Source organism: Ovis canadensis, chromosome X (genome assembly GCF_042477335.2).
Source record: "Ovis canadensis isolate MfBH-ARS-UI-01 breed Bighorn chromosome X, ARS-UI_OviCan_v2, whole genome shotgun sequence".
NCBI classification, from domain to species: Eukaryota; Metazoa; Chordata; class Mammalia; order Artiodactyla; family Bovidae; genus Ovis; species Ovis canadensis.
Window position 1 is genome coordinate 82,040,216 of NC_091727.1, and position 72,089 is coordinate 82,112,304.

At 44.5% G+C, this 72,089-nt stretch overlaps 1 protein-coding gene across 1 annotated transcript; it reads right to left on the minus strand.

Annotated features, from left to right (window-relative positions):
* Positions 1-17,614: 17,614 nt before the first annotated feature.
* Positions 17,615-19,510, minus strand: LOC138431245 (PWWP domain-containing DNA repair factor 4-like). Its single transcript, XM_070291203.1, has one exon. The coding sequence runs from the start codon at positions 19,508-19,510 to the stop codon at positions 17,615-17,617; it is 1,896 nt and encodes a 631-aa protein (XP_070147304.1).
* Positions 19,511-72,089: the final 52,579 nt, after the last annotated feature.

A 72,089-nucleotide genomic window follows, 5' to 3' on the forward strand; every position in this document is an offset into this window, starting at 1 on the left:
AAAGGGGAAGAGATAGGGAAACTACCTGATAAAGAATTCTGAATATTGATAGTGAAAATGATCCAAAATCTTGAAATCAAAATGGAATCACAGATAAACAGCCTGGAGACAAAGATTGAGAAGATGCAAGAAAGGTTTAACAAGGACCTAGAAGAAATAAAAAAGAGTCAATATATAATGAATAATGCAGTAAATGAGATCAGAAACACTCTGGAGGCAACAAATAGTAGAATATTGGAGGCAGAAGATAGGATTAGTGAAATAGAAGATAGAATGGTAGAAACAAATGAATCAGAGAGGAAAAAAGAAAAAGAAAGAATTAAAAGAAATGAGGACAATCTCAGAGACCTCCAGGACAATATGAAATGCTCCAACATTCGAATTATAGGAGTCCCAGAAGAAGAAGACAGAAAGAAAGACCATGAGAAAATACTTGAGGAGATAATAGTTGAAAACTTCCCTAAAATGGGGAAGGAAATAGCCACCCAAGCCCAAGAAACCTAGAGAGTCCCAAACAGGATAAACCCAAGGCGAAACACCCCAAAACACATAGTAATCAAATTAACAAAGGCCAAACACAAAGAACAAATATTAAAAGCAGCAAGGGAAAAACAACAAATAACACACAAGGGGATTCCCATAAGGATAACAGCTCATCTTTCAATAGAAACTCTTCAGGTCAGGAGGAAATGGCAAGACATACTTAAAGTGATGAAAGAAAATGACCTACAGCCCAGATTACTGTACCCAGCAAGGATCTCATTCAAATATGAAGGAGAAATCAAAAGCTTTACAGACAAGCAAAAGCTAAGAGAATTCAGCACCACCAAACCAGCTCTCCAACAAATGCTAAAGAATATTCTCTAGACAGGAAACACAAAAATGGTGTATAAACCCGAACCCCAAACAATAAAGTAAATGGCAATGGGATCATACTTATCAATAATTCCCTTAAACGTAAATGGGTTGAATGGCCCTACCAAAAGATAAAGACTGGCTGAATGGGTACAAAAACAAGACCCCTATATGTTGTCTACAAGAGACCCACCTCAAAACAAGGGACACATATAGACTGAAAGTGAAGGGCTGGAAAAAGACATTCCCTGCAAATAGAGACCAAAAGAAAGCAGGAGTAGCAATACTCATATCAGATAAAATAGACTTTAAAACAAAGGCTGTGAAAAGAGACAAAGAAGGCCACTACATAATGATCAAAGGATCAATCCAAGAAGAAGATATAACAATTATAAATATATATGCACCCAACATAGGAGCACCGGAATATGTAAGACAAATGCTAACAAGTATGAAAGGGGAAATTAACAATAACACAGTAACAGTGGGAGACTTTAATACCCCACTCACACCTATGGACAGATCAACTAAACAGAAAATTAACAAAGAAACACAAACTTTAAATGATACAATAGACCAGTTAGACCTAATTGATATCTATAAGACATTTCACCCCAAAACAATGAATTTCACTTTTTTCTCAAGTGCTCACGGAACCTACTCCAGGATAGATCATATCCTGGGCCATAAATATAGCCTTGATAAATTCAAAAAAACTGAAATCATTCCAAGCATCTTTTCTGACCATAATGCATTAAGATTAGATGTCAATTACAGGAGAAAAACTATTAAAAGCTCCAACATATGGAGGCTGAGCAACACACTTCTGAATAACCAACAAATCACAGGAGAAATCAAAAAAGAAATCAAAATATGCATAGAAACAAATAAAAATGAAAACACAACAACCCAAAACCTGTGGGATACTATAAAAGCAGTGCTAAGGGGAAAATTCATAGCAATACAGGCATACCTCAAGAAACAAGAAAAAAGTCAAATAAATAACCTAACTCTACACCTAAAGCAATAGAAAAGGAAGAAATGGAGAACCCCAGGGTTAGCAGAAGGAAAGAAATCCTAAAAATTAGGGCAGAAATAAATGCAAAAGAAACAAAAGTGACCATAGCAAAAATCAACAAAGCCAAAAGCTGGTTCTTTGAGAGGATAAATAAAATTGACAAACCATTAGCCAGACTCATCAAGAAACAAAGGGAGAAAAATCAAATCAATAAAATTAGAAATGAAAATGGAGAGATCACAACAGACAACACAGAAATACAAAGGATCCTAAGAAACTACTATCAGCAACTATATGCCAATAAAATGGACAACGTGGAAGAAATGGACAAATTCTTAGACAAATACAATTTGCAAAACTGAACCAGGAAGAAATAGAAAATCTTAACAGACCCATCACTAGCACGGAAATTGAAACTGTAATCAGAAATCTTCCAGCAAACAAAAGCCCAGGTCCAGACGGCTTCACAGCTGAATTCTACCAAAAATTTAGAGAAGAGCTAACACCTATCGTACTCAAACTCTTCCGGAAAATTGAAGAGGAAGGTAAACTTCCAAACTCATTCTATGAGGCCACCATCACCCTAATACCAAAACCTGACAAAGATGTCACAAACACACACACAAAAGAAAATTACAGGCCAATATCACTGATGAACGTAGATGCAAAAATCCTTAACAAAATTCTAGCAATCAGAATTCAAAACACATTAAAAAGATCATACACCATGACCAAGTGGGCTTTATCCCAGGGATGCAAGGATTCTTCAACATCCACAAATTAATCAATGTATCACACTACATTAACAAATTAAAAAATAAAAGCCATATGATTATCTCAATAGATGCAGAGAAAGCCTTTGACAAAATTCAACAGCCATTTATGATAAAAACTCTCCAGAAAGCAGGAATAGAAGGAACATACCTCAACATAATAAAAGCTATATATGACAACCCCACAGCAAACATTATCCTCAATGGAGAAAAATCAAAAGCATTTCACCTAAAGTCAGGAACAAGACAAGGGTGCTCACTTTCACCGCTACTATTCAACATAGTTCTGGAAGTTTTGGCCACAGCAATCAGAGCAGAAAAAGAAATAAAAGGAATCAAAATTGGAAAAGAAGAAGTAAAACTCTCACTGCTTGCAGATGACATGATCCTCTACATAGAAAAGCCTAAAGACTCCACCAGAAAACTACTAGAACTAATCAATGAATATAGTAAAGTTTCAGGATATAAAATCAACATCCAGAAATCGCTTGCATTCCTATACACTAATAATGAGAAAGTAGAAAAAGAAGTTAAGGAAACAACTCCATTCACCATTGCAACGAAAAGAATAAAATACTTAGGAATATATCTACCTAAAGAAACTACATACTTATATATAGGAAACTATAAAACACTGGTGAAAGAAATCAGAGGACACTAATAGGTGGAGAAATATACCATGTTCATGGATCGGAAGAATTAATATAGTGAGAATGAGTATACTACCTATAGCATCTATAGATTCAATGCAATCCCTATCAAGCTACCAGTGGTATTTTTCACAGAGCTAGAACAAATAATTTCACAATTTGTATGGAAATACAAAAACCCTCGAATAGCCAAAGCAATCTTGAAAAAGAAGAATGGAACTGGAAGAATCAACCTGCCTGACTTCAGGCTCTACTACAAAGCCACAGTCATCAAGACAGTATGGTACTGGCACAAAGACAGAAATATAGATCAGTGGAACAAAATAGAAAGCCCAGAGATAAACCCACACACCTATGGACACGTTATCTTTAACCAACGAGGCAAGAATATACAATGGAGAAAAGAAAATCTCTTTAACAAGTGGTGCTGGGAAATCTGGTCAACCACTTGTAAAAGAATGAAACTAGAACACTTTCTAACACCATACAGAAAAATAAACTCAAAATGGATTAAAGATCTAAATGTAAGACCAGAGACTATAAAACTCCTAGAGGAGAACATAGGCAAAACACTCTCCGACATAAATCACAGCAGGATCCTCTATGATCCACCTCCCAGGATATTAGAAATAAAAGCAAAAATAAACAAATGGGATCTAACTAAAATTAAAAGCTTCTGCACAACAAAGGAAACTATAAGCAAAGTGAAAAGACAGCCTTCAGAATGGGAGAAAATAATAGCAAATGAAGCAACTGACAAACAACTAATCTCAAAAATATACAAGCAACTCCTGCAGCTCAGTTCCAGAAAAATAAATGGCCCAATCAAAAAATGGGCCAAAGAACTAAATAGACATTTCTCCAAAGAAGACATACAGATGGCTAACAAACACACGAAAAGATGCTCAACATCACTCATTATCAGAGAAATGCAAATCAAGACCACAATGAGATACCATTTCACGCCAGTCAGAATGGCTACGATCCAAAAGTTTACAAGCAAGAAATGCTGGAGAGGGTGTGGAGAAAAGGGAACCCTCTTACACTGTTGGTGGGAATGCAAACTAGTACAGCCACTATGGAGAACAGTGTGGAGATTCCTTAAAAAACTGGAAATAGAACTGCCTTATGACCCAGCAATCCCACTGCTTGGCATACACACCGAGGAAACCAGAATTGAAAGAGACACATGTACCCCAATGTTCATCACAGCACTGTTTATAATAGCCAGGACATGGAAGCAACCTAGATATCCATCAGCAGATGAATGGATAAGAAAGCTGTGGTACATATACACAATGGGGTATTACGCAGCCATTAAAAAGAATACATTTGAATCCGTTCTAATGAGTTGGATGAAACTGGAGCCGATTATACAGAGTGAAGTAAGCCAGAAAGAAAAACACCAATACAGTATACTAACACATATATATAGAATTTAGAAAGATGGTAATGATAACCCTGTATGCGAGACAGCAAAAGAGACACAGATGTATAGAAGAGACTTTTGGACTCTGTGGGAGAGGGAGAGGGTGGGATGATTTGGGAGAATGGCATTGAAACATTTATACTATCATGTAAGAAACGTATCGCCAGTCTAGGTTCAATACAGGATACAGGATGCCTTGGGCTGGTGCACTGGGATAACCCAGAGAGATGATATGGGGAGAGAGGTAAGGGGGTGGGGTTCAGGATTGGGAACTCATGTACACCTGTGGCGAATTCATGTCAATGTATGGCAAAACCAATACAGTATTGTAAAGTAAAATAAAAGAATACATAAATTAAAAAGAGAGAGAGAAAGAAAAAAAGAAAAACCATAGCCTTGACTAGATGGACCTTTGTTGGCAAAATAGTGTCTCTGCTTTTGAATATGCTATCTAGGTTGGTCATAACCCTCCTTCCAAGGAATAAGCGTCTTTTAATTTCACGGCTGCAATCACCATCTGCAGTGATTTTGGAGCCCAGAAAAATAAAGTCTGACACTGTTTCCATTGTTTCCCCATCTGTTTCCCATGAAGTGATGGGACCGGATGCCATGATCTTAGTTTTCTGAATGTTGAGCTTTAAGCTAACTTTTTCACTCTCCTCTTTCACTTTCATCAAGAGGCTTTTTAGTTCCTCTTCACTTTCTGCCACAAGGGTGGTGACATTTGCATATCTGAGATTATTGATATTTCTCACAGAAATCTTGATTCCAGCTTGTGCTTCATCCAGCCCAGGGTTTCTCATGATGTACTCTGCATATGAGTTAAATAAGCAGGGTGACAATATACAGCCTTGACACACTCCTTTCCCGATTTGGAACCAGTCTGTTGTTCCATGTACAGTTCTAACAGTTGCATATAGGTTTCTCAAGAGGCAGGTCAGGTGGTCTGGTATTCCCATCTCTTTCAGAATTTTCCACAGTTTATTGTGACCCACACAGTCAAAGGCTTTGGCATAGTCAATAAAGCAGAAATAGATGTTTTTTCTGGAACTCTCTTGCTTTTTCAATGGTCCAGCAGATGTTGGCAATTTGATCTCTGGTTCCTCTGCCTTTTCTAAAACCAGCTTGAATGTCAGGGAGTTCACAGTTCACATATTGCTGAAGCCTGGCTTGGAGAATTTGGAGCATTACTTCACTAGTGTATGAGATGAGTGCAATTATGCAGTAGTTTGAGCATTCTTTGACATTGTATTTCTTTGGGATTGGAATGAAAACTGACCTTTCCCAGTCCTGTGGCCACTGCTGAGTTTTCCAAATTTGCTGGCATATTGAGTGCAGCACTTTCACAGCATCATCTTTCAGGACTTGAAATAGCTCAACTGGAATTCCATCACCTCCACTAGCTTTGTTCATTGTGATGCTTTCTAAGGCCCACTTGACTTCACATTCCAGGATGTCTGGTTCTAGGTGAGTGATCACACCATCCTGATTATCTTGGTCGTGAGGATCCTTTTTGTACTGTTCTTCTGTGTATTCTTGCCACCTCTTCTTAATATCTTCTGCTTCTGTTAGGTCCATACCATTTCTGTCCTTTCTCGAGCCCACCTTTGCATGAAATGTTCCCCTAGTATCTCTAATTTTCTTGAAGAGATCTCTAGTCTTTCTCATTCTGTTGTTTTCCTCTATTTATTTGCATTGATCGCTGAGGAAGGCTTTCTTATCTCTTCTTGCTATTCTTTGGAACTCTGCACTCAAATGGGTAAATCTTTCCTTTTCTCCTTTGCTTTTCACTTCTCTTCTTTTCAGAGCTCTTTGTAAGGCCTCTCCAGACAACCATTTTGCCTTTTTCATTTCTTTTCCATGGGGATGATCTTGATCCCTGTCTCCTGTACAGTGTCACGAACCTCCATTCATAGTTCATCAGGCACTCTATCTATCAGATCTAGTCCCTTAAGTCTATTTGTCACTTCCACTGTAGAATCATAAGGGATTTGATTTAGGTCATACCTGAATGGTCTAGTGGTTTTCCCTACTTTCTTCAATTTAAGTCTGAATTTGGCAATAAGGAGTTCATGATCTGAGCCACAGTCAACTCCTGGTCTTATTTTTGCTGACTGTATAGAGCTTCTCCATCTTTGGTTGCAATGAATATAATCAATCTGATTTTGGTGTTGACCATCTGGTGATGTCCATGTGTAGAGTCTTCTCTTGTGTTTTTGGAAGAGGGTGTTTGCCACGACCAGTGCATTCTGTTGGCAAAACTCTATTAGTCTTTGCCCTGCTTCATTCCATATTCCAAGGCCAAATTTTCCTGTTACTCCAGGTGTTTCTTGACTTCCTACTTTTGTATTCCAGTCCCTTATAATGAAAAGGACATCTTTTTTGGGTGTTAGTTCTGGAAGGTCTTGTAGGTCTTCATAGAACTATCCAAAAGTCTACAAACAGTAAATGCTGGAGAGGTGTGGAGAAAAGGGAACACTCTTACACTGTTGGTGGGAATGCAAACTAGTACAACCACTATGGAGAACAGGGTGAAGATTCCTTAAAAAATTGGAAATAGAAGTGCCATATAACCCAGAAATCCCACTGCTGGGCATACACTCCGAAGAAACCAGAATTGAAAGAGACACGTGTACCCCAATGTTCATCACAGCATGTTCACAATAGCTAGGACATGGAAGCAACCTAGATGTCCATTGGCAGACAAATGGATAAGAAAGCTGTAGTACATATACACAATTGAATATTATTCAGCTATTAAAAAGAATGCATTTGAATCAGTTCCAATGAGGTGGATGAAACTGGAGCCTATTATACAGAATGAAATAAGTCAGAAAGTATAATACCAATACAGGATAATAACACATATAGATGGAATTTAGAAAGATGGTAACAATGACCCTATATGCGAGACAGCAAAAGAGACACAGATGTAAGGAACAGACTTTTGGACTCTGCGGGAGAAGCAGAGGGTGGGATGATTTGATAGAATAACATTGAAACAGGTATATTACCATATGTGAAATAGATCGCCAGTCCAGGTTTGATGCATGAGACAGAGTGCTCAGGGCTGGTGCACTTGGATGACCCAGAGGGATGGGATGGGGAGGGAGGTGGGAGGGGGGATCAGGGTGGAACACGTGAACACTCATGGCTGATTCATGTCAATGTATGGCAAAAACCACTACAATATTGTAAAGTAATTAGCCTCCAATTAAAATAAATAAAAGATTTACAAAAAACCAAACCAAAAAATGAGAAAGTTTAATATAGTACAATAGAAATGATATATTTAACACAAAAGAAGGCATAATGAAGGAACAGTGGAATAAAAATGACATAAGATGTAGAGAACGGCTTCCCTTGTATCTCAGCTGGTAAAGAATCTGCCTGCAATGCGGGAGACCTGGGTTCAACCCCTGGGTTGGGAAGATCCCCTGGAGAAGAGAAAGGCTATCCACTCCAGTATTTTGGCCTGGAGAATCCCAAGGACTGTACAGTCTATGTGGTCGCAACGATTTGGACACGATTGAGCAACTTTAAGTAAGACATAAAAGAAAGGCAGACATAATCCTGTGCTATCAGGAATTACATTAAATGTTGCTGTTCAGTTGCTATGTTGTGTCTGACTGAATGGATTAAAGATTAAAGTGGCTCAACATCCTTTGTTTTTAGGGAGACAAAAATTAAAACCACAGTGAGATAGCCCTCCAGGATGTCCAGAATAAAAAAGATGAAAAATAAATGTACTGTTGAGTATGCAATGAAGTTGGACCCTTCATACACGTCTGGTAGGAGCATAAAATGGTCAGCCATTTTGGAAAACAGTCTGGTAGCTCTTCAAAAAGTTAAACATAGAGTTTAGTAGGACCCAGCAATTCCACTCCTAGGTACTTACGCAAGGGTACTTACAAAAATATATATTGACACAAATATATATGTCAACACACATATATATATGACATATATATGAAAATATATGTTGACACAAAGACTTGCAGAAAGGCATTCATAGCAACATTATGCACAAGAGATGAAACCTGTAAACAGTCCAAATATTCAGTAACTGCTGAAAGGATAAATAAAATATAGTTTATCCACACAACAGAATTTTATTCAACCAGAAAGAATTTAAAAAGTACCAATACATGCTACAAAATGGATGAACCTTGAAAACATTATGAAAGACGCCAGGTGAAATATGCAGCATATTGTTTGATTCCATTAATGTGAAATGTTCAGAACAAATAAATCTACAGAGCATGAAAGAGTAGTGGTTGGCAGGGCCTGGCAGGAATTGTAGGGGAATTGCCTAATGCTGATGAGGTCTTGTTTGAGGGGAGGAGAATATCCTGTAGCTGGACAGAGGGGAGGCTACACAACACTGGGAATGTGCTAAATGCCACTGAGGTGTCCACTTCAAAAGAGTGACATGCATGGAATGAGATTTAAAAACAGGTGATTTCTTTATGCTGGAGGCCACCACAGCTCCTGAGTCAGCATGCAGCGGTGTACACAGAAGCGGTTGTGAGCTGCATTGGTGGTCACCGCTTCTCCCTACTCACCCTTCACATGTGCCAAAGAGCCCTTCCTTGTGCGCATCCTCTCGTCACATCTGTGCAGGGTTTGGGGGCACCACTCAGGGCCAGTACTCGAGGTCACAGGGGAAAGGCCGCATGCAGCACCCTGAGTTCCCTCTACTAACAAAGACAAGAGCACAGTGAGGTCACTCTGGACCGCTTTCTCACCTAATCATTGCATGTTACCATATGACAGTAGCAGCTGGAGCAAACTCCCAGAAGTCCCCTGTTGCCTGGTCTTGTTCAGCCCTCCTGCTTTTGCCATCCACCACCCCACTCTGAGGACCATTGTGCAAATGTTCTGGGCAATTCGGCAGGCATGTTCTCAGATGGAGAGTTGCCCTGGAGTTGAGATGGCACTGGAGGAAGGGCAGGATTGTCCAGTCACTCCATTCTCTCACCAGACCCCTGCCGTGGTGGACACAAGCTGGAACATGTGTGTATCCATTTGTGTTTCTGTACCCCTGCTGTCTGATTGACAAGGAGTTGGCCCAGGGTTGAGTCCTGACTCCTCCCAGAGGGAGTTGCTCTGGGAATCGATGAGGAATTAGCCTGGCCATGTGGGAAAGGGTCCCTGAGAGGGGTGGGAGGTGTGCATTTCTCTCCCTCCCCCTAACTTGGTTGTCTCTCTGCAAACCATGCCAGGCCAATCCGTTGATTTAGAGGGACCAGAGGGTGATTGATGGCTGACAGGTAGAGTGGCCCAAGTGGATCCTGGGAGATCCTGGAAGGAGCATGCCTGGGAGCAGGTGGGGAAACAACTGAGCCACACACAATGGGGGTACTTTTCTTTCCTTGTTTACCAGCAAGGGGCTTCATATTCAGTGCATTCCTTCTAAAAGATGGGGGCTGTTTGTTGCTGGCCTGTTTACTCACAGCTTGGGGTACCTGCTCTGTTTGGCAGGGCCAACACCAGTGCTACCATCTGGGCACACAGAGAGAAAGGGTCAGTGCTGGAGGAAAGGCATTCTGATATACATGGTTGTGGCAGGGACACAACTGCCCTTGTTGAACACTAAGGGCTGGGCACCTCCTTAGGACTCTCAGGCATTGGTGTCCTATGTTCGAACAGCACAGAGCATTTGGGCCTGAGGGTGCTTGCCATGGAGTGTGTGTGTAGGCCTGAGGAAGATCAGCTTTGATGACATGGGACTCAGTCTGGGGAAAATCCACGGGGACTCTCTGGACAAGAAGTGTTCTGAGCTTGGTCTTCAAGGCCCAGCCAGGGTTAAAGGGTGGGACACCAGGGGAGAAAATGTTGCCAGTCTGTCAGAGAGGAGATCCATGTGTGCCCTGCTGCACGTGTGCTGGGAGTTCCTGGCACACCAAAAGAGGCTGGAGAGGCAAATAGGGACTGGCAATGAAGTCTTACTTAATTGGAAGACAGCTCTTTTGATATCTGCTATGGAGGTGTGTTCCGTGAAAAATGCATAAGGTGATCTGCACCAAGAGGGAGGCAGCTAACTGCACTGTTTGCAAGGGAACTGCTGAGATTACATGTCAAGACTGGCAACAAAGCAATTTGGAAGACCCCAGCCAGTCGACACTCTCCGTGCAGCCTTGGAAGCTAGGCCAGGTCTGGACAGCTGTGCATAATAAAAGGGCACTATTTTAAGCTTCTAAATGTGTATCTATGGGATGAAAGTGAAAGTCACTCAGCTGTGTCTGACTCTTTGGGACACCATGGGCTATACAGTCCATGGAATTCTTCAGGCCAGAATAGTGGAGTGGGTAGCTGTTCCCTTCTCTAGGGGATCTTCCCAACACAAGAATCGAACCCAGGCTTCCCCCCTTGTAGGCGGATTCTTTACCAGCTGAGCCACAGTGAAAGTTCTATGTACCTATAGGGAACATGAGGCTGGATGAAGAAAGTGCAGCTCTGGCCCATGGGTGTGGCTTTCTTATCAGTGAAGCCGCTTGCAGTGGTGGATGCTGGGCTCAGCCGTCCTCAGTCTTTGGGCTCTCTTTGGTCAACTTCCAACAGTTTTCCTGGCTCAACTCACCACAACAATTTGGCAGTGGTTTTGCCCTTGTTTGTCTTTCTTTACAAGATCTCCTTCCTTAAGTTCACTGACCAAACTCATTTCATTCTTAGCAACGCTTGTCATCACTGCAAGCTGCATCATTAAATGGCCTCGACGTCCCAAGGTTAGAAGGGCTTAGAATTTCAGAAGACTCCACTTTTCTTCTTTCTTTCCCTCTGTATCCCTCCTCCTATCCAAGAGTTTTGGCACAACAGTATTAGGATTGGTTCGAAAACTTGTAGGTCCAGATCATGTTCCCCAGCTGCATCATCTAAGCAAGAATGGACTGACTTAAAGAATGTGAACTGGCTCCCCCAGCCCAGCGGGCACTCCTGGCCTCTGTGAGGTCCAGCAAGAAACTTAAGAGCAGAAGACCCAGTTTCTTAAGTCATATTTCCAAGTACATGGTGACAAAGAGCAACAATACAATAAAGGAAGTTAAGATTTTGGGCTGATAACCTCCTCAGCTCTTTATCATAGACTGAAATACAGAATTAGCTTCTTTGATTTGAGCTTCATGATTTTAAGTCATACTTCTTTTCTGTATAATTTCTCTAACATGTGCCATTGTCTATTGTGCTAGGTTGACTTGAGCTCCCCTGAAGGATATGTTGGTATCATCCTTGGTGGCTCAGTGGTAAAGAACCAGCTTGCCAATACGGGAGATCTGGGTTTGACCTCTGGGTGGGGAAGATCCCCTGGAGGAGGCAATGGCAACTCACTCCAGTATTCTTGCCTGGGAAATCCCATAGACAGAGGAGCCTGGTGGGCTACAGTCCATGGGGTTGCAAAGAGTTGGACATGTCTGAGGGACTGACACACACACACATATTTTATTTATTAATGTATACCTTTCCCACATAAAAAGAAAAAAAAGAAAAATTTAAAAGTTACATCATAGAAACAGTGCAAACCTCTGATGTTTTGCATGGATTACAAAAATCTTCTGTGCTTGCCTGCCTAAATTTGAATTCTGTGGTACCTGTCCTATCATTAAGAGGAAAAAAACATAAAATCATTGTTAAAAGAGTGAAGACTGCCACCCCAATAACCTAAGATACATTGAGAAATGTTTTACTCCATTCCATTGTGGAGCATCAAATTAAATCAGTCTTTAAACTTTTTGTTCTCAGGACCCCTTTGCATTCCTAAAATTTATCGAGAACCTCAAAGAGTTATTGTTTATGTGGGTTATAAATATCAATATTTACTGTATTAAAATTGAAAATAAGAAATTAAAAATATTATTTATTCATTTAAAGATGACAGTAATAAAACCACTGCATGTTAACATGAATAACATATTCTATGAAAAAAATCTATACAAAACAGATGAAAGTTAGTGGAAAGAATGGCATTGCTTTACATTTTTGTAACCCTCTTTGATGTATGGCTTAATGTGAGAGAGCTGGGAAATCATGTCTGTTTCTGACTTTAGCCTGCCACAATATCACACTTTGGTTGCCTCTGGAAAATTCCACCTTACCCTTGGGAAAAAGTGCAAAAAGCAAAAACATCTTAGCAGCATGATGAAGAGAGATTTGATCCTGTAGATTCCAGCTGAAAGGGTCTCAAGGACTCCCAGGGTTCCCTGGACTCTGCTTTGAGAACTCCAGTGTTACTTCGTACTTCTTGGGTCCTGAAAACGTATTTATTAATTACACTGAAGCTGGTCATTGTTATAATTAATCATACTTTACATTTGTGGATGCAGTCATTCCCCCTGTCCTATCTGATGCTGTTACTGGGTGGAAAGCAATCTGGAGCAGCACTGGGGAGTCAAAGGAACGGCAAAAGATCAGAATGAAACAATGGTTAGGCCAGGGCTATGGAGGGACCTGAAAGTTAGCAGTGTGGAGGCATGGGTTTGTGAACAAGCATTTCTGTAAGCTTCTACTTGCAGCTGGGCATAAAAAGATAAACAGGACAAGGCCATTCCCTTGGAAAATTAAGAACTCAGCATGGGGGACAGATAAAGACAAACTTACGTATAACACACAAAACCATGAGGTCATTGTTACAAGGAGTAGCAACAGAACGTGGGAGTGGAGTGGACTGTTGCAGATAGAGAACAGATCAGAGAAAGCAGTCTTCTATGGGTGGACCTGGAGAATTTTTCTAAGGTGACCCTGGAAGGAAACATTCTAGATGGGGCGAAGGGAGTGTCTGAAAGCATGGAGGCAGGACTAGGTCTCCAGTATTGAGAGCACTGCTGCTCCAGTGCTGAGGGGGCGCTGTGAGAGGTGGTAGAGGGCTAGGAAGCAAAACATCAGCATCCTTGGAAAGTTTCAGAAATGCAAATCCTCAGGCCCCATACTGTTGAAGAAGTCTGATGGTCGAGAAACCAAGCACCACACTCAAGAGAGTTGGAGAACTAACGTTTATTACACCGATGGGTCCAGAGGAGTTAACACTTACAGCTCTGAGCACTGAACAAAAACATTACAAAGGTTTCATAGACAGTGCATGACATCAGACTATAGTGGCAGTGCTGACTGTTACTAGGCTAGTTTAAAGCAGGGGTTTCGTGCAAGTGGGAACAGCTGTTAGGACACGGTGGGGGAGGGGGGTGCCTGACTTTTACGCAAACAAACATGGTTAAGCAGGCAGCTCCTGGCATTGTTTTAAGTTTCCATTTTCCCAAACAGTCGTAACTTACATGACTTTGCAAGGAGCAAGCTGAGTTGCAAAGAGCAAGCTGAGTTACAGGAGCAGAAGGAGTATTTAGTTATGTCTAGCTGGGTGTAAGTTTTAAAGTTTCCTCTTCAATACTTCTGGAGTGGAGCCCAGCACTCTGAACTTTAACAAGCTCTCCAAGTGGTTCTGACAGGGGAGAAACTTCTAGAAACACAGCAGCCCAGCATTGGTTTAAGTGTACAGGGTTTGATGTGACTGCATTCTAAGCCCAGTCCCAACACTTATCAGCTTTGTCACCCCCAGCAATACTCTCCACCTTTTGGAATCCCATTTCCTGCAACTCTGAGGTGGCCACAGTAAGGATATCTCCCTGACAGGTGTGCAGGCAGGCTTGGATAGGACAGTGTGTGTATAACATTCAGGCGGGGTCTCACACAGCCCTCAGCAGAGGGGAAGGGACACCCACTCTTGCCCACCCTTCTCCATGTGAGTGCCCTCGATATGGAACTGGGCTCACTCAAACAAGTTCTCTTGCTCAGTTGACTTGTTTTGTGATTACCCGTCTCACCCCAATAAACACCATTCCCTTCCCTTTTTGGTTCCTCATCAGCAGAATGGAGATCATGAGATGTGCTCTTGGGCTAGAGCTAGGATGTGAGATTACAGGGAAACAATCCCTCCCATATCCTGGTGGGTATGCTTCTCTCGCTCCTTTCCCTCATTGCTGTGATTGTCCTTCCACGTGTGCCCAACATCACCTCCTAGAGGGAGCGCTCTTGCAGCATTCTTGTGGGAAGAAGCCTTATGGTTTTCTCAGAAGAGCTACGGAAGGCCCTGCTCTGCTTCCACCCCATCTCCATCTTGCCTCAGTCTCGGGGTGCCTGTGCTCGCCTCATTTTGTGCATGGGGGCGGGGCCAGGAGCTGGGAGGCTTGGGGGCATGATGGGAAGGGCTGTCAGTCACCACTCAGTCAGAAAGGCTAGTCTGGAGACTCTGAGCAGTGTGAGCCTGGAAGTTGGAGGCTCAGTGAGCTCTGTGCACCTTGGAGTCTACACACTGATCCCAGGGCTGATCTGAGATGAAACAGGGCAGCCGTCACCTCCAGCATCCAGATCTTCATGTGGCATATGAGAATGCAGGTGCCAGTGTTTCAGCCCAGATCCCCAAATCAGACTCGCAAGGGTGGGACCCTGAAAGCTGCATTTGAGTCTCAGTGGCAGAGTGATACTGAGGAATACGTTTGAAACTCTGGCAGGTCAATGCTGGCAGCAATTTCCAGCGAACCTGCCATACCAAGGTCATGGAGGGGCATGTGCAAGGTTAAGGTCTTGAAAGATGGCTTTTGAAACCTCCAGGTAGCTTTGGAATTGACGAAGACTCCAAGCTTCCAAATATAATTTTAGTGTGTCATCATATTCAAATTCCTTGGACTTAAAAATTCCCAGGTGGCTCAGACAGTAAAAAATCCGTGTGCAATTTGGGAGACCTGGGTTCCATCCCTGGGTTGGGAAGATGCCCTGGAGGAGGGCATGGTAACCCACTCCAGTATTCTTGCTTGGAGAATCCCCATGGACAAAGGTGGGCTTGAGTCCATGGGATCGCAAAGAGTAGGACATGACTGTGTGACTAAGCACACACAAGTGATATGGTCAATAGCAGCTAACCACAAGTCATTGGTAACCGGGTGTGTAGGACCCGGGGTGTGGATTGTATGTGGTTTAGCACTGAATTAAATGACCTGGGCTGAGAATGAGTAAGTAAATATGTATTTGTTTGTGCTAAGGAGAAACATAGGTGAAAGAGTCATTGGATAATAGACTCATTGCTGCTAACGGATGCAAGTGATGTGGGCCAGGAGGAGGCTGAACTCCTCCTAGAGGAGGAGGAGTATTATTTATGTACAATAAATGTCCAAATATGTTCCATCTGAAATGTGATGAAGCAGAAGTTTGAGGTGAAAGACACAATGGTTTTATTGTGAATCAAAACAGCTCCCCTTTGCAAATAAAAAAAAAAATCACATGGGCACGTAATTTTATCCCCATAACCTGGGGCTACAATTTTTTTCCTGATTCATTGGAAAAGACCCTGATGCTGGGAAAGATTGAAGGCAGGAGGAGAAGGGGACGACAGAGGATGGGATGGTTGGATGACATCACCGACTCAATGAGACATGAGTTTGAGCAAGCTCCGGGAGTTGGTGATGGATAGGGAAACCCGGTGAACTGCAGTCTATGGGGTTGCAAAGAGTCAGATACGATTGAGCGACTGACCTGAACTGAGTTGAACCTGGGGCAGTGACAGTTGATTCTAAGAACAAGAACACACTCAGGTTCACGTTAAATCTTTAATGTTTATTTTCCTATTGGGTTTTACAAAGTAAACTGGCTTTTCTTCCTCTCCAAAAAAAAAAAAAGTAATAATGAAATCTTGTTTCAAGGTAGGATAACAATCCATGAGCTTCAGAATTTACCTGTTAAACTGCCTTTCGCTGTATTCTGACAGCAGCCATGTTTAGCTGAATGGAGACTTTTCTGTAACCCATTTCCCAGACCCTCCTGGTCCACCTACTGCTCAGGCAGCCTGGAATGACTTACTCGTCTGCACTTACACTGCTGGAACCTGTCGGAGCTAGTTGATGAATAAGTCAAAGGATCAAGCTTGCTAGGTTTGGGACAAATGACTGCAATTTTTGGGAGGACGTGGGTCGATGAGGGCAAAGCGCCTGCTTTGCTACAATGTATGCCAACTGGATGGGTTCCAAGCAGTCAGCCTGGACTCCAGGTCTAGACAAGTCAACCTGAGTCTACGATGGCTGTAGTCATCTTCCACAAGGGGACAGATGATGGCATGTAGGGGATCCAGTCACTGTCATATAGGAAGACAGCCAGGAGTCTGTCTATTTGGGGAAACCATTCAGCTGTTGGAGAAGAGCACCTCCCACAAATGGAATCTCAGGGGAGCCAAGGGTGAACATTTTTGCAGGGGTTGACAGAACAGTTACTGCACGCCGAGGTTTCATTCAGCCTCACGTGGACCACATGCAGATCACCTGTTAACTTGGTTTGGATTTCAGACTGCTTTTCCAAGAACCATTGGAAGGTAGTGGTAGTACACAGGAAACATCTCTGACACTGGTTTCATCTCTTAGGGCTTTTTATTTTCCCAAATGGATAAGCATGGCAGGGAAAAGTCAGGGCTTATCTTAAGGAGGAATCCAATTCATTGTGGATACCGATGTGCCACAGGAGGAATGGCAAACCCATGTGGCTTTTCTGTAAGAAACATGCCTTAGATCTTAAACACGATTGCTGCTTTGTATCCAACACAGGGCTTTTTCATGTAATAAAGGAATGCATGTCCCCCTTTAAAATATGATGTAGAGTCAAAAGCCATGTCGTAAAAAATATCTGGAAAACTGCACATCTGGGCAAGTAGAGGGAAGTACAGCTGTTTACAATATTTTAACAAGTTAGTGGTGTGAGGGTTTGGGGAAGAAGAAACTGACGATGACCATGCCACTCACAGGTGCTGGAGATGGATCCAGAGTGAATTCAAGTGTGTTCCTGAGGCCTCGGATTTCCAGAAGGTGTTTACATGCCGTGTGGAGTGGGAGGCTCATGCAGTTCATACAGACGGGGATTGTTGCTAATGGTGTGACTGAGAAGTCTGCCCGATGCCCTGTTGGGCACAGGGGTAGGGTTTAGCCTTGTTCCTCTCGGCTGATCTCTTTCTTATTTTCTTCAAGATTTTCTTATCAAATAGTTCTTTTTCCCGGTAATGCACAGGTGGCCCTTGCCGGTACTTTGCTTCTGCCTCCTTGTAGTCCAATCCATCCACTGTAGCAATTGAACAAATGATTGCTTCTGGCAGAAGAACTTCCAGAAGGAAGCTCACTGGGTCATCTCTGGTCAGAGCCAGCGCTCTCTTGTCTATGTGTCTGTAGATTTCTCGTAAATGTCTTACCACTGCATCTAGCTGATTGTCATCCTCCAGGTATGTTTCAACGCAGATCACGTACCTCTCTGAATTCAGAAATGATTCAAGCCACTTGGATTCTTTCCTGCCTTTGACGATGTCCAGAAGATGCGGGTCGGCCCCCTTTGTTTTCACGATGAAGTCCACCAGCTTCTGGTTGGCTCGGTCCCGAGCAGCCCTCATCCGGTCAGGGAGGATTCTCTTGCAGTGCCTCTTTGCAGCCACAGGGGTCTCCTCCTCAGAATCTTCCAGGTCGGAATAATTCACCTTGGGGAAATCCATCTGCAGATCACCTTCTTGGATGGCTTTCCTCATGGGGTAACTGAGGTCAGCAGCATAATAGTCCAGGAAAGAGCCCACAAAAGACCCGCGAACAAGCCCCTCTCTGTAGCTGGAAATCAGTGAGAAACACCAGTTCACACTTTCCCCGTATACTTTGCTGGCTCTCTTCATTAGCTTTTCTTTGCCATTATAATCCAGATGCTTCAACCTTCGAAGAGGAACTTGAATGCCGCTCTTCTCACAGTGCATGTTGGCCTCAATCAAAAGCACCCTTGCGGTCTGCTCGGTTGGGCTGACACTCGTGACCACGGCTGGCCAAAATGGGTGATTCTGAAACTTAAACCAGACCAGCATTCCTCTCTCAATGGGACACAGCTCCTCTGGGAACGCCACGCTCCTCAGCTGTCCTGCTTCCTTGCCCCCGCCCTCCTTGATGGCATTGGTGGGCTTAATAGCCTTTGAGCCAGCTGAGGGCTGAGATTCTTGCCACTCTTCCTCACACCCTGGGGCCTGCAGCTTCCTTTTACTGTTTGCTAGGCGGAATGAATTACACAGGCTCAGGTTAGGGGCACTGGAGGATGCTGCTGCACCTTCCGAGCCTGAGTTGCACGTGCCCTCTCCAGGGTCAACATTCACCGAGGAGGTAGCACGTTCAGGGGACACAGCCAGGGACTTTGGGCAGGTGTTGTGCGCCCCCTCTTCCAGAGCCTTGGGCACAGTGAGGATGAAACCCGGTGTAAATGACGGAAGCACACATCCACCTCTAACATCTACACCCACCTCCTCCACTGTACAGGGCAAGGACATAACTTTTGAGGCGTCCCCCTTTTCCTTGCCCTCTTTCTCATGGTCATCTTCTGAGAGGGATGGGAAGTTTGGGTGCACCCCGGAGCTCTGAGATGACTCTGTTTGCATTTCGCTTGGGATCGGGGTGATGGGTGTGCACACCTGTGGCTTGTCTCCATATGGGCCATCCTCCCTCTCTGAAGGTACCACGGGTGATTTGGAGCTTTTCCTTTTCCTCACACTCCTCCGTAGGCCCCGACTGGGCTCCTGACACCTTCTACGATGTTGCTTTTGCAGTCTCCTTGGAGACTGCGTCTTGGACTCTGGATCACCCGTGACTCTTGCTGGAGTGACACTTCCATTCTTATGCAGAAGGTCCCAGGCCATTGTAATAGCACATATGTAGGCCATTTCCTCTTCTTCTGGGGCACTGGGCTCCGGCTGGGCCGCTAGTGAGGTGGAGATGGATTCAATCATGGACTCCTTTAGGGTCTTCATCTTTGTTTTTTTCACTCTGACTTTTTCGTCTACTGAGAGTATCTGAACTTCCAGAGAAAGGGCTCTTTTTCTCTTCTGTTGTGGTGAGACGCTGGGTCTGGACAAGACCTTGGCTGGCCAAAAGCGGCCTTTCCAAACACATAGGACATACCTGGTGTCCATCGTGATTCAACTTGGGCACCAAGGATTAGTTAGCTGAGGCTGACGGGTCTGGCCCTCATACCCTCAGGTGCGGCAGGTCTCCCTTAAACAGTGTGCTTGCCCACAGTCTTTGCCTATGACTACAAAGCGTTTACAGCTTGTGCAGCCTGTGCTCTTCTGCCCGAATTTTTGAAAGATGCCCGAGGTTGTGTTTTCAATGGCCTAGAATGGAGAATACTAGAATATGGAAAAGAAGAACAGAGTCAGGACGGGTTGGGGGGAGGGACATATGCCTTTTGTGAAAGTGGAAGGCTTGGTCAAAGAGCATTAATGAGAGATAAAGCAAGGAAGTATTAAGGCTCTTTATCCATGTGCCTAGGGGTTAGAGACATGGCAGATACGTGGGGAGAAAATACCAAGGGTACCGGAGGAGTTTTATAAGCCCTCCAAACCCAACACCTTGCCTTATTTGTTACTGTGTGTGTGTTAGTCACTCAGTCCTGTCCGACTCTTTGTGATCCCAAAGACTTAGCCCACCAGACTCTTCTGTCTACGGAATTCTCCAGGCAAGAATACTGGAGTGGGTTGCCATTCCCATCTTCAGGGGATCTTCCTGACCTAGGGATAAAACCCTGATCTTCTGCACTGCAGGCAGATTCTTTGCCATCTGAGCGACCAGGAAAGCCCTATTTGTTACTACTGTGCATAAAAGGGCAATCATGTGGGGAGGCGGGGATATCATGACTGGGACCTTGTTTGTGTCACTGGACATCCTGTGCCTTGTGTACTCCTTGGGGCCTATCCCAGGAGCACGCTTCACTTTTTCTTTCCTAGGGAGCCAGTACCCCACTGCCTGTGCACCCAGGGGAGCCAGAGGTGATCACCAGCATACAGGTATATTGGGTGTCAGCACATTGTTATATTAAATAGCACGAGCTTGGAATCCAGAGGTGCATAGAGAACTGATTCCAGATGAAATGTTTAGGAAAAGGGGAAGAGCTTACCCTTGGCATGCAGATCTTGGCAGGTGTGGTTCTGAAACTGGATCTGTTGATTCTCAGACTCAGACTGCACATCTGTCAGACCCTTCGCCCTGCTTGGTGCTTCTGAAGTGCACAGAGTTCTCTCAGGGGTCAAACAGCATCAACTGTACAGACCCAGGACATGAGCACCTCCAAAGTGGATCTAGAAAATGCAAAAGAAGATAGGAAATTAAGCCACTGAACCAGGGATTGGTTCATCATGCTTCCTTCCCCAAGTCTGGAATGCATGCCGCTCTGAAACAGAAATGTTAGTTAAATCTCACTTATAATGTGGGAGTCACATTTATTTCTCCCTTCTGTTGCATTTTGAAATACTTCCACAGTAAGCTACTGACTTTCTGCCACTCCCTCCTGTCTCAGAGGAGTGGGGACAACCAGCTCCGTGAGAGCCTTCATCTGCCCTGAGTACATATGTTTAGTAGGAGCAGCCACAAAAGACCCTGAATTGCCAAAGCAACCTTAAGAAGGGTTGACTAGCCAAAGAAACCTTGAAAAAGGAGCCTCAGGAATCAGGCTCCCTGATTTCAGACGACACTACAAAGCTACGGTCATCAAACCAGTATGGTACTGGCATGAAAACAGAAACACAAACCAGTGGAACAGAAGACAGAGCCCTGAACAGATAGCCTTAGTAGTTCATCTGCCCTGAACACATAGCTTTAGTAGGAGCAGCCACGGAAGACCCTGAATCACCAAAGCAACCTTGAGATAGAAGGGTTGGATCGCTAAAGCAACCTTCAGAAAGGAGCCTCAGGAATCAGGCTCCCTGATCTCAGATGACTCTACAAAGCTATGGTCATCAAACAGGTGTGGTACTGGCACAAAAACAGACACACAGACCAGTGGAACAAAAGACAGAGCCAAGAAATACAGCCCGGTGCATACGGTCAATTCACGTATGACAAAGGAGGCAAGGGTAGATTGTCACTGAACATCACCAAGTCCATGTGCCCAACACACAACAAGGCCAAACAATACTCAAACATTGGAGCTTGGAACAGAGAAAAGTTTATTATAAGGCCATGCGAGGAGATGGGTGGCTCATGCCCTATAAACCCCAATGTTCCTGAACGCTTTCATCAAAGCTCTTTTAAAAGCACTAGTTGAGGGAGGGACATGGCTAGTTTTACAAACTTCTTGTCAGAGCCTCTGTTCTTGAGGTCAGGTCATGGTCAGATGAGGTGTTCCTATAAATCTCTACCAAACAAATGTTATTCTCTGTCCCGATATGAAAGGGCAATGTCCCAAGGAGCAACTTTCACCCTCCAAGGTCCTGGGCCTGGCTAAGAGGAGGCAGAGCTCAGCCAGTAACTCCCTCAGGGCCAGGTCGCCAGACCCTCCTCATCTGTCATCGCTGAAGGAGCCAGGTGTCCAACCCAAGTGGCCCCTCAGTCTCCTCAGGACGCCCCAAGGGGGAGAGACCAGGTCCCACAGACAGCAACCGAGGCTGACTGCCACTGCTACGGGATGAAAGAGATAGGGACAGGGGAGAGGTTCACTGCTTGCTTCAAAGGCTCGTGAGGGGCCTTGGTGAGGGCTCTGGAGCCGTACAGGACACATCGCCCAGCCTGTTCTCTGGGGTTCTAGCTAAGGCCAGGTGAGCTGGAGGGCCTCAGGGAGAAGGCCCAGATCCGCCTCTTACCTCACTCTTCACTTCACTGACCACCACTCCACTGTTGTCTGAATCCTGTCACTAAGCATCCTTTCTTAACAGTTGGTAGCTTGTGGGTGGGGCCCACTGCTGCATTGTCCAATGGCTGAGCAGGACCACTGTGGCACCGACCAGTGGCTGAGCAGGACCACTAACTGTCGCTCATTGCCAGTTGGTTGCCAATGGGCAGGGCCCACTATGGCACCGACCAAGGGCTGAGCAGGACCCATTGCCTGGTAACAGGGTGCAGAGTAATAATGCAGAGCGACGGCTGCTGTGCTAGGGGCTGAACTCACTGTGTTCTGTCACAGTTCTCCCCTTTTCTTTGATACTCCTCAGTCTTGAGGATAACACATGAGTATGTTTAAACTTGGCCGAGGAATTTGTGTTTAGGGTGTCTGGGTTTCAACCTCCGATTCCGTTTCCTGCTTCCTCAAGTCTTTCAGGGAATGTGGCAACAACCTGTCTAGCAGTTTCCTGTTGAAGTGGGGCATAGTCCTATCTTGACTGGGGACTTGATACCAAGTTATAAATACTCCCAAGTTCCAAGTCCTCAATTCGAGTTTTATATAAGAAAGATTTTGTATACAGGATTCAGGAGAATGAAAACCAGCCTGCAAACCAGCCTGGACCTGAATTCAGGAGAATAAGCCTGAAAACCAGTCTGGAGAGACGTGTTGTCTGGTAGCCAGACTTGCAGAAGTATAATATACCAAATTATTTTAGGTCATGAGTAACTTAATGGGCATGGCTTCTGAATATCTGGAGAACATAGATCAAAATCAGTAATATTCCAGAGACCTTAACCATTATAATCATATACACCAGTTGACTCCGTAACCAAGCCTTCTGTTATGCTCATCAAAGCGAAAAGGAGCCAGAACTGGGGTAAGAACAACACATGTCACAAAGACCCCGGCAAAATGGTATTTGGTAATGGAGGGCCATCCTCTTTTTGCTCTAAAGGCATCACCGCTTGCCCTGAGTTGCTTACTTTTTCTCATTTTACCTTCACGCCCCCAAGGGATTGTTCTCAATAGAGCTGTGTTATTTCAAGGGGCAAAGTAAGCAATCCTTGGTTTTAGGCGTTCATTGTATTTGACGAAAGCCAGGTTTTTCGAAAGCCAGTACTTCATAACTCACTTAATTAAGCAGCTAACAGTTCCTCTTTCACTGTTCATTCTTAAGTACTAGCATATAGCACAGTCAAAATCCCCTCTCCCTTCAAGGGTAAGTGTCAATGTAAGATTGTCTTGTCACTTTGCTGATTCTGCTGCAGACAGCCCTAGGTCCACTGTGGCTGCCAGTGAGAGGGAAAATTTGCTTCTCCTACCAGTTTGATAAAAATTTCTTAACCAAATTCAGCGATATATCTGACCTATGTCTGTTTAAAAGACCTTCCTATGAATCTGCATGAAGATTAAGCAGTTTTGCAAAGCACAGCTTAACTGTCTATTAAAGACTTAAGAGGCAAGGTTGAAGATCTGATCACAATGTGTTGACAAAGAAGCTGAATCAAGTTGCTGTGGTAGAACCAGAATTATGGCTGATAGATTATACCAGGACATATAGTAAACTTTACCCATACAGTATACTCTTGGAAGGCTTATCCCCCTTTGGAAATACTTCCCATGTAATTCAACATATCAAATGAAACTAATTCAATATTCCTCCTTCAGATGCCTTAAGGGCTCCCTAAACCAATCCATTCTGAAGGCAATCAGCCCTGGGATTTCTTTGGAAGGAATGATGCTAAAGTTGAAACTCCAGTACTTTGGCCACCTCATGCAAAGAGTTGACTCGTTGGAAAAGACTCTGATACTGGGAGGGATTGGGGGCAGGAGGAGAAGGGGATGACAGAGGATGAGATGGCTGGATGGCATCAGTGACTCGATGGACGTGAGTCTGAGTGAACTCCGGGAGTTGGTGATGGACAGGGAGGCCTGGCGTGCTGCGATTCATGGGGTCGCCAAGTGTCGGACACGACTGAGCGACCGAACTGAACTGAACTGAAGTGAAAGAACCTTCACGTCAGCTGGACGTCAAAAGAAATGTAATTAAAATTTGGCATTTGGGAAGTCTGTCAAAAAGTCCCAAAACACTTGGTCAAATAAGGTCATTGGTCTCTGTAAGACAGTGCAAATATAATCTAAAGGTTACATAAATTATGGCACAAGATCTGGCACTCAATAAATACTTAATAAATGGATGACTGACGGATAAATGCAGTGAGATTAGTTAATACTGCCATCACCTACATCTTCACTAGCAATCTTGTAAAGTAATTGAGCCCAGATTCCTCCAAGTTTCTCCTCCTGATGAGGATCTTTGCTGAGTGGTTGAAGATTTTAGAGGAAACCTGAAATGCTCATGACTATAGGTTCAAAGGAACCTCCCCTGAAAATACATGTTGGTATTATCTCATCTTGAGAGATTAAATCTCCTTTAAGCAACAGCATTTTTCTCTAGCGCTGGCTGCACGAAAGCTTTCCAGCAGTATAAGTTTCTGAAGCAGTGCTTATTCTGGCAACAAAGGAGAAATCCTTAATTGGCAGATCATAGGCAACTATTTTCTGACAAGGAGGCACACGTCAAAACTGTATGTCAGGAGGATACTACCGAGCGATAATGCTGAAGCTGATCTCTTTGGGAAATTTGTCTCAGCCACAGGAATGACTGCCCTTTTAAAGCAAAACAAAAACAGAAACAGAAACAAAAAAACAGCATCTGGCATCAAGTCTGCAATTCCAAACATTCTATGCTATTAGTCACTGCAAGATTAATTCCCGGCCCAATGCTTGCTTTTTCTATCATAAATGTTATACATGCAGAAAATTTGAAAGAAGAAAGCAAAATCATTCACCATTCAAAGGGAGTCAGCATTAAAATCTGGAGAATTTCCCTCTTGTCATTTTTCTATGGATATTTTAGCATAATTATGTTTGTGTATTATATGTAAAGAGTTTACATTCTGAGTTTTTCCAGTTTACTGTGATAACATAGCAGTACATTGCAGTTCTCCATGTTTTGTTTTTGCAAATTACCCACAGATATTAGTGAGATCCATTTACCAAAGTTTAATCTAATCTCAGCCTGACCATGTATACAACTCCTTTATTTTTACTCAAAACGTATATCCTACTCCCCTACTATATACTGATAATTTTTTTCCTTTATTCTTAGTAGCTTTAATTACATATTTAGATTCAAACCCTCAACTCTTAAACACCTTAATTTTTATTGAAAACTAAGAGGCAAGTAATTGTGAACTGTTTGTCATACCAGTATTTTCTGACTGGAACCTTATGCTTTAGTTTTCCTCTCCTAAGAAGGCAGAGGTTGGTAAACTTAGATTTGTCCAGCAACCAATGTTCCAATATTTTATCCTATTTGAAGTGTGACCCAGATAGTCAATGAATTCTTGCCATTTAACTTGGATCACTTTCAAGTTTCCAAAATCTGGAGAAAGCTATTTTAGGTAGACTTAATATTTCATCATATCAAGTTATTGATATTTTCTTGCTGACACATTTGCAGCAGATATAAGGTCTTGTTTGATCTCCAACAAACCCAAGTACAACAGTTGTGTTACATTTAGAAAACCAACAAACTTAAGCTAGCTTCAATACCAGGTATCAATTCAGTACTGAATATTTCCCAGATCAAGAGGTTTGACATCCATTTTGGTCAATTTTCTAAATATTACGAAGTATTTAATTTGTAAGCGCTGTTAGTTTTGAGTCAGTTAAGTGGTGCTCATTTACAAGTTAACTCAGAAGGATTATTACCCCAAATGGTCCCATTCTGGAGAATGCACCTCAAGGGGCTGCATTCAGGAAACAAATCTGAGTTTCCTATAGCCAGCACACTTACACACAAGACAAATACAAACACACACAAAGAACAGAAACTAATTCCTGCAGGGCAAAAACAAAAGGGTGGAGTTCAACAATTCCCTCTACTTTTTCAAACAAAGATTCCTCTTCTTAAAAACAAACAACGTGAAAATGGAGAGGCAGGGAATCATGACGACACGTGTCATAGCAATTCACCTGACAAACACATAGTCAAAACTGACAGTGAGGGAAAGTTAAATTTACTTAGTTAACTTCATGCTTTCTCCTGGAAATATTTTTATTTTCTCAGTGTCAGAATTCTGAAGAAAGCATTTCATCAAGCCAACTTTTTTCCAACTGCCTATGCGAAAAGAACCAGTTTTGGAATTTCAGACATTTCATCTTAACCAATTTTTCCCTCACCATAGTCTAAAGAAGATAGTGGCTATGCAGTGTTAAAAAAAATCATCTTTCTCATACCTTAGGCTGACTACAGGATGGAACAGAGCTCTGATTATCACCGCAGGTATTATGAAATACCGAACAAACAAATGTAATGCAAAACAAGCTTGAGTGACTTACCCTAGGTGATATGATACCAAATGTGGACCATAGTTCTGGATGTCTGTCTGCTCCAAACAGCCTCCTGCACTGGGGGGTGGGGAGCAGCTGGCGCCTGTCAGGGAGAGTCCCTCCTAGTTACACAGAGCAAAATAAACTTAGGCAGCTCTGCTAGAAACTTGGGAAGTGGCTGCCTCTGGTCAAGTTCAGTCTGCCACGGGCAACTGCCGCGGTTGCCATAAATTGAGAAAGAAGGGGAGAGCCTCAGGAATCAGGCTCCATGATTTCAGATGACACTACAAAGCTGCCATCATCAAACAGGCATGGTATTGGCAGGAAAACAGACACACAGACCAGTGGAACAGAAGAGGGAGCCTAGAAACAGAGCCCGGTGTATATGGTCAATTCATCTACGTCATAGGAGGCAAGGGTACACGACCGGGAAAAGATGGCCTGTTCAACAGGTGCTGTTGGAGAAACTGGACAGCTACATGCAAAAGGATCAAACTGGACCATTTTCTTACACAAAAATGGATTAAATGTATGGCCTGAAACCATAAAACTCCTAGAAGGAAACATAAGCCATAAGCTCTTTGACATTGGGAATGACAGTGATGTTTCTGGATAGAGGCCAAAAGCAAAAGCAATGAAACAAAAGTCCCAAGGATATAATGTACAGGATAGAGAATAGAGTCAATCACATCGTAATAACTCTGTATGGTAGCAGGAGGAAACTAGACTTGTCGTGGGGATCACGGAGTAATGTACAAAAACACAGAATTACTAAGTCCTGCACCTGAAATGAATATAATACTGTGTGTCACAATTCAATAAGTGAGCTTTAATGGCACTAGTGTGCATATGCTTGTGTGTGTGTGTGTGTGTCTGCGTGTGTACCACACACGGGACCCATAGTGTTTGCTTGTGTGCTTTCTTGGGCTTCTAAACTAATAGTGAGTGGGCTTTCACAGACTCTGAAACATCAGAGACCAGACACTGCATGCAGAGTACATCTGGTGAAATGTTGAGCTGGATGAAGCACAAGCTAGAAACAAGATTGCTGGGAGAAATATCAATCACCTCAGATACGCAGATGACACCACCCCTATGGCAGAAAGCGAAGAGGAACTGAGGAGCCTCTTCATGAAAGTGAAAGAGGAGAGTGAAAAAGCCGGCTTAAAACTCAACATTCAAAAAACAAAGATCATGGCATCCGGTCCCATCACATCATGGCAAATAGATGGGGAAACAATGGAAATAGTGACAGACTTTATTTTCTTGGGCTCCAAAATCACTGCGGATGGTGACTGCAGCCATGAAGTTAAAGACACTTCCTCCTTGGAAGAAAAGCTATGACCAACCTAGACAGCATGTTTTAAAGCAGAGACATTATTTTGCCAACAACAGTCCATCGAGTCAAAGCTATGGTTTCTCCTGTAGTCATATATGGATGTGAGAGTCGGACCATAAAGAAGGCTGAGTGCTAATGAACTGATGCTTTTGAACTGTGCCAACGGATGCCCAAGAACTGTGGTTTTGGAGAAGACTTCTGAGAGTCTCTTGGATTGCAAGAAGACCAAACTATTCAGTCCTAAAGGAAATCAATCCTGAATATTCATTGGAAGGACTGATGCTGAAGCTGAGGCTCCAATAGTTTGGCCACCTGATGCGAAGAGCCAACTCTTTGAAGAAGACCCTGATGCTGGGAAAGATTGAAGGCAGGAGAAGGAGGAGACAACAGGGGATGAGATGGCTGAATGTCATCACTGACTCAAGGGACATGAGTTTGAGCAAGCTCCGGGAGATGGGGAAGGACAGGGAAACCTGGAATGCTGCCGTCCATGGGGTGGCAAAGAGCCCAACACGACTGAGTGACTGAACAACAACAACAGACACTGTAGATACACACTCTCAGAAGGGTGGGGTATGGGATTTTCACCCAGTTCCCTTGCATCCATATACACGCACCTGCACGTGTTAGCTGGGGCTACCTTTCTTCCCTCAAGAGCACACTTGATCACTGTTTCCTGTGAATGCCTACTTTTCATGCCACTTTGCCGACTCTCTTTACAGCATGGATGCTCTGATGTTCAAAACATTTGCTTACATAAATTTCAACCATTTAGCTGCGTGCAATGCAGAAGATGCAGTTGTCTCAGTCCCTCTCTTCACACCCAGAAGTACACTGGTAGTAGGTCCTCCTTCTCTGTGCACATTGAACAAACATGTATTAACATTCACCTACAGATTTTAGCTCATCCATTATCAGTAGCAAATGTTGTGTTCATGACAGGAGCTATCATTTCCCCAACAGAGCCGCGTGTGTACGACTTTGTTCACACATACTACTCATAGATCTAATATGAAGTAGATGATGGCCACACAGACATACTTTGGGCATCACCAGCACAAACTTATTCCCGGTCGAGGTTCCGAGTCTTGTGCTCCAGGGAACTCTGTGTTCTGGCTCTCAGAGCACAGGTGTCACGTGACGACTCAGCAAAAGGGAGAAGGAGAAACTGGTGAGTGAGCCACTGCAGTCTCCCTGCATCAGGACCTCTCAGCCCATCACACAAACTCAGGGATGGCTGAGTTGCCTCAGCCCCAACCAGTGAGCTTCCCCATACCCCAAGGCACACGTACATGCACTTACACACACTTTCTCTCTCTCAGCATGACATTAGAGACCTAAGATACCCGATATGGTTGCATATCATCCATGCTCTCTGCCCCTACACATGCATGCACATGATTCTGCCTCCAGGGTAGATGTTATTCTCAGCTCCTTCTAGTTTGTGATTTTAAAGGACACTTGGGAAAATCTAAAATGATGCTCACTATCCTAAAATAGCAAAACTATTCAGCACCAGTGAACTAATCATCCGGGAATACTTAACGTAGGCACATCAGTCCAAGGACTCTAGAATTTTTATTCTAGCTATACCTGTGCCATATATTAAAAAGTTTCTAAAAATTGTACGACCTACTTCAGTATTCTCTCGTATTTACTTTTGTGTACATTCTTTCAAGAATGAAACACTTTCTTTGAGTGCTTTCAGTGGACAACCAAGATGCCAACTGTAGTTCTTTCTTTTTCCTTTTTTCGATTACTACAGCAATGCTCCTTAAGCGGGACCATCAGAAGGGAAGGGTGTTAGATGAAAATATTGCGCATTAAATGTCCCTCCCAGCATACGCTTTGGCACGTTGCCCAAATACCTTCCATTCAGGTTTGGTACACAGACATGCAGAAGAACTTCTTTTCATATTTTGCACTAACTGGAGTGCAATACTCTTACAGGTAAGATGGATGATAAATGGCAACTAGATAGATAGAGTATGACTTGTCAGTATGGATCACGTTATGCACAGGAGGAGCTATGTGTTAACAACAGAACTTTGGACTACCTTTAAAGTAGCCTGAATTTTCAGAGGGCTTGGAAAAATGAAAATGCATCCAATGGTTCAGTTCACAATCAAATCAAACGTGTCTATAGAGACAGAATGCACAGAGGACAACAGACTGGAGGCCATATTAACAGTCACCCTGCCGCCAGAACTTCATGTCAATTTCAGACCACGGAGAGGTAAAGCCCTCAAATGCATAAGCTTCAGGTTCCTAGGTCCCTCTCATTCTATTCCAGTTGTGCCTTAGGTGAGGGACCCAAGAACATGATGGCACAGAGCTTTTATTTCTCCAATCAACAAGCCTGATGCTATACGATTTACCAGAGGACATGAAAGACGTGTAAATGCATGGAAGAGTCTAGAGAGGCAAACAGGCATGTTATGACATGGTTCCATCACAAAAAGAGGAACAAGGATGGAAATGTGCGGTGAGGGCAGACATTACTTTCCAAATCACTTTGTAAGTCAGTATGGGGAATCATGCATTTACATGTCCGCAGGCTCCAAAATCTTAATTTTATAAAGATGCTGAGGGGATAGGAAAGGAATAGGAAACATTAGACAATGTGAACAAACAGAAAGCAAATGTAGAAAACGGTTCCATACCATGGCATAGAATGCAGCGAGGATACATTTGAAATGTTTGGCATGTCTTCTGAGGTACATTTTTATTCAGAAAAGGAAATATTCACTTTTAAAATGTGTGTACACCTAGCCACATAAGAGATGTTCAATTGAAGAGAGAGAGGGGATACAGAACATGCATACAGAAGGAGCAAAGAGCCGACAATTTCACAAATAGAAAATTTCCAATGTGGGGGAAAATGTCACCTCAGTGTGCCAAACTCCAAGCATAATACGTTCACACACACACACACACACACACACACACACTCATACACACATGCGTGTGCACACATACACATGAGATATGCAAACACACACACAAGCAGTAACAGTAAAGCTTTACGAAACCAAAGCAAAAGGAAAGACCTTAAGAAACAAAGACAGCACAACTCACCTGATTATTCGGGAGGGTCCACTTATTATTTTCATTAGAGGAAGCTTGATAGAATTATCTGGAGTCCAAAAAAGACAAAACGGGAGAAACAGGACCAGAAGGAGGGCACCCTGGTAGGAAGACTGGGGCACTGGTCTTTCCGGAAAAAAACTCTGGAAGATACATCAGCTCCTAGAACCCATGACCTTGGAAGAGGAGGCCTCAGAGCTTGGGCTCAGACTTCTGAGGAAAGGGCCTGTCCAGCTCTGTGAGGTTCCTCAAAGGAGGTCAGGGGAAGGGTGCATGAAACTGAGAGCCCTCACAGTGAAGCTGGGAAAAACTGATGAGCCTGCACCACAGGGTCAGGATCTGAGAGGAGGCCCTTCTACCCTGTCCTCCCCACCAACTCCCCCCTGGGGCTCAGATCCCTTAGGAGAGAGTTCCCCAGTTTACTGATGCTGGTCTTTCTGTGGGCAGCCATGGAGACAGCCCTTGGAGTTTGGAGGTGAGCCACATTATGGACCAGTTGCTCCTACTGAAGTCACACGTCGCTATCCCTGTTGTGTGAAAGGGCGGTCGTGGGGGTGACCCCGAGAGGGGCAGGAACAGACAGGAAGGTACAGCCAGTTGTCTTGCTTCCAGACCACCTGTTGCCCCCCACCAACCCTGCTGGCCGACCCTCCCGGGGAGCCAGATGGCAGAGTGAAAATGGGGTTGGCAGAACCCCGTCTCAGCACCACTCAGCAGCACACAAGGCTGGAGATGAGAAGCGGGCACATCCTTTACCTGGAGCCTGATTCTCCTGACAGCACTTCCCTACCCTGATGAAAACTGCAACAGCATATCCTGTAAATGCTGTTGTGAAGAACTGGCTCATTGGAAGAGACCCTGATGTTGGGAGTGATTGAAGGCAGGAGGAGAAGGGGATGACAGAGGACAAGATGGTTGGATGGCATCACCGCCTTGATGGACATGAGTTTGAGCAAGCTCCGGGAGTTGGTGATGGACAGGGAAGCCTGACGTGCTGCAGTCCATGGGGTCGCAAAGAGTCAGACATGACTGAGTGACTGAACTGAATCGACGTCCTATAAATGCTCCATTTTCTCTAGGAACAAAGAAGACACCCCCAAACCGTAACATCAGCAGCATCCATTTCTAAACATAACCACGACCAAAAACAAACAAAAACAGCCTACTCCACAGTCTTTTAAGAAGGAGCTTGTGTTCGTGCTTCCATAATAAGGGAGCCACTTCACTGTTTTTAATCCAATTTACCTAACCGTGATTAGTGGCGTGCTACAAGGAAATCTGACTTTTAGAGAACATGTTTCTTGGTTTGCCTGTGCCAGCTACTCAGGGTAGGTAGCTGATGATGTCCTCCCCTGGGCTATGCAAAGTTACCTTAGATCTTTCAGTCCTGCTCATCTGTCCCATTTGCTGACTTCAAATTTTCTCCCTCATATCATACACATCAAAACACTTCACTCTTAGTAGGTGTAAATGGTGAGCAAACTGAAGATCTTTAAGAGCTCACACAACAGACAACCATTGTGAAGCAAAGGTGTAGGATGAGAAGTGTTTGGAGATGCCTGCTTTCAGGGACTCAGGTGACAATGTCCTCACACAACAGGTGTGACATGACATGGGGCAGGGTATGACAGATTACTCGGGCACCTAAGCACCCCACAAAAGGAGGAGCTGCCATGCTCTCTTATAAATCAGGAGGGATCAGAGCTCTTAATATCCAAGTAAAGACCACACCACCAGCACCACGCACCACACACACACACACACACACACACACACACACACACCTCACATTGAGAGCAGACACCGACTAGTGTCCATGTCTCTACACTTACTCCATCTCTCCAGTCAGTTTTCTTGTGAAATGTTTCTGCCTCCAGGAAAGAGTGACTTACCCTGGTTGTCATGGAAACAAGAATGCCATCACAATGTTCTCTGTGCTGTTAGCTTTCTGTGGAAACCAGGAAGGATTAATACATCAGACGCAGAGTGTTGGTCTCCTTTTTTAGACAGTGACCCCGCAGATAATCCAATGAATGAATGAATGAATAACCAGACTATTGGACTGTTAGAGACAGCATCTTCATGGAATAGGCAGTGAGGGACAGGAATTGTCACCAAATGGGTTATAGAGGGAGTAAAGTGAAGGCACAAGAGCTTCTGTTTCTCTTGAGACACATACTCTTAGGATGCAGGTCCCATTAAGGACCACCTTTCAACCTGCCATGACACACGAGGCCAGGGATGTTTGTGCAGATGGGATCCAAGGACTCGGGGTCAACTAGAAAAGACCTGCAGAGGGGAAAACGTGTGAGAATGACACACCTGGATGTCAGGGGGAGGTGACTGAGAAACAGGGATGCCCCAAGTCAGCTCTCCTGAGGCGACCCCTAGTAAGAGACAGCCCCAGGACCACCCTGGACCCGGGACCCCAGAGTAAGACAAAACCATGCTGCTCCACATGCAACTCACAGGAGGAGAACCAGCCGGACTTTCATATCACTGTGTACCAACCAGATGAAGGCTTTCAACAGCTTCTTAGCATGGAGGAAAGGGAGGGACCTACCAGGAACTGCCATCTAGCCTGTCTATTTTTGTTGCTGTTCTTCAGTTGCTAAGTTGTGTTTGACTCTTTCTGACCCTGTGGACTGCAGCCTGAAAGGCTTCTCTATCCTTTGCAATGTCCTGGAGGCTGCTCAAATTCATGCCCCTTGAGTCAGTGGTGCTATCTAACCATTCCATCCTCTTCCACCCTCTCCTCCTTTTGTCTTCATTCTTTGCCAGCATCAGGTGCATGTACGTGTGCCTTGTGCTATGGGGAAGCTCACTGGTTGGGGCTGAGGCAACTCAGCCATCCCTGAGTTTGTGTGATGGGCTGAGAGGTCCTGATGCAGGGAGACTGCAGTGGCTCACTCACCAGTTTCTCCTTCTCCCTTTTGCTGAGTTGTCACGTGACACCTGTGCTCTGAGAGCCAGAACACAGAGTTCCCTGGAGCACAAGACTCGGAACCTCGACCGGGAATAAGTCTGTGCTGGTGATGCCCAAAGTATGTCTGTGTGGCCATCATCTACTTCATATTAGATCTATGAGTAGTATGTGTGAACAAAGTCGTACACACGCGGCTCTGTTGGGGAAATGATAGCTCCTGTCATGAACACAACATTTGCTACTGATAATGGATGAGCTAAAATCTGTAGGTGAACATTAATACATGTTTGTTCAATGTGCACAGAGAAGGAGGACCTACTACCAGTGTATTTCTGGGTGTGAAGAGAGGGATTGAGACAATAACTGCATCCTCTGCATTGCACGCAGCTAAATGGTTGAAATTTATGTAAGCAAATGTTTTGAACATCAGAGCATCCACGCTGTAAAGAGAGTCGGCAAAGCGGCATGAAAAGTAGGCATTCACAGGAAACAGTGATCAAGTGTGCTCTTGAGGGACGAAAGGTAGCCCCAGCTAACACGTGCAGGTGCGTGTATATGGATGCAAGGGAACTGGGTGGGAATCCCATATACCACCATATCGAGAGTGAGCATCTACAATGTCTGGTCTCCTGTATATATCTCTCTGCACGTTTCAGATTCTCTGAAATCCCACTTGATTAGTTCAGGAGCACAAGGAAACATACAAACACTACGGGTCCTGTGTTTGGTACATACACACGCACTGCTGCTGCTATTAAATCTCTTTTATTGAATTATAACTGACACACAGTATTATCTTTTTTTAAAGGTACACTACTTAGTGATTCTGTGTTTTTATACATTACTCCATGATCCCCACGACAAGTCTAGCTACCTCCTGCCACCATACAGAGTTATTACAATATGATTGACTGTATTCCCTATCCTAACATTACATCCTCGGGACTTTTGATTCATTGCTCGTTATTTTGGCCTCAATCCAGAGACATCGCTTCCAATCCCACTGTCAAAGAGCTTATGGCCTATGTTTCATTCTCGGAGTTTAATGGTTTCAGGCCTTATTTTGGTGTGATAAAGGGGTCCAGTTTGATTCCTTTGCATGTAGCTCTCCAGTTTCTCCAACAGCACCTGCTGAAAAGGCTGTCTTTTCCCTGTCATATACCCTTGCCTCGTATGGCATAGATGAATTGACCGTGTGCCCCAGGCTGAATTTTGGGCTCCCTCTTCTTTTCTACTAGTGTGTGTGTGTCTGTTTTCATGCCAGTACCATACCTGTTTGATGACCATAGCTTTCTAGTGTCATCTGAAATCAGGGAGCCTGATTCCTGAGGCTATACCCTTCTTTCTCAAGGCTGCTTTGGCGATTCAGGGTCTTTTGTGGCTGCTCCTACTAAACATATGTGTGCAGGCAGATGAACACTCTCATGGAGCTGGTCATCCCCACTCCTCTGAGACAGGAGGGAATAGCAGAAAGTCAGTCGCTTACCATGGAAGTATTTCAAAATGCAACAGAAGGGAGAAATAAATGTGAGTCCCACATTATAAGTGAGATTTAACTAACATTTCTGTTTCAGAGTGGCATGCACTCCAGACTTGGGGAAGGGAGTATGACAAGCTAATCCCTGGTTCAGTGGCTTAATTTCCTATCTTCTTTTGCATTTTCTAGATCCGCTTTGGAGGTGCTCATGTCCTGGGTCTGTACAGTTGATGCTGTTTGACCCCTGAGAGAACTCTGTGCACTTCAGAAGCACCGAGCAGGGTGAAGGGCCTGCCGGACATGCAGTTCGAGCCTGGGAATCAACAGATCCAGCTCCAGAACCACATCTGCCACAATCCACACTCCCAGGGTAAGCCTTTTCCCTTCTCCTAAACATTTCATCTGGAATCCGTTCTCTATGCACCTCTGGATTCCAAGCTCATGCTCTTCAACATAGCAATGCGCTGACACCCAGTATATCTGTACGCTGGTGATCACCTCTGGCTCCCCTGGGTACACGGGCAGTGGGGGCACTGGCTCCTTAGCAAAGAAAAAGTAAAGCACTGCCCTGGGATCAGCCACAAGGAGTACAGACGGCACAGGACATCCAGTGACACAAATGAGATCCTGGTCATGAGACTCCCTCCCCACATGGTTGCCCTTTCCCGCACAGTAGTAACAAATAAGGCAAGGCGTTGGGTTTGGAGGGCTTATAAAATGCCTCCGGAATCTTTGGCGATTTCTCCCCATGAATCTGCCATGCACCTTCCCCAGAGGCACGTGGATGCATGGCCTTTATACTTCTTTGCTTTATTGCTCACCAATCCTCTTTGGCCAAGCCTTCTGCTTTGACAAATCCCTTGTGGCTCAGCTGGTAAGGAATCTGCCTGCAATGTGGGAGACCTGGGTTCGATCCTTGGGTTGGGAAGATCCCTTCGACAAGGGAAAGGCTACCCACTCCAGTATTCTTGCCTGGAGAATCCCACGGACAGAGAAGCCTGGTGGACTAGAGTCCATGGGGTCGCAAAGAGTCAGACACGACTGAGCGACTAACACTTGGTGACATTTAAGCACCTACCCAGGGCTACCATTGGCTGGAAGGGTGCCTTGATGACCGATCAGTGCCTAAAGGTGTGGATGCTCGTTGCCCCGGGGAGAGTTTAAGCGAAGGAGGCCATGAGCCTGGGATAGGCCACTAGGAGACTATGGCCATGGTGACCCAGAAACCACAGTGACGGAAAAACTGACCCCAAGCAACAAAGGGAGGAAGAAAAGAAAGCCCTCCCCACTCCCCAACCCCACCCTCCCCCCATCAACCCAGGTCCACAGGCACTTTTATAGTGAGATGACCCCATCCAAGCTCTTCATCCTCTTTCCCACTGAATCCCCCCCCCCCAAGACTCCTTCCTTGTCCTTGCCTGACACACACCCACTCCTCAGCCCCCATCCTTTCACTTGGAGCCTTTGTTCCTCCACACCAATGCCCTTCTATGCTCACCTTGTTGTCCTTCCAGAGGCCCAAGACAGCCATTTGAATCTTAAGAACTTTACCATCAAAACAGAGCATTGTTGCAAATTCATGAACACCATCCATGTGTACTTTTCCTATTTGCATGCTTGAGAGGCCAGTGATCTAATGAGCATGTGTGGTACAAAACAAAGCTTCTATATTTGCACAGGCTGCATTAACTGTGAAAAATGAACATTTCAGGAAAGCGTATTCTCAGTATAAACAGTTGGAGAATGGAAAATCATGACTGGAGACAGGTCGTCATTTGGTGTTCTTCCATTTCTCCCTAAGGGAATCTTGGGTGAAGGAAGAAGCGTATCAGCCAGTCCTTGAGGAAGGGATGTATTTGTTTTCTGATGGTCTCTTCTGTTCCCTGTTCTTCCCTCCTCTTTTCCTACCCTCTTTTTGACTGGGTTCCTTGGTAGCTCAGATGTAAAGAATCTGCCTGCAATGCAGGAGACCCAGGTTCAATCCCTGGGTCAGGAAGATCCCCTGGAGAAGGGAATGGCAACCCACTCTGGTATTCTTGTCTGGAGAATTCCGTGGACAGAGAGGCCCGGGGGGCTATAGTCCATGGGGTTGTGATGAGTCGGACACAACTGAGCAACTTTCATTTCACTTTTGACTGGGTACTTTTTACGACAAATTTCTTCTCCACTCTCTGTTGTGTATGGGAATAAACAGGTTCTAAGGGCCTTTGGGAAGGTAGGCAGACAGGAAAGTGAGGATGAGGATGAGTTTAGAAAGTAAGAGGAGGAAGAGGGTTGAAGATTCTTTTTGGAGAGTAGTAAGAGAAGGTGCAAGGAGATCCAACCAGTCCATTCTGAAGGAGATCAGCCCTGGGATTTCTTTGGAAGGAATGATGCTAAAGCTGAAACTCCAGTACTTTGGCCACCTCATGCGAAGAGTTGACTCATTGGAAAAGACTCTGATGCTGGGAGGGACTGGGGGCAGGAGGAGAAGGGGACGACAGAGGATGAGATGGCTGGATGGCATCACGGACTCGATGGACGTGAATCCGAGTGAACTCCGAGACTTGGTGATGGACAGGGAGGCCTGGCGTGCTGCGATTCATGGGGTGGCAAAGAGTCGGACACGACCGAGTGACTGAACTGAACTGAACTGAAGAGAAGGTGCTGGATTCATTAACTGATGGATAATCTTGAATTTCATCAAGACTGGGAAGTTTGGCCATAATCCATAGCGGATAAAACTAAAGGCACTAAGGGCGAAGTCAATGTAAAATATGCTAACAGTTCATTCGTAATGAACTCATTTAAGCCCTAAACGAAGATCCAGACACTAGGCCGGGAGCCAAACAAAGGATCATTATGACTGTCATGAACAAGCGGTTTGTATATCTGATCTTTACACCAATTCTGCAAGGTCGACGGGGTTTATCCCATTTTACAGAATGGGACACTGAGGACAGACAAAGTTGAGCCTTGTGTTCCACATCACCTAGTGTTGAGTCTACGTCTCTCTGAGCCCAAAGCCCACACATTCCCCATTCACATACACCACATGGCCAAAAAGAGCCGAGAAGCACTGAGAGGTTTTCTGAGGTTTTGAGAATATGGAAGAAGGAAATTGGTCATGCTTTTTGAAAGTTGTCAAACGTGCATAAAGGTAGAAAGAACACTAATGATCTCCACCTAGACACCACCCAGCTTCACCCATTATACCTCATTCTGTTTCACACATATCCTGTTCGAGCTCTGTCACTACCCCACCCCCATTCAGCCATTTTAAAGCAAATCCTAGATAGCCTTTTATTTACAGTCCTTGCATGCATATATCCATTTCTTAAAGCAACAGGTTTGATGAACTGTCAATAATTCCTAGCATTATCTAATATCTGGTCAGGGTTTAAATTTCCCAGATTATTCCATAAATGTCTGTTAATTCTCAGCTTGTTCAAGTCAGGATTCAACCAACGTCTGCACCCTGCCTCTCTCTGTCATGCTTGTTAGTCTCTTAAATCTATTTTCAGTCTCTCTCCTCTTGCTTTTCCTTGCCTTTATTTGCTGAAGAAATGAGATCTTTGTGTCCTAAAATTTCAGAAATCCTGGGTTTGACTGGTTGCATCCCTCTTGTGTTCCTTTACCTGTTCTTCTAGCCACAGTTATTTACTGTAAACTGATGAGATTCAACAGACTCAGCTTTGATTTTTCGGTGAGAATACATCATAGATGTTACTTTGTACTTCCCTTTGCAGCCATGTCCCATCAGGAGATATAGCTAAAGACTGACACACGACTTAGTTACCAAGCAACAACAAGAACAAAGGTTTAAAAAAAAAAAAAAAAAAAGGCCAAGCCTGCTGATATTTCTACAATTTTGGTGCTTAACACTGGATCAACTGTCCTCCACGTTTAAGAATTTTATGTACAAATCTCACTTCTATGACTTTGTTTACTCTTCCATCTTAGAATTGTTGTAACTGAAATTCAGGTGGCTTCAGTGACCATCTTTGTGATATCTGCCTTTTGAGGGGCAACAATGCGGGCCTAAATGGTAAATCCGAGTATTTATATTTATTACGGGCACTTGAAAAATACTCAGCAGAACAACAGTGTACTGTTTATCTTCTTCAAAAATCCTTGCACTGTATTTGATGTCAATTCCATCTCTTGGCCATTTTTCTTTGTTTTATAATGTTGTTATCCTCTATAATGTGTTATGGCACTTTCCCCTAAGCCTGAACATATTACCGTATAGAAGGGGATAACCCAGTTTCCCTAATACAAAGTTCAATACACAATAGTTCAACTTTTACGGGCCAAAATGTATCTCATAGAGTAAATTTTAAAACAAATATGTCCATTATAATAGTTTTTATTTGAAACATGTTTCTCAACATTGGGAAAGAAAAGTTGCTACTTTGCATTTCTGTAAATTCCTATAAGGTTAAGATCCCCACAATGAGAAGTATTTTTGTTTTCTGCTTGGTTGGTTGGTGGACTCAAAAGTGGGTTCATGGGGACAAGATGGCAGAGGAGTAGGTGGACGTGGAGTACACCTCTCTCTGTGGATACATCAAGAATACACCTTCAGACACAGAAATGCATGCAGAACACCAGCTGGGAGTAGACAGGAGTACCTGACCAGTGGAAAAGAATGTATAGAACCATGCAAAACTCTGTAGCACAAAGGAACTAGGGGAGAAAGCAGAAGTGTCAGTAGGACCGGACCTGCCCTCGGCGGGTGGGGGAACTGAAGCTGGGGTCCGATCCCCGCACTGGAGCAATTGTCTGAGTCAGAGGAGAAACATTCTAGGCCGAGAGTGAAACAGCTCATCTGTGGCAGCCTAAATGGAATGAGAATCAGACACTCCTTGCTGTAGCCATACATACTCCAGACAAGGACACTGATCCCCTGGAAGGTGCAGCAGCTAGGAGCTGGAGTTTAGGGATTGTGGAGCAATCCCAGGGCGAGGTCTGATGTTTACTGTGGAAAGACGGACTGAGGGGATGTGAGGGAAGAGATGGTGTTGGGATATGCTGGTAGAGGAAAGCCAGGCAGCCATGGAAACAAGGTGATACTGCTGAGTCACCGGTAGGGGGCGGGGCCATCACCACAGCTGCTCTCTCCCCACACACCAGCATCAGCAGCTGAAGGAAAGAGAGGCTGACCCACCAAACACCTAATGCACTGCACTGCAGTGAAGGACCACACCCAGGGTGCTCCTTTAAGTGACTGACACTCTGATCTACAGAGTAGGACCCCACCCAGGGGGGCCCCTCTATGTGCCTGATGTACTGATCCACAGAGTAGGACCCCAGCCAGGGGAGCCCTGCCCCATGTGCCTGATGCACCGAACAACAGAGTAGGACCCCAGAAAAGGGAGCCCTCTAAGTGCCTGAATGGGTGGAGCTTTGGAGAAAGACTGGCTAGAGAGGCCTTCTGATCGCCAGCTACAAGAGGCTCGAGAAAGGAGTCTGGTTAGGGCCATAACTTCTGCGCTGGAAGCAGTCAATGTCTCTGCACACTTGGTGCTGCCAGGGTCCCCTCAAGCCAGGCAGCTACATTACTGTCACGCTCAACTCTCACTGGGGCAGAGTTGCCACAGGCAAAAAAATCTAGCATCTATGCAGGCAGGGCCATTTCAGTCATGTTTGATTCTTTGCAACCCTGTAGACTGTGGCCCGCCAGGCTTCTCTGTCAGGGAGGGGGGGCGGGGTTCACCAGGCAAGAATACTAGAGGGTATTGGACAATACTGGTTGTCATACTCTTCTAGAGCACTCTATTTCCTGCTGTCCTAGCCACCAACTCCCCCGAGTACCTGGTGCTATCAGAACTGCTGTGAGCCAAACAGCTGCACCACCTCTACACCTGGCTCTCACAGGGGCAAACACAAGTCTTCCAGGGCAGCCTCAGGAGCAAACCCAGTGGATGACCCACATGTAGAGGTGGAAATTAAAAAAAAAAAAACCATAATTGAAACCCAGGGGCAGAGGTGGTCCTAAGATGGTGGAGGAATAGGACGGGGAGACCACTTTTTTCCTCACAAATTCATCAAAAGAACGTTTAAACACTGAGTAAATTCCACAAAACAACTTCTGAATGCCGGCAGATGACATCAGGCACCCAAAAAAGCAACCCGTTGTCTTTGAAAGGAGGTAGGAAAAAATATAAAAGACAAAAAGAGAGACAAAAGAGGTAGGGACGGAGCTCCATCCCGGGAAGGGAGTCTTAAAAAGAGAGAAGTTTCCAAACACCAGGAAACACTCTCACTGCCGAGTTTGTGGCGAGCCTTGGAACCACAGAGGGCAACATAACTGGGAGGAAAAATAAATAAATAAATAAATAAAATCCACAGATTACCTGCCCAGCAGTAACTCCCCAGTGGGGAAACGGCACAGACCCCTGCACCCGCCACTAGCAAGCGGGGGCTGGACAGGGAGGCATGGGCTGAATTGCTTAGAGTAGGACCAGGCCTCAATGCCCCGAGGGCAATCTGAGGGAACTAACTTGGGCTAGCAAACCAGACTGTGGGATAGCTACCACGTGAAAAGCCCTAACCTAAGACACCGCCAGGCCCGCTCACAGAACAAAGGACTGAAGAGAGCTAGCCGGCTGCAGACCACCCCCCTCCGATGACAGGCAGCCAGAGCCAGAAGGGGGCAATCACGGCCGCAGAGAGGCATTATCTGCCAAACTGCAAGCAGGTTTCTTTGCTAACTAAGACTTCTTGGGATTCTGGACGGTCAACATCTGCCTGAGAACGTGCGCCGGTTGTACACCCAGAAAACCGAGCGGCAGGGATGGGGGAGGCGATAAGTCGCAGCAACTGTGCTCGCCAAACACCTCATCACCTGAGCTGTTTGGACCTGAGAAAGGCACAAAATGCAGGCCCAACCGAGTCTGTGCCTCTGAGGACTACCCGAGTGCCTGAACCTGAGTGGCTTAGACCTGGGAGGCGCATGCAGCCCAGGGCCGGCCTCGGACGGTTCCCGGCAGAGCAACCTAGAGCCCGAGCAGTGTGGGCAGGGAGGGCACATGCACTGTGAGCGGGGGCAGGCCCATTGTGGCTGAGACACTGTGAGCACACACCAGTGTTATTTGTTTGCAGCGTCCCTCCCTCCCCACAGTGCGACTGAACGAGTGAGCCTAAAAAAGTGTCCACCATCGCCCCCTTGTGTCAGGGTGGAAATTAGACACTGAAGAGACCAGCAAACAGAAGCTAAAACAGAGGGAACCGCCTTGGAAGTGACAGGTGCAATAAATTAAACCCTGTAGTTAGTACCAACTACATAGGAAGGGGCCTATAGATCTTGAGAAATATAAGCCGGACCAAAGTGAAAGTGAAAGTGAAGTCGCTCAGTCATGTCCGACTTTTTGCGACCCTGTGGACTGTAGCCCTCCAGGCTTCTCTGTCCATTGGATTCTCCAGGCAAGAATACTGGAGTGGGTTGCCATTTCCTTCTCCAAGGAACTATCCAAAAATGAACTGACCCCACACTACCCACAACAACACCAGAGAAAGTCCTAGGTATATTTTTTTTACTACTTTTACAATCATTCTTTTCTTTTTAATTTTTTTAATTTTTAAGTCTTCTATTACTCCTTTAATTTTCGTTTTTATAACCTACTATTGCTTTGCAAAAGAAAGAGACCCCATTTTTAAAGCAAACTTCATATATAAATATTTTTTAAATTTTTGTGACTTTTTTTCTTTTCTTTAATATTGTATTTTTGAAAATCCAACCTGTACTCTAGATTTTTAATCTTTTTGGTATTTGTTATCAATTTTGTGCCTTTAAGAACCCAGTCTTCTGTACACATTTTTACTTGGGAGTGAGATTACTGGCTTGACTGCTCACTCCCCCTTTGGACTCTCCTTTTTCTGCACCAGGTCACCTCTATGTCCTCCCTCGCCCTTCTCTTTTCTACCCAACTCTGTGAATCTCTTTGTGTGTTCCAGAGGGTGGAGAACACTTAGGGAACTGATTACTGGCTGGATCTGTCTCTCTCTTTTTATTCCCCTCTTTCCTCCTCCTGGCCACCTCTGTCTCCTTCCTCCCTCTTCTCTTCTCTGTATAACTCCATGAACATCTCTGAGCAGTCCAGACTGTGGAGCGCACATAAGGAAGTGATTACTGGCTAGCTTGCTCTCTCCTCTTTTGATTCCACCTCATCTCATTCGGGTCACCTCTAACTCCCTTCTCCCTCTTCTCTTCTCCATGTAACTCTGTGAACCTCTCTGGGTGTCCCTCACTGTGGAGAAACTTTTCATCTTTAACCTAGATGTTTTATCAACAGTGCTGTATAGATGGAGAAGTCTTGAGGCTACTGTAAAAATAAGACTGAAAACCAGAAGCAGGAGGCTTAAGTCCAAATCCTGAGAATACCAGAGAACTCCTGACTCCAGGGGACATTAATCGACAGGAGCTCATCAAACACCTCCATCAGTTCAGTTCAGTTCAGTCGCTCAGTCGTGTCCGACTCTTTGCGACCCCATGAATCGCAGCACGCCAGGCCTCCCTGTCCATCACCAACTCCCAGAGTTCACTAAGACTCATGTCCATCGAGTCACTGATGCCATCCAGCCATCTCATCCTCGGTCGTCCCCTTCTCCTCCTGCCCCCAATCCCTCCCAGCATCAGGGTCTTTTCCAATGAGTCAGCTCTTCGCATCAGGTGGCCAAAGTACTGGAGTTTCAGCTTTAGCATCATTCCTTCCAAAGAAATCCCAGGGCTGATCTCATTTAGCATGGACTGGTTGGATCTCCTTGCAGTCCAAGGAACTCTCAAGAGTCTTCTCCAACACCACAGTTCAAAAGCATCAATTCTTCGGTGCTCCGCCTTCTTCACAGTCCAACTCTCACATCCATGCATGACCACAGGAAAAACCATAGCCTTGACTGGATGGACCTTAGTCGGCGAAGTAATGTCTCTGCTTTTGAATATGCTATCTAGGTTGGTCATAACTTTTCTTCCAAGGAGTAAGCGTCTTTGATATTCATGGCTGCAGTCACCATCTGCAGTGATTTTGGAGCCCCCCAAAATAAAGTCTGACACTGTTTCCACTGTTTCCCCATCTATTTCCCATGAAGGGATGGGACCGGATGCCATGATCTTTGTTTTCTGAATGTTGAGCTTTAAGCCAACTTTTTCACTCTCCTGTTTCACTTTCATCAAGAGGCTTTTTAGTTCCTCTTCACTTTCTGCCATCAGGGTGGTGTCATCTGCATATCTGAGGTTATTGATATTTCTCCCGGCAATCTTGATTCCAGCTCTAGGTGAGTGATCACACCATTGTGATTATCTGGGTCGTGAAGATCTTTTTTGTACAGTTCTTCTGTGTATTCTTGCCACCTCTTCTTAATATCTTCTGCTTCTGTTAGGTCCATACCATTTCTGTCCTTTATTGAGCCCATCTTTGCATGAAATGTTCCCTTGGTATCTCTAATTTTCTTGAAGAGATCTCTAGTCTTTCCCATTCTGTTCTTTTCCTCTATTTCTTTGCACTGATTGCGGAGGAAGGCTTTCTTATCTCTCTTTGCTATTCTTTGGAACTCTGCATTCAGATGCTTATACCTTTGCTTTTCTCTTTTGCTTTTCACTTCTCTTCTTTTCACAGCTGTTTGTAAGGCCTCCCCAGACAGCCATTTTGCTTTTTTGCATTTCTTTTCCATGGGGATGGTCTTGACCCCTGTCTCCTGTACAATGTCACGAACCTCCATCCATAGTTCATCAGGCACTCTGTTTATTAGATCTAGTCCCTTAAATCTCTTTCTCACTTCCACTGTAGAATCACAAGGGATTTGATTTATGTCATACCTGAATGGTCTAGTGGTTTTCTCTACTTTCTTCAATTTAAGTCTGAATTTGGCAATAAGGAGTTCATGATCTGAGCCACAGTCAGCTCCCAGTCTTGTTTTTGCTGACTGTATAGAGCTTCTCCATCATTGGATGCAAGGAATATAATCAATCCGATTTCAATGTTGACCATCTGGTGATGTCCCTGTGTAGAGTCTTCTCTTGTGTTGTTGGAAGAGGGTGTTTGCTATGACCAGTGTGTTCTCTTGGGAAAACTCTATTAGCCTTTGCCCTGCTTCATTCTGTACTCCAAGGCCAAATTTTCCTGTTACTCCAGGTGTTTCTTGACTTCCTGCTTTTGCATTCCAGTCCCATATCATGAAAAGGGCATCTTTTTTGAGTGTTAGTTCTAGAAGGTCTTGTAGGTCTTCATAGAACCGTTCAACTTCAGGTTCTTCAGTGTTACTGGTTGGGGCGTAGGCTTGGATTATGATGATATTGAAGGGTTTGCCTTGGAAATGAACAGAGATCATTCTGTCATTTTTGAGATTGCATCCAAGTACTGCATTTCAGACTCTTTTGTTGACCATGATGGCTACTCCATTTCTTCTAAGGGATTCCTGCCCACAGTAATAGATATAATGGTCATCTGAGTTAAATTCACCCATTCCAGTCCATTTTAGTTTGCTGATTCCTAGAATGTGGACGTTCACTCTTGTCATCTCCTGTTTGACCACTTTCAATTTGCCTTGATTCATGGTCCTGACATTCCAGGCTCCTATGCAGTATTTCTCCTTACAGCATTGGACCTTGCTTCTATCACCAGTCACATCCACAACTGGGTATTGTTTTTGCTTTGGCTCCATCCCTTCATTCTTTTTGGAGTTATGTCTCCACTGATCTCCTGTAGCATACTGGGCACCTACTGACCCGGGGAGTTCTTCTTTCAGTATCCTATCATTTTGCCTTTTCATACTGTTCATGGGGTTCTCAAGGCAAGAATGCTGAAGTGGTTTGCCATTCCCTTCTCCAGTGGACCACATTCTGTCAGACCTTTCCACCATGCCCCACCCATCTTGGGTGGCCCCACATGGCATGGCTTAGTTTCATTGAGTTAGACAAAGCTGTGGTCCGTGTGATTAGATTGGCTAGTTTTCTGTGATTATGGTTTCAGTGTGTCTTCCCTATGATGCCCTCTCGCAACACCTACCATCTTACTTGGGTTTCTCTTACCTTGGACGAGGGGTATCTCCTCATGGCCGCCCCTCCTGACCTTGAACGTGGAGTTGCTCCTCTCAGCCCTCTTGCACCCGCCGCCACTCCTTGGACATGGGGTTGCCCCTCTCGGCCGCCTCCCTTGACCTCGTGCATGGGGTAGCTCCTCGGCTGCCGTCCCTGACCTCGGGCGTGGGGTAGCTCATCTCGGCCACTTAGAGTAATGGAAATAAAAACAAAAGTAAACAAGTGGGGCCTGATTAAACTTAAAAGCTTTTCCACAGCAAAGGAAACACTAAACAAGGTGAAATGACAACCCTCAGAGTGGGATAAAATAATAGCAAATGAAACAACTGCCAAAGGATTAATTTCCAAAATATACAAGCAGCTCATACAACTCAATACCAGAAAAACAAACAACCCAATCAAAAAGTGGGAAAAAGACGTAAACAGACTTTTCTCCAAAGAAGTCATGCAGATGGCTAACAAACACATGAAAAGATGTGCAACATCGCTCATTATTAGAGAAATGCAAATCAAAAATACAATGAGATGTCACTTCACAATGGTCAGAATGGCCATCATCAAAACGTCTACAAAGAATAAATGCTGGAGAGGGTGTGGAGAAAAGGGAACGCTCTTGCACTGTTGGTGGGAATGTAAGTTGATACAGCCACTATGGGAGATGTTATGGAGATTCTTTAAAAAACTAGGAATAAAACCACCATATGATCCAGCAATGCCACTCCTAGGCATATACCCTGAGGAAACAAAAATTGAAAAAGACACATATGTCCTATTGTTCATTGCATCACTTTTTGCAGTAGCTAGAACATGGAAGCAACCTAGATGTCCATCAACAGATGAATGGATAAAGAAGTCGTGGTACATATACACAATGGAATATTACTCCGCCATAAAAAGGAACACATGTGAGTCAGTTCTAATGAGGTGGATGAACCTAGAACTTATTATACAGGGTGAAGTAAGTCAGAAAGAGAAAGATAAATATCACATTTTTATGCATATATACAGAATCTAGAAAAATGGTTCTGAAGAATTTATTTATAGGGCAACAATTGAGAAACAGACATAGAGAATAGATAGACTTATGGACATGGGGAAGGTGGAGGAGAGGGTGAGATGTATAGAAAGAGTAACATGGAAACTTACATTACCATATGTAAAATAGCCAAAGGGAATTTGCTGTATGGCTCAGGAAACTCAAACAGGGGCTCTGTATCAACCTAGAGGGGTGTGATGGGGAAGGAGATGGGAGGGAGTTTCAAAAGGGAGGGGATGTATGTATACCTATGGCTGATTCATGTTGAGGTTTGACAGAAAACAAAATTCTGTAAAGCAATTATCCTTCAATAAAACAATAATTTTTAAAAAAGAAAAAAGTGGGTCCATAGGAGGCCAAGGTCATGAACTCAACCTTTACATAACAAGAAAACTGGTGGGAAAATTAACCCAAGTTGATTGGGTACCACATATTTTATCCACATAGCTGGATGACAGTCTCCTAGTTAGGTGTTCATGGCGTTCAGAAGATTAATGAGGCAATGGGTCACTAACAACTAACATTTATTCTGCACGTAATTTGTGCCTACACATTTCACCCTCACTGTTTCATCTGACACTCCCAGTAATCATATGGCATAGAGAATACCACCATTTTCTGCTCTACAAATAAGCAAGAATAAAGCTGTTTGAATGCACACAGATGGTTCTGGATTTAGTGAGAATCAACACTTAATTTGTCTCTTTATTTGTTTTGGAGGAGCAGTGCTAAGAGGATCCTTACTCACATGGATAAAAGTGTAATAGGTTGCCTTCTAGAATTTTACATTTCAGACACTTGATGTCAGAATGCAAAAAACAGAGAGACAGAGACAGAGAGGGGAGGGGTGATGTGTGGGCAACACTCCAGGGCAGAGCTAAATTCCTGCTAATCACTGATTTGGACATTTTTATAGGACCAGAGATCAAATTGGCAACACCCGTTGGATCACAGAAAAAGCAAGAGCTCCAGAGAAACGTCTACTTCTACTTTATTGGCTACGCCAAAGCCTTTGACTGTGTGGATTACAAAAAATAGCGGAAAATTCTTCAAGATATGGGACTACCAGACCACCTTACCTGCCTCCTGAGAAATCTGTATGCAGGTCAAGAAGCAACAGTTAGAGCCGAACATGGAACAATGGACTGGTTCCAAATTGGGAAAGGAACCAGTATACAGTCAAGGCTGTATACTGCCACCCTACTTATTTAACTTAGATGCAGAGTACATTATACGAAATGCCAGGCTGGATGAAGCACAAGCTGGAATCAAGATTGCCAGGAGAAATATCAATCACCTCAGACATGCAGATGACACCACCCTTATGGCAGAAAACGAAGAGGAACTGAAGAGCCTCTTGATCAAAGTGAAAGTGGACAGTGAAAAAGCTGGCTTAAAACTCAACATTCAAAAAATGAAGATCACGGCATCTGGTCCCATCACTTCATGGCAAATAGATTGGGAAACAATGGAAACAGTGACAGACTTTATTTTCTTGGGCACCATAATCACTGCAGATGGTGACTGCAGCCATGAAATTAAAAGACACTTGCTCCTTGGAAGAAAAGTTATGACCAACCTAGATAGCATGTTCAAAAGCAGAGACATTACTTTGCTGACAAAGTCCACCTAGTCAAAACTTTGGTTTTTCCACTAGGCATGTATGGATCTGAGAGTTGGACCATAAAGAAAGCTGAGCACTGGAGAATGGCTGCTTTTGAGCTGTGACATTAGAGAAGACTTGCGAGTCCCTTGGACTGCAAGGAGATCCAACCAGTCATCCTAAAGGAAGTCAGTCCTGAATATTCATTGGAAGGACTGATGTTGAAGCTGAAAGTCCAATACTTTGGCCACCTGATGCGAAGAACTGACTCACTGGAAAAGACTCTGAGTCTGAGAAAGAGTGAAGGCAGGAAAAGAAGGGGAGGACAGAGGATGAGATGGTTGGATGGCATCACTGACATGATGGACAAGGATTTGAGTGAGGTCCAGGAGTTGGTGATGGATAGGGAGGCTTGGCATGCTGCAGTCCATAGGGTCCAAAAAGTCGGACACAACTGAGTGACTGAACTGAACTGAAATACACTTTAGAGATCTGGGCAACAATGTATTAACTAGCAACCACTGGGCTGATGGCTTTCAACATAATGAAATATGTATAGCGTAAATCCCTTTCATTTCTGCTAGTCCTTCACTGACATAAAACATTGTGTATATAAGACTAACCCAAACCTACATGACCTCTGAGTAACACCATGAGGCTCTGTGGAAATTTAGAAAGCATAGATCTGGTCTGCTTACTCCTTTAGGCTATGTGATTCACCTAATTGCATGTGCTATTGCATACCACGTGCAGTTGGGAAGATCCCCTGGAGAAGGAAATGGCAACTCACTCCAGTATTCTTGCCTGGGAAATCCCATGGGAAGAGGAGCCTGGTGAGCTACAGTCCATGGCCTTGCAAGGGTCGGACACTGTGAGACTGTGCTATGTGTTAATGTTATATTCAGGGAGATGGACTTCCCCCCTTAGAGTAAGTTCTTTATTTATTTATTGCTTTAGCTGTTTTTACCCATTACAATTTTCTGGTATCAAGGAATCCAGTATAAGAAAACTTAATAGGTTACTCAGTCATGAATTTGAGTGGTTTGGGTATCAATATTCCTGTATCTGTCCATGGAATTCTTCAGGCAAGAATGTTGGAGTGGGTAACCATGCCCTTCTCAAGGGGACCTTCCAGACCCAGGGATCAAACCCAAGTCTCCTGCGTTGCAGGCAGATTCTTTACCATCTGAGCCAACAGGGGCTTTCCAGGTTGTGTTAGTGGTAAAAGAACCCACCTGCCAATGCAGGAGAGGTAAGGACGTGGGTTTGATCCCTGGGTCAGGAGGGTCCCCTGGAGGACGAAATGACTACCCACTCCAGTATTCTTGCCTGGAAAGTCCCATGGACAGAGGAGCCTGGCGGGCTATGGTCCATGGGATCACAAACAGTCGGACATGAATGACGGACTGAGCACACACTCATGCATCCCCATATCAGGTGTCAGATTAAATGGTCTCTTTATCCTTTATCTGTCTGAATTTGAATCAGTTAGTGGGAACTAATACTCATCCCTAAAAATAAAAGGTAAAACAGTTAAAATTTGTTACTGAAATAAACACACAGTGATTTTCATCAAATTACATGAATGTGAACTCACAGGTGTATAATATGCTTACTTCCTTATATGTACCTCACACCATCAGAAGTGCACTGTGTCTTTAAGTCACCGTGTTTATTGGCCAGGTCTTTTATTTTTAGACTAATGTAATACTTTTCTAATTCTGTAGATGAATGTATTGTTCCACTGGTAGCAATGGTAAGCAACTGCCTTAATAGGTCTGATTTTATCTTTTACAGATGTCCAGGTGCCCCTATGCTTAAAAGCCACTTCTGTGAGACATCAGTAACCTCAGTCTCTGGAATCTATAGAGTAAATGTTTCTGAACTGTAGTTAGAGTTGCTTCTTATAATCTGTAAATCATTTTATTGTATATTACACACAGTAGAAGCTGTTGGAAGCTGGAAGCCAAGCTTCCAACAACCTATTCCCTTGAATGCACAACTGGGTACCTCAAAAGGAACTGCACTTTTCTCCCACCCAACAACCCCCTCCTCCCACAAAAATGGTGAAAGATGTCTACATAATTTTGCCCTCCCACAGGAATACAGACAAGGTTGTTACCCTTGTAGAATGATTGCCGGCTTGCAGCAGATAACATCAAGTTAGATGGCGGCAGTGCTAGCAGAGGTGGGGACTTGATGCATCAAGAACTGTCTGCCACAATGAACACTGGGGTATGTGTGTCTTTTTTCAACTCTGGTTTCACTGCAGCACTATTGACAATAGCTAGGACATGGAAGCAACCTAGATGTCTATCAACAGATGAATGGATAAGGAAGCTGTGGTACATATTCACAATGGAATATTACTCAGCTATAAAAAGGAATGTATTTTAGTCAGTTCTAATGAGGTAGATGAACCTAGAGCCTATTACACAGAGTGAAGTAAGTAAGAAAGAGAAACACACATACCGTATATTAACGCATATATATGGAATTTAGAAAGATGGTACCGATGATCCTACATGCAGGGCAGCAAAGGAGACACAGACGTAAGGGACAGACTTTTGGACTCAGTGGGACAAGGAGAGGATGGGGGATGATTTGAGAGAATAGCACTGAAACATATACATTACCACATGTAAAATAGATAAGCACTGCGAGTTTGATACATGACGCAGGGCACCCAAAGCCGGTGCTCTGTGACAACGTGGAGGGATAGGGTGGGGAAGGAGATGGGAGGGGGTGTTTCAGGATGGAGGGGACAAATGGATACCTATGGCTGATTCATATTGGTGTATGGCAAAAAGCTTCACAATATTGTAAATAAGTATCTTCCAATTAAAAAAAATAAATGATTTAAAAAAAATACAACTGTACACTATTGAAGAAACAAAAACAGACAAGACTGCCAAGTGCAGGGTTCTGAGACCACTTTGTGAAAGAAACAAGCAGCCCTATAGATCTGTAGGTCCCTGAGAAGAGCACATAATTTGTATTCATGATGAAGACTCTGGGTCACCAAGAAAAGGTTAAATTTGTTTTAATTACACTGTGCTTAACAAAGGGATGTGAGTTACACATATATTTTCCAAAATGACTATAAAATACAGAATTTTAGAGCTTAAAAGAGTCACCTGGCCATCTGAGGAAAAACAATCAGTGTTGGTAACAAACACCTCCATATAGGAAAATGCAGTGTTATCAAATTTCACATTTTGCTGGGATGTGTTTTCTCTTCAATTCACAGTGTTTCTGAACAGTCGTCTTGCATTTTTCTCCATCTCGCTGACCTTTCTCAAGCTGCTACTATTACACTAACACATAAGAAAGTGCAGGAAAAGACGCCCTGCAGTGAATCTGCGGGTAATTTGAAAAACCTCACCCTGTTTGTCAAAGTAACTTTAAAAAAATTTCTATCTGTTCTGTGCCAAGTTCACAGACCATTGGAAGGCACATGATTATCCTTCACTTTAGCATGACTACACTATTCCCGAAATAAATCAACAAATTAATGTCCATTCTTAATCTCTCCAAAGGTCTTCCATTCTTCCTGTAGTGGTGAGATGTAACTATTTAATCCTCTGAGGTGACGCATGAAACACCTCTTCAGGCAGTATTCTTAAAAGTGTCTGGAAACCAGAATATTTGATTTGCTAACCCCCCAAACACACGTTTAAGGCTAAAACCAATCCAAATTTAATACATAAAGGTGATTATTCAAAATATCTGATAGTCACCTTTAGAATTTCCTTTATGTACTTATATGTGGACTACCATGTGGAATTGGTAATACACAGCTTAAATATCAGGTAGGAAAAAAATTCCAAAGCCAATTTTGTAAAGGAGTGAATTGGCCTGGTGTACTCTAGTGGTAGGCACTATGGGTGACCTGAGGATGCAAACCCTGTCTATGTAAGTCAGACTTGCTTCTTCTGTAAAATGATGTGTGAGTCGAACAAAGGGGGCATACCCCTAGTTATCCCTAGTACCTCTGCAGGGGACCAAGTTCCAGCCTCAGAGAAAAGGTAAAGGATGTCTAATTTCCACCCTGACACAAGGGGGCGATGGTGGACACTTTTTTAGGCTCACTCGTTCAGTCGCACTGTGGGGAGGGAGGGACGCTGCAAACAAATAACACTGGTGTGTGCTCACAGTGTCTCAGCCACAATGGGCCTGCCCCCGCTCACAGTGCATGTGCCCTCCCTGCCCACACTGCTCGGGCTCTAGGTTGCTCTGCCGGGAACCGTCCGAGGCCGGCCCTGGGCTGCATGCGCCTCCCAGGTCTAAGCCACTCAGGTTCAGGCACTCGGGTAGTCCTCAGAGGCACAGACTCGGTTGGGCCTGCATTTTGTGCCTTTCTCAGGTCCAAACAGCTCAGGTGATGAGGTGTTTGGCGAGCACAGTTGCTGCGACTTATCGCCTCCCCCATCCCTGCCGCTCGGTTTTCTGGGTGTACAACCGGCGCACGTTCTCAGGCAGATGTTGACCGTCCAGAATCCCAAGAAGTCTTAGTTAGCAAAGAAACCTGCTTGCAGTTTGGCAGATAATGCCTCTCTGCGGCCGTGATTGCCCCCTTCTGGCTCTGGCTGCCTGTCATCGGAGGGGGGTGGTCTGCAGCCGGCTAGCTCTCTTCAGTCCTTTGTTCTGTGAGCGGGCCTGGCGGTGTCTTAGGTTAGGGCTTTTCACGTGGTAGCTATCCCACAGTCTGGTTTGCTAGCCCAAGTTAGTTCCCTCAGATTGCCCTCGGGGCATTGAGGCCTGGTCCTACTCTAAGCAATTCAGCCCATGCCTCCCTGTCCAGCCCCCGCTTGCTAGTGGCGGGTGCAGGGGTCTGTGCCGTTTCCCCACTGGGGAGTTACTGCTGGGCAGGTAATCTGTGGATTTTATTTATTTATTTATTTATTTTTCCTCCCAGTTATGTTGCCCTCTGTGGTTCCAAGGCTCGCCACAAACTCGGCAGTGAGAGTGTTTCCTGGTGTTTGGAAACTTCTCTCTTTTTAAGACTCCCTTCCCGGGATGGAGCTCCGTCCCTACCTCTTTTGTCTCTCTTTTTGTCTTTTATATTTTTTCCTACCTCCTTTCAAAGACAACGGGTTGCTTTTTTGGGTGCCTGATGTCATCTGCCGGCATTCAGAAGTTGTTTTGTGGAATTTACTCAGTGTTTAAACGTTCTTTTGATGAATTTGTGAGGAAAAAAGTGGTCTCCCCGTCCTATTCCTCCACCATCTTAGGACCACCTCTGCCCCTGGGTTTCAATTATGGTTTTTTTTTTTTTAATTTCCACCTCTACATGTGGGTCATCCACTGGGTTTGCTCCTGAGGCTGCCCTGGAAGACTTGTGTTTGCCCCTGTGAGAGCCAGGTGTAGAGGTGGTGCAGCTGTTTGGCTCACAGCAGTTCTGATAGCACCAGGTACTCGGGGGAGTTGGTGGCTAGGACAGCAGGAAATAGAGTGCTCTAGAAGAGTATGACAACCAGTATTGTCCAATACCCTCTAGTATTCTTGCCTGGTGAACCCCGCCCCCCCTCCCTGACAGAGAAGCCTGGCGGGCCACAGTCTATAGGGTTGCAAAGAATCAAACATGACTGAAATGGCCCTGCCTGCATAGATGCTAGATTTTTTTGCCTGTGGCAACTCTGCCCCAGTGAGAGTTGAGCGTGACAGTAATGTAGCTGCCTGGCTTGAGGGGACCCTGGCAGCACCAAGTGTGCAGAGACATTGACTGCTTCCAGCGCAGAAGTTATGGCCCTAACCAGACTCCTTTCTCGAGCCTCTTGTAGCTGGCGATCAGAAGGCCTCTCTAGCCAGTCTTTCTCCAAAGCTCCACCCATTCAGGCACTTAGAGGGCTCCCTTTTCTGGGGTCCTACTCTGTTGTTCGGTGCATCAGGCACATGGGGCAGGGCTCCCCTGGCTGGGGTCCTACTCTGTGGATCAGTACATCAGGCACATAGAGGGGCCCCCCTGGGTGGGGTCCTACTCTGTAGATCAGAGTGTCAGTCACTTAAAGGAGCACCCTGGGTGTGGTCCTTCACTGCAGTGCAGTGCATTAGGTGTTTGGTGGGTCAGCCTCTCTTTCCTTCAGCTGCTGATGCTGGTGTGTGGGGAGAGAGCAGCTGTGGTGATGGCCCCGCCCCCTACCGGTGACTCAGCAGTATCACCTTGTTTCCATGGCTGCCTGGCTTTCCTCTACCAGCATATCCCAACACCATCTCTTCCCTCACATCCCCTCAGTCCGTCTTTCCACAGTAAACATCAGACCTCGCCCTGGGATTGCTCCACAATCCCTAAACTCCAGCTCCTAGCTGCTGCACCTTCCAGGGGATCAGTGTCCTTGTCTGGAGTATGTATGGCTACAGCAAGGAGTGTCTGATTCTCATTCCATTTAGGCTGCCACAGATGAGCTGTTTCACTCTCGGCCTAGAATGTTTCTCCTCTGACTCAGACAATTGCTCCAGTGCGGGGATCGGACCCCAGCTTCAGTTCCCCCACCCGCCGAGGGCAGGTCCGGTCCTACTGACACTTCTGCTTTCTCCCCTAGTTCCTTTGTGCTACAGAGTTTTGCATGGTTCTATACATTCTTTTCCACTGGTCAGGTACTCCTGTCTACTCCCAGCTGGTGTTCTGCATGCATTTCTGTGTCTGAAGGTGTATTCTTGATGTATCCACAGAGAGAGGTGTACTCCACGTCCACCTACTCCTCTGCCATCTTGTCCCCATGAACCCACTTTTGAGTCCACCAACCAACCAAGCAGAAAACAAAAATACTTCTCATTGTGGGGATCTTAACCTTATAGGAATTTACAGAAATGCAAAGTAGCAACTTTTCTTTCCCAATGTTGAGAAACATGTTTCAAATAAAAACTATTATAATGGACATATTTGTTTTAAAATTTACTCTATGAGATACATTTTGGCCCGTAAAAGTTGAACTATTGTGTATTGAACTTTGTATTAGGGAAACTGGGTTATCCCCTTCTATACGGTAATATGTTCAGGCTTAGGGGAAAGTGCCATAACACATTATAGAGGATAACAACATTATAAAACAAAGAAAAATGGCCAAGAGATGGAATTGACATCAAATACAGTGCAAGGATTTTTGAAGAAGATAAACAGTACACTGTTGTTCTGCTGAGTATTTTTCAAGTGCCCGTAATAAATATAAATACTCGGATTTACCATTTAGGCCCGCATTGTTGCCCCTCAAAAGGCAGATATCACAAAGATGGTCACTGAAGCCACCTGAATTTCAGTTACAACAATTCTAAGATGGAAGAGTAAACAAAGTCATAGAAGTGAGATTTGTACATAAAATTCTTAAACGTGGAGGACAGTTGATCCAGTGTTAAGCACCAAAATTGTAGAAATATCAGCAGGCTTGGCCTTTTTTTTTTTTTTTTTTAAACCTTTGTTCTTGTTGTTGCTTGGTAACTAAGTCGTGTGTCAGTCTTTAGCTATATCTCCTGATGGGACATGGCTGCAAAGGGAAGTACAAAGTAACATCTATGATGTATTCTCACCGAAAAATCAAAGCTGAGTCTGTTGAATCTCATCAGTTTACAGTAAATAACTGTGGCTAGAAGAACAGGTAAAGGAACACAAGAGGGATGCAACCAGTCAAACCCAGGATTTCTGAAATTTTAGGACACAAAGATCTCATTTCTTCAGCAAATAAAGGCAAGGAAAAGCAAGAGGAGAGAGACTGAAAATAGATTTAAGAGACTAACAAGCATGACAGAGAGAGGCAGGGTGCAGACGTTGGTTGAATCCTGACTTGAACAAGCTGAGAATTAACAGACATTTATGGAATAATCTGGGAAATTTAAACCCTGACCAGATATTAGATAATGCTAGGAATTATTGACAGTTCATCAAACCTGTTGCTTTAAGAAATGGATATATGCATGCAAGGACTGTAAATAAAAGGCTATCTAGGATTTGCTTTAAAATGGCTGAATGGGGGTGGGGTAGTGACAGAGCTCGAACAGGATATGTGTGAAACAGAATGAGGTATAATGGGTGAAGCTGGGTGGTGTCTAGGTGGAGATCATTAGTGTTCTTTCTACCTTTATGCACGTTTGACAACTTTCAAAAAGCATGACCAATTTCCTTCTTCCATATTCTCAAAACCTCAGAAAACCTCTCAGTGCTTCTCGGCTCTTTTTGGCCATGTGGTGTATGTGAATGGGGAATGTGTGGGCTTTGGGCTCAGAGAGACGTAGACTCAACACTAGGTGATGTGGAACACAAGGCTCAACTTTGTCTGTCCTCAGTGTCCCATTCTGTAAAATGGGATAAACCCCGTCGACCTTGCAGAATTGGTGTAAAGATCAGATATACAAACCGCTTGTTCATGACAGTCATAATGATCCTTTGTTTGGCTCCCGGCCTAGTGTCTGGATCTTCGTTTAGGGCTTAAATGAGTTCATTACGAATGAACTGTTAGCATATTTTACATTGACTTCGCCCTTAGTGCCTTTAGTTTTATCCGCTATGGATTATGGCCAAACTTCCCAGTCTTGATGAAATTCAAGATTATCCATCAGTTAATGAATCCAGCACCTTCTCTTCAGTTCAGTTCAGTTCAGTCACTCGGTCGTGTCCGACTCTTTGCCACCCCATGAATCGCAGCACGCCAGGCCTCCCTGTCCATCACCAAGTCTCGGAGTTCACTCGGATTCACGTCCATCGAGTCCGTGATGCCATCCAGCCATCTCATCCTCTGTCGTCCCCTTCTCCTCCTGCCCCCAGTCCCTCCCAGCATCAGAGTCTTTTCCAATGAGTCAACTCTTCGCATGAGGTGGCCAAAGTACTGGAGTTTCAGCTTTAGCATCATTCCTTCCAAAGAAATCCCAGGGCTGATCTCCTTCAGAATGGACTGGTTGGATCTCCTTGCACCTTCTCTTACTACTCTCCAAAAAGAATCTTCAACCCTCTTCCTCCTCTTACTTTCTAAACTCATCCTCATCCTCACTTTCCTGTCTGCCTACCTTCCCAAAGGCCCTTAGAACCTGTTTATTCCCATACACAACAGAGAGTGGAGAAGAAATTTGTCGTAAAAAGTACCCAGTCAAAAGTGAAATGAAAGTTGCTCAGTTGTGTCCGACTCATCACAACCCCATGGACTATAGCCCCCCGGGCCTCTCTGTCCACGGAATTCTCCAGACAAGAATACCAGAGTGGGTTGCCATTCCCTTCTCCAGGGGATCTTCCTGACCCAGGGATTGAACCTGGGTCTCCTGCATTGCAGGCAGATTCTTTACATCTGAGCTACCAAGGAACCCAGTCAAAAAGAGGGTAGGAAAAGAGGAGGGAAGAACAGGGAACAGAAGAGACCATCAGAAAACAAATACATCCCTTCCTCAAGGACTGGCTGATACGCTTCTTCCTTCACCCAAGATTCCCTTAGGGAGAAATGGAAGAACACCAAATGACGACCTGTCTCCAGTCATGATTTTCCATTCTCCAACTGTTTATACTGAGAATACGCTTTCCTGAAATGTTCATTTTTCACAGTTAATGCAGCCTGTGCAAATATAGAAGCTTTGTTTTGTACCACACATGCTCATTAGATCACTGGCCTCTCAAGCATGCAAATAGGAAAAGTACACATGGATGGTGTTCATGAATTTGCAACAATGCTCTGTTTTGATGGTAAAGTTCTTAAGATTCAAATGGCTGTCTTGGGCCTCTGGAAGGACAACAAGGTGAGCATAGAAGGGCATTGGTGTGGAGGAACAAAGGCTCCAAGTGAAAGGATGGGGGCTGAGGAGTGGGTGTGTGTCAGGCAAGGACAAGGAAGGAGTCTTGGGGGGGGGGGATTCAGTGGGAAAGAGGATGAAGAGCTTGGATGGGGTCATCTCACTATAAAAGTGCCTGTGGACCTGGGTTGATGGGGGGAGGGTGGGGTTGGGGAGTGGGGAGGGCTTTCTTTTCTTCCTCCCTTTGTTGCTTGGGGTCAGTTTTTCCGTCACTGTGGTTTCTGGGTCACCATGGCCATAGTCTCCTAGTGGCCTATCCCAGGCTCATGGCCTCCTTCGCTTAAACTCTCCCCGGGGCAACGAGCATCCACACCTTTAGGCACTGATCGGTCATCAAGGCACCCTTCCAGCCAATGGTAGCCCTGGGTAGGTGCTTAAATGTCACCAAGTGTTAGTCGCTCAGTCGTGTCTGACTCTTTGCGACCCCATGGACTCTAGTCCACCAGGCTTCTCTGTCCGTGGGATTCTCCAGGCAAGAATACTGGAGTGGGTAGCCTTTCCCTTGTCGAAGGGATCTTCCCAACCCAAGGATCGAACCCAGGTCTCCCACATTGCAGGCAGATTCCTTACCAGCTGAGCCACAAGGGATTTGTCAAAGCAGAAGGCTTGGCCAAAGAGGATTGGTGAGCAATAAAGCAAAGAAGTATAAAGGCCATGCATCCACGTGCCTCTGGGGAAGGTGCATGGCAGATTCATGGGGAGAAATCGCCAAAGATTCCGGAGGCATTTTATAAGCCCTCCAAACCCAACGCCTTGCCTTATTTGTTACTACTGTGCGGGAAAGGGCAACCATGTGGGGAGGGAGTCTCATGACCAGGATCTCATTTGTGTCACTGGATGTCCTGTGCCGTCTGTACTCCTTGTGGCTGATCCCAGGGCAGTGCTTTACTTTTTCTTTGCTAAGGAGCCAGTGCCCCCACTGCCCGTGTACCCAGGGGAGCCAGAGGTGATCACCAGCGTACAGATATACTGGGTGTCAGCGCATTGCTATGTTGAAGAGCATGAGCTTGGAATCCAGAGGTGCATAGAGAACGGATTCCAGATGAAATGTTTAGGAGAAGGGAAAAGGCTTACCCTGGGAGTGTGGATTGTGGCAGATGTGGTTCTGGAGCTGGATCTGTTGATTCCCAGGCTCGAACTGCATGTCCGGCAGGCCCTTCACCCTGCTCGGTGCTTCTGAAGTGCACAGAGTTCTCTCAGGGGTCAAACAGCATCAACTGTACAGACCCAGGACATGAGCACCTCCAAAGCGGATCTAGAAAATGCAAAAGAAGATAGGAAATTAAGCCACTGAACCAGGGATTAGCTTGTCATACTCCCTTCCCCAAGTCTGGAGTGCATGCCACTCTGAAACAGAAATGTTAGTTAAATCTCACTTATAATGTGGGACTCACATTTATTTCTCCCTTCTGTTGCATTTTGAAATACTTCCATGGTAAGCGACTGACTTTCTGCTATTCCCTCCTGTCTCAGAGGAGTGGGGATGACCAGCTCCATGAGAGTGTTCATCTGCCTGCACACATATGTTTAGTAGGAGCAGCCACAAAAGACCCTGAATCGCCAAAGCAGCCTTGAGAAAGAAGGGTATAGCCTCAGGAATCAGGCTCCCTGATTTCAGATGACACTAGAAAGCTATGGTCATCAAACAGGTATGGTACTGGCATGAAAACAGACACACACACACTAGTAGAAAAGAAGAGGGAGCCCAAAATTCAGCCTGGGGCACACGGTCAATTCATCTATGCCATACGAGGCAAGGGTATATGACAGGGAAAAGACAGCCTTTTCAGCAGGTGCTGTTGGAGAAACTGGAGAGCTACATGCAAAGGAATCAAACTGGACCCCTTTATCACACCAAAATAAGGCCTGAAACCATTAAACTCCGAGAATGAAACATAGGCCATAAGCTCTTTGACAGTGGGATTGGAAGCGATGTCTCTGGATTGAGGCCAAAATAACGAGCAATGAATCAAAAGTCCCGAGGATGTAATGTTAGGATAGGGAATACAGTCAATCATATTGTAATAACTCTGTATGGTGGCAGGAGGTAGCTAGACTTGTCGTGGGGATCATGGAGTAATGTATAAAAACACAGAATCACTAAGTAGTGTACCTTTAAAAAAAGATAATACTGTGTGTCAGTTATAATTCAATAAAAGAGATTTAATAGCAGCAGCAGTGCGTGTGTATGTACCAAACACAGGACCCGTAGTGTTTGTATGTTTCCTTGTGCTCCTGAACTAATCAAGTGGGATTTCAGAGAATCTGAAACGTGCAGAGAGATATATACAGGAGACCAGACATTGTAGATGCTCACTCTCGATATGGTGGTATATGGGATTCCCACCCAGTTCCCTTGCATCCATATACACGCACCTGCACGTGTTAGCTGGGGCTACCTTTCGTCCCTCAAGAGCACACTTGATCACTGTTTCCTGTGAATGCCTACTTTTCATGCCGCTTTGCCGACTCTCTTTACAGCGTGGATGCTCTGATGTTCAAAACATTTGCTTACATAAATTTCAACCATTTAGCTGCGTGCAATGCAGAGGATGCAGTTATTGTCTCAATCCCTCTCTTCACACCCAGAAATACACTGGTAGTAGGTCCTCCTTCTCTGTGCACATTGAACAAACATGTATTAATGTTCACCTACAGATTTTAGCTCATCCATTATCAGTAGCAAATGTTGTGTTCATGACAGGAGCTATCATTTCCCCAACAGAGCCGCGTGTGTACGACTTTGTTCACACATACTACTCATAGATCTAATATGAAGTAGATGATGGCCACACAGACATACTTTGGGCATCACCAGCACAGACTTATTCCCGGTCGAGGTTCCGAGTCTTGTGCTCCAGGGAACTCTGTGTTCTGGCTCTCAGAGCACAGGTGTCACGTGACAACTCAGCAAAAGGGAGAAGGAGAAACTGGTGAGTGAGCCACTGCAGTCTCCCTGCATCAGGACCTCTCAGCCCATCACACAAACTCAGGGATGGCTGAGTTGCCTCAGCCCCAACCAGTGAGCTTCCCCATAGCACAAGGCACACGTACATGCACCTGATGCTGGCAAAGAATGAAGACAAAAGGAGGAGAGGGTGGAAGAGGATGGAATGGTTAGATAGCACCACTGACTCAAGGGGCATGAATTTGAGCAGCCTCCAGGACATTGCAAAGGATAGAGAAGCCTTTCAGGCTGCAGTCCACAGGGTCAGAAAGAGTCAAACACAACTTAGCAACTGAAGAACAGCAACAAAAATAGACAGGCTAGATGGCAGTTCCTGGTAGGTCCCTCCCTTTCCTCCATGCTAAGAAGCTGTTGAAAGCCTTCATCTGGTTGGTACACAGTGATATGAAAGTCCGGCTGGTTCTCCTCCTGTGAGTTGCATGTGGAGCAGCATGGTTTTGTCTTACTCTGGGGTCCCGGGTCCAGGGTGGTCCTGGGGCTGTCTCTTACTAGGGGTCGCCTCAGGAGAGCTGACTTGGGGCATCCCTGTTTCTCAGTCACCTCCCCCTGACATCCAGGTGTGTCATTCTCACACGTTTTCCCCTCTGCAGGTCTTTTCTAGTTGACCCCGAGTCCTTGGATCCCATCTGCACAAACATCCCTGGCCTCGTGTGTCATGGCAGGTTGAAAGGTGGTCCTTAATGGGACCTGCATCCTAAGAGTATGTGTCTCAAGAGAAACAGAAGCTCTTGTGCCTTCACTTTACTCCCTCTATAACCCATTTGGTGACAATTCCTGTCCCTCACTGCCTATTCCATGAAGATGCTGTCTCTAACAGTCCAATAGTCTGGTTATTCATTCATTCATTCATTGGATTATCTGCGGGGTCACTGTCTAAAAAAGGAGACCAACACTCTGCGTCTGATGTATTAATCCTTCCTGGTTTCCACAGAAAGCTAACAGCACAGAGAACATTGTGATGGCATTCTTGTTTCCATGACAACCAGGGTAAGTCACTCTTTCCTGGAGGCAGAAACATTTCACAAGAAAACTGACTGGAGAGATGGAGTAAGTGTAGAGACATGGACACTAGTCGGTGTCTGCTCTCAATGTGAGGTGTGTGTGTGTGTGTGTGTGTGTGTGTGTGTGTGTGGTGCGTGGTGCTGGTGGTGTGGTCTTTACTTGGATATTAAGAGCTCTGATCCCTCCTGATTTATAAGAGAGCATGGCAGCTCCTCCTTTTGTGGGGTGCTTAGGTGCCCGAGTAATCTGTCATACCCTGCCCCATGTCATGTCACACCTGTTGTGTGAGGACATTGTCACCTGAGTCCCTGAAAGCAGGCATCTCCAAACACTTCTCATCCTACACCTTTGCTTCACAATGGTTGTCTGTTGTGTGAGCTCTTAAAGATCTTCAGTTTGCTCACCATTTACACCTACTAAGAGTGAAGTGTTTTGATGTGTATGATATGAGGGAGAAAATTTGAAGTCAGCAAATGGGACAGATGAGCAGGACTGAAAGATCTAAGGTAACTTTGCATAGCCCAGGGGAGGACATCATCAGCTACCTACCCTGAGTAGCTGGCACAGGCAAACCAAGAAACATGTTCTCTAAAAGTCAGATTTCCTTGTAGCACGCCACTAATCACGGTTAGGTAAATTGGATTAAAAACAGTGAAGTGGCTCCCTTATTATGGAAGCACGAACACAAGCTCCTTCTTAAAAGACTGTGGAGTAGGCTGTTTTTGTTTGTTTTTGGTCGTGGTTATGTTTAGAAATGGATGCTGCTGATGTTACGGTTTGGGGGTGTCTTCTTTGTTCCTAGAGAAAATGGAGCATTTATAGGACGTCGATTCAGTTCAGTCACTCAGTCATGTCTGACTCTTTGCGACCCCATGGACTGCAGCACGTCAGGCTTCCCTGTCCATCACCAACTCCCGGAGCTTGCTCAAACTCATGTCCATCAAGGCGGTGATGCCATCCAACCATCTTGTCCTCTGTCATCCCCTTCTCCTCCTGCCTTCAATCACTCCCAACATCAGGGTCTCTTCCAATGAGCCAGTTCTTCACAACAGCATTTACAGGATATGCTGTTGCAGTTTTCATCAGGGTAGGGAAGTGCTGTCAGGAGAATCAGGCTCCAGGTAAAGGATGTGCCCGCTTCTCATCTCCAGCCTTGTGTGCTGCTGAGTGGTGCTGAGACGGGGTTCTGCCAACCCCATTTTCACTCTGCCATCTGGCTCCCCGGGAGGGTCGGCCAGCAGGGTTGGTGGGGGGCAACAGGTGGTCTGGAAGCAAGACAACTGGCTGTACCTTCCTGTCTGTTCCTGCCCCTCTCGGGGTCACCCCCACGACCGCCCTTTCACACAACAGGGATAGCGACGTGTGACTTCAGTAGGAGCAACTGGTCCATAATGTGGCTCACCTCCAAACTCCAAGGGCTGTCTCCATGGCTGCCCACAGAAAGACCAGCATCAGTAAACTGGGGAACTCTCTCCTAAGGGATCTGAGCCCCAGGGGGGAGTTGGTGGGGAGGACAGGGTAGAAGGGCCTCCTCTCAGATCCTGACCCTGTGGTGCAGGCTCATCAGTTTTTCCCAGCTTCACTGTGAGGGCTCTCAGTTTCATGCACCCTTCCCCTGACCTCCTTTGAGGAACCTCACAGAGCTGGACAGGCCCTTTCCTCAGAAGTCTGAGCCCAAGCTCTGAGGCCTCCTCTTCCAAGGTCATGGGTTCTAGGAGCTGATGTATCTTCCAGAGTTTTTTTCCGGAAAGACCAGTGCCCCAGTCTTCCTACCAGGGTGCCCTCCTTCTGGTCCTGTTTCTCCCGTTTTGTCTTTTTTGGACTCCAGATAATTCTATCAAGCTTCCTCTAATGAAAATAATAAGTGGACCCTCCCGAATAATCAGGTGAGTTGTGCTGTCTTTGTTTCTTAAGGTCTTTCCTTTTGCTTTGGTTTCGTAAAGCTTTACTGTTACTGCTTGTGTGTGTGTTTGCATATCTCATGTGTATGTGTGCACACGCATGTGTGTATGAGTGTGTGTGTGTGTGTGTGTGTGTGTGTGTGAACGTATTATGCTTGGAGTTTGGCACACTGAGGTGACATTTTCCCCCACATTGGAAATTTTCTATTTGTGAAATTGTCGGCTCTTTGCTCCTTCTGTATGCATGTTCTGTATCCCCTCTCTCTCTTCAATTGAACATCTCTTATGTGGCTAGGTGTACACACATTTTAAAAGTGAATATTTCCTTTTCTGAATAAAAATGTACCTCAGAAGACATGCCAAACATTTCAAATGTATCCTCGCTGCATTCTATGCCATGGTATGGAACCGTTTTCTACATTTGCTTTCTGTTTGTTCACATTGTCTAATGTTTCCTATTCCTTTCCTATCCCCTCAGCATCTTTATAAAATTAAGATTTTGGAGCCTGCGGACATGTAAATGCATGATTCCCCATACTGACTTACAAAGTGATTTGGAAAGTAATGTCTGCCCTCACCGCACATTTCCATCCTTGTTCCTCTTTTTGTGATGGAACCATGTCATAACATGCCTGTTTGCCTCTCTAGACTCTTCCATGCATTTACACGTCTTTCATGTCCTCTGGTAAATCGTATAGCATCAGGCTTGTTGATTGGAGAAATAAAAGCTCTGTGCCATCATGTTCTTGGGTCCCTCACCTAAGGCACAACTGGAATAGAATGAGAGGGACCTAGGAACCTGAAGCTTATGCATTTGAGGGCTTTACCTCTCCGTGGTCTGAAATTGACATGAAGTTCTGGCGGCAGGGTGACTGTTAATATGGCCTCCAGTCTGTTGTCCTCTGTGCATTCTGTCTCTATAGACACGTTTGATTTGATTGTGAACTGAACCATTGGATGCATTTTCATTTTTCCAAGCCCTCTGAAAATTCAGGCTACTTTAAAGGTAGTCCAAAGTTCTGTTGTTAACACATAGCTCCTCCTGTGCATAACGTGATCCATACTGACAAGTCATACTCTATCTATCTAGTTGCCATTTATCATCCATCTTACCTGTAAGAGTATTGCACTCCAGTTAGTGCAAAATATGAAAAGAAGTTCTTCTGCATGTCTGTGTACCAAACCTGAATGGAAGGTATTTGGGCAACGTGCCAAAGCGTATGCTGGGAGGGACATTTAATGCGCAATATTTTCATCTAACACCCTTCCCTTCTGATGGTCCCGCTTAAGGAGCATTGCTGTAGTAATCGAAAAAAGGAAAAAGAAAGAACTACAGTTGGCATCTTGGTTGTCCACTGAAAGCACTCAAAGAAAGTGTTTCATTCTTGAAAGAATGTACACAAAAGTAAATACGAGAGAATACTGAAGTAGGTCGTACAATTTTTAGAAACTTTTTAATATATGGCACAGGTATAGCTAGAATAAAAATTCTAGAGTCCTTGGACTGATGTGCCTACGTTAAGTATTCCCGGATGATTAGTTCACTGGTGCTGAATAGTTTTGCTATTTTAGGATAGTGAGCATCATTTTAGATTTTCCCAAGTGTCCTTTAAAATCACAAACTAGAAGGAGCTGAGAATAACATCTACCCTGGAGGCAGAATCATGTGCATGCATGTGTAGGGGCAGAGAGCATGGATGATATGCAACCATATCGGGTATCTTAGGTCTCTAATGTCATGCTGAGAGAGAGAAAGTGTGTGTAAGTGCATGTACGTGTGCCTTGGGGTATGGGGAAGCTCACTGGTTGGGGCTGAGGCAACTCAGCCATCCCTGAGTTTGTGTGATGGGCTGAGAGGTCCTGATGCAGGGAGACTGCAGTGGCTCACTCACCAGTTTCTCCTTCTCCCTTTTGCTGAGTCGTCACGTGACACCTGTGCTCTGAGAGCCAGAACACAGAGTTCCCTGGAGCACAAGACTCGGAACCTCGACCGGGAATAAGTTTGTGCTGGTGATGCCCAAAGTATGTCTGTGTGGCCATCATCTACTTCATATTAGATCTATGAGTAGTATGTGTGAACAAAGTCGTACACACGCGGCTCTGTTGGGGAAATGATAGCTCCTGTCATGAACACAACATTTGCTACTGATAATGGATGAGCTAAAATCTGTAGGTGAATGTTAATACATGTTTGTTCAATGTGCACAGAGAAGGAGGACCTACTACCAGTGTACTTCTGGGTGTGAAGAGAGGGACTGAGACAACTGCATCTTCTGCATTGCACGCAGCTAAATGGTTGAAATTTATGTAAGCAAATGTTTTGAACATCAGAGCATCCATGCTGTAAAGAGAGTCGGCAAAGTGGCATGAAAAGTAGGCATTCACAGGAAACAGTGATCAAGTGTGCTCTTGAGGGAAGAAAGGTAGCCCCAGCTAACACGTGCAGGTGCGTGTATATGGATGCAAGGGAACTGGGTGAAAATCCCATACCCCACCCTTCTGAGAGTGTGTATCTACAGTGTCTGTTGTTGTTGTTCAGTCACTCAGTCGTGTTGGGCTCTTTGCCACCCCATGGACGGCAGCATTCCAGGTTTCCCTGTCCTTCCCCATCTCCCGGAGCTTGCTCAAACTCATGTCCCTTGAGTCAGTGATGACATTCAGCCATCTCATCCCCTGTTGTCTCCTCCTTCTCCTGCCTTCAATCTTTCCCAGCATCAGGGTCTTCTTCAAAGAGTTGGCTCTTCGCATCAGGTGGCCAAACTATTGGAGCCTCAGCTTCAGCATCAGTCCTTCCAATGAATATTCAGGATTGATTTCCTTTAGGACTGAATAGTTTGGTCTTCTTGCAATCCAAGAGACTCTCAGAAGTCTTCTCCAAAACCACAGTTCTTGGGCATCCGTTGGCACAGTTCAAAAGCATCAGTTCATTAGCACTCAGCCTTCTTTATGGTCCGACTCTCACATCCATATATGACTACAGGAGAAACCATAGCTTTGACTCGATGGACTGTTGTTGGCAAAATAATGTCTCTGCTTTAAAACATGCTGTCTAGGTTGGTCATAGCTTTTCTTCCAAGGAGGAAGTGTCTTTAACTTCATGGCTGCAGTCACCATCCGCAGTGATTTTGGAGCCCAAGAAAATAAAGTCTGTCACTATTTCCATTGTTTCCCCATCTATTTGCCATGATGTGATGGGACCGGATGCCATGATCTTTGTTTTTTGAATGTTGAGTTTTAAGCCGGCTTTTTCACTCTCCTCTTTCACTTTCATGAAGAGGCTCCTCAGTTCCTCTTCGCTTTCTGCCATAGGGGTGGTGTCATCTGCGTATCTGAGGTGATTGATATTTCTCCCAGCAATCTTGTTTCTAGCTTGTGCTTCATCCAGCTCAACATTTCACCAGATGTACTCTGCATGCAGTGTCTGGTCTCTGATGTTTCAGAGTCTGTGAAAGCCCACTCACTATTAGTTTAGAAGCCCAAGAAAGCACACAAGCAAACACTATGGGTCCCGTGTGTGGTACACACGCAGACACACACACACACACACAAGCATATGCACACTAGTGCCATTAAAGCTCACTTATTGAATTGTGACACACAGTATTATATTCATTTCAGGTGCAGGACTTAGTAATTCTGTGTTTTTGTACATTACTCCGTGATCCCCACGACAAGTCTAGTTTCCTCCTGCTACCATACAGAGTTATTACGATGTGATTGACTCTATTCTCTATCCTGTACATTATATCCTTGGGACTTTTGTTTCATTGCTTTTGCTTTTGGCCTCTATCCAGAAACATCACTGTCATTCCCAATGTCAAAGAGCTTATGGCTTATGTTTCCTTCTAGGAGTTTTATGGTTTCAGGCCATACATTTAATCCATTTTTGTGTAAGAAAATGGTCCAGTTTGATCCTTTTGCATGTAGCTGTCCAGTTTCTCCAACAGCACCTGTTGAACAGGCCATCTTTTCCCGGTCGTGTACCCTTGCCTCCTATGACGTAGATGAATTGACCATATACACCGGGCTCTGTTTCTAGGCTCCCTCTTCTGTTCCACTGGTCTGTGTGTCTGTTTTCCTGCCAATACCATGCCTGTTTGATGATGGCAGCTTTGTAGTGTCATCTGAAATCATGGAGCCTGATTCCTGAGGCTCTCCCCTTCTTTCTCAATTTATGGCAACCGCGGCAGTTGCCCGTGGCAGACTGAACTTGACCAGAGGCAGCCACTTCCCAAGTTTCTAGCAGAGCTGCCTAAGTTTATTTTGCTCTGTGTAACTAGGAGGGACTCTCCCTGACAGGCGCCAGCTGCTCCCCACCCCCCAGTGCAGGAGGCTGTTTGGAGCAGACAGACATCCAGAACTATGGTCCACATTTGGTATCATATCACCTAGGGTAAGTCACTCAAGCTTGTTTTGCATTACATTTGTTTGTTCGGTATTTCATAATACCTGCGGTGATAATCAGAGCTCTGTTCCATCCTGTAGTCAGCCTAAGGTATGAGAAAGATGATTTTTTTTAACACTGCATAGCCACTATCTTCTTTAGACTATGGTGAGGGAAAAATTGGTTAAGATGAAATGTCTGAAATTCCAAAACTGGTTCTTTTCGCATAGGCAGTTGGAAAAAAGTTGGCTTGATGAAATGCTTTCTTCAGAATTCTGACACTGAGAAAATAAAAATATTTCCAGGAGAAAGCATGAAGTTAACTAAGTAAATTTAACTTTCCCTCACTGTCAGTTTTGACTATGTGTTTGTCAGGTGAATTGCTATGACACGTGTCGTCATGATTCCCTGCCTCTCCATTTTCACGTTGTTTGTTTTTAAGAAGAGGAATCTTTGTTTGAAAAAGTAGAGGGAATTGTTGAACTCCACCCTTTTGTTTTTGCCCTGCAGGAATTAGTTTCTGTTCTTTGTGTGTGTTTGTATTTGTCTTGTGTGTAAGTGTGCTGGCTATAGGAAACTCAGATTTGTTTCCTGAATGCAGCCCCTTGAGGTGCATTCTCCAGAATGGGACCATTTGGGGTAATAATCCTTCTGAGTTAACTTGTAAATGAGCACCACTTAACTGACTCAAAACTAACAGCGCTTACAAATTAAATACTTCGTAATATTTAGAAAATTGACCAAAATGGATGTCAAACCTCTTGATCTGGGAAATATTCAGTACTGAATTGATACCTGGTATTGAAGCTAGCTTAAGTTTGTTGGTTTTCTAAATGTAACACAACTGTTGTACTTGGGTTTGTTGGAGATCAAACAAGACCTTATATCTGCTGCAAATGTGTCAGCAAGAAAATATCAATAACTTGATATGATGAAATATTAAGTCTACCTAAAATAGCTTTCTCCAGATTTTGGAAACTTGAAAGTGATCCAAGTTAAATGGCAAGAATTCATTGACTATCTGGGTCACACTTCAAATAGGATAAAATATTGGAACATTGGTTGCTGGACAAATCTAAGTTTACCAACCTCTGCCTTCTTAGGAGAGGAAAACTAAAGCATAAGGTTCCAGTCAGAAAATACTGGTATGACAAACAGTTCACAATTACTTGCCTCTTAGTTTTCAATAAAAATTAAGGTGTTTAAGAGTTGAGGGTTTGAATCTAAATATGTAATTAAAGCTACTAAGAATAAAGGAAAAAAATTATCAGTATATAGTAGGGGAGTAGGATATACGTTTTGAGTAAAAATAAAGGAGTTGTATACATGGTCAGGCTGAGATTAGATTAAACTTTGGTAAATGGATCTCACTAATATCTGTGGGTAATTTGCAAAAACAAAACATGGAGAACTGCAATGTACTGCTATGTTATCACAGTAAACTGGAAAAACTCAGAATGTAAACTCTTTACATATAATACACAAACATAATTATGCTAAAATATCCATAGAAAAATGACAAGAGGGAAATTCTCCAGATTTTAATGCTGACTCCCTTTGAATGGTGAATGATTTTGCTTTCTTCTTTCAAATTTTCTGCATGTATAACATTTATGATAGAAAAAGCAAGCATTGGGCCGGGAATTAATCTTGCAGTGACTAATAGCATAGAATGTTTGGAATTGCAGACTTGATGCCAGATGCTGTTTTTTTGTTTCTGTTTCTGTTTTTGTTTTGCTTTAAAAGGGCAGTCATTCCTGTGGCTGAGACAAATTTCCCAAAGAGATCAGCTTCAGCATTATCGCTCGGTAGTATCCTCCTGACATACAGTTTTGACGTGTGCCTCCTTGTCAGAAAATAGTTGCCTATGATCTGCCAATTAAGGATTTCTCCTTTGTTGCCAGAATAAGCACTGCTTCAGAAACTTATACTGCTGGAAAGCTTTCGTGCAGCCAGCGCTAGAGAAAAATGCTGTTGCTTAAAGGAGATTTAATCTCTCAAGATGAGATAATACCAACATGTATTTTCAGGGGAGGTTCCTTTGAACCTATAGTCATGAGCATTTCAGGTTTCCTCTAAAATCTTCAACCACTCAGCAAAGATCCTCATCAGGAGGAGAAACTTGGAGGAATCTGGGCTCAATTACTTTACAAGATTGCTAGTGAAGATGTAGGTGATGGCAGTATTAACTAATCTCACTGCATTTATCCGTCAGTCATCCATTTATTAAGTATTTATTGAGTGCCAGATCTTGTGCCATAATTTATGTAACCTTTAGATTATATTTGCACTGTCTTACAGAGACCAATGACCTTATTTGACCAAGTGTTTTGGGACTTTTTGACAGACTTCCCAAATGCCAAATTTTAATTACATTTCTTTTGACGTCCAGCTGACGTGAAGGTTCTTTCACTTCAGTTCAGTTCAGTTCGGTCGCTCAGTCGTGTCCGACACTTGGCGACCCCATGAATCGCAGCACGCCAGGCCTCCCTGTCCATCACCAACTCCCGGAGTTCACTCAGACTCACGTCCATCGAGTCACTGATGCCATCCAGCCATCTCATCCTCTGTCATCCCCTTCTCCTCCTGCCCCCAATCCCTCCCAGTATCAGAGTCTTTTCCAACGAGTCAACTCTTTGCATGAGGTGGCCAAAGTACTGGAGTTTCAACTTTAGCATCATTCCTTCCAAAGAAATCCCAGGGCTGATTGCCTTCAGAATGGATTGGTTTAGGGAGCCCTTAAGGCATCTGAAGGAGGAATATTGAATTAGTTTCATTTGATATGTTGAATTACATGGGAAGTATTTCCAAAGGGGGATAAGCCTTCCAA

Coding starts and splice junctions, on each gene's coding strand:
- LOC138431245 (XM_070291203.1), bottom strand. CDS start 19,510: ATGAAGACCCTAAAGGAGTCCATGATTGAATCCATCTCCACCTCACTA.